The 72,089-nt window shown below is 41.5% G+C and overlaps 1 long non-coding RNA gene across 1 annotated transcript; it reads left to right on the forward strand.

The window, feature by feature from the left end:
* The first annotated feature begins 1,618 nt into the window (after positions 1–1,618).
* LOC138852827 (uncharacterized) lies at positions 1,619–29,738 on the forward strand. Its single transcript, XR_011392107.1, has 2 exons — positions 1,619–3,972; positions 28,454–29,738. It is a non-coding gene; the product is annotated as an uncharacterized lncRNA (long non-coding RNA).
* Positions 29,739–72,089: the final 42,351 nt, after the last annotated feature.

Below are 72,089 nucleotides of genomic sequence, written 5' to 3' on the forward strand. Positions count from 1 at the left end.
AAATCACCAAGAAAATCTCTTAGACTGTAGGCATACTATCAAAGATACAGTACTACGTTCCACAATCAGCTCTCCTGGCACTATATCATTCACTCGTATACCCTTACCTCACGTATGGAATTTGTGCATGGGGATTATCAACATTAAATCACCCAAGACCTCTAATAACCCAGCAAAAGGCAGCAGTCAGAATAACAAATTCCCACTCCCAACAGCATACTCCACTAATTTTTTTAGTCTAAATCTGCTCACCATTAAGAACATTCATACTTATTCATGTGCCTACTACATGCACCGAACATTACATGCAAATATAAACCCTCCACTCAAGCTTCTCCTCGCCAACCTTAACAGGACACATGACCATAACACAAGACACATCTCTTTTTGATGTACCCCGTGTCCATATCACACTGTAAAATCTCTATGCACATAGAGCCCCAAAATATGGAATTCATTACCAGAAGATACTAAAGTAACCCGGTCTGAAAATCAATTTAAGTCTCTTCTCAAAAGTCACTTAATCACCCTAGACGAAATGTTTAATGCTCAGTATTCCCATACTCAATACGTATTCCCATGTCATAATTTCGATAATTACCTTTGAACCTATTACCCATTGTCGACAGGAATATAATTGAATCGTTGTTTCACAAAAAGTATTTTTGAATATATGAATATATCTTTTGTTTCGTATAAATTATTCGCTTATAATTAATAGATCTACTGTACAACTATGATATAATTCTTTAGTGTTAAGTAGTCAGTAAGCCTAGGCATAATAGAGGCTCTTTGCATTGCAACCCATTATTGTAAATACATAATCTCAGTGTACTATTTGCAAGGACATAAATAAATAAATAGATGTATTCTCTCATATCTAGGCCCAAATTTACTACTCACAGCTTATAAGAGTGACCTGAGCTCATGGTGTAGATCTACGGTTTGGACCCTCAACGTAAAGCCGTAGATCTACGGCACAGACCCTGAAAGGGTTAAAATTGAAGTAGAATTATTGTTTAGACTGTATTTACAAAAGCATTTGGTAGTCAGTCTCACAGCAGAGAGATGTAATTGGAGCCACTTAGGACTGTGGCAGCCCTTAAACCTAGCAATGAATACTTTTTCTTAAGATCTAGAATGTAGATATACTTTTTTTTTTTTTTTTTTTACATTCTTTCAAATGGAGAAAGGTTTGAGCACTACTCGTATAAACGTAGATCTACGTTTGGACAGTTAACAGGTTAAACATGTCGGCCATCTGGGTGGCCCAAAAAAATAAACACTCGCCATCATTTACACAAAATCACTCTTTGCAGAGGTGTCCAGATATGACAGTGCAATGTCACTCAAAACAGCAAATATCCCAAACCTTCCTTTAAAGGGCAGGCATTGTACTTCCCACCTCCATGACTAGTCCAGCTAGTTGATTTTCCTGAATCCCTTTACAAAATATTACCCTGCTCACACACCAGCAGTTTAAGTCCCAAAAACCGTTCATCTTCATTCACTCCTAACATGCTCATACATGTGTCCAAGCCCATTGCACACAAGAACTTTCATCTCCCACCCTCCATCCTTTCCTAGGATGACTCCTACCTCTCCTCCCCTCCACTATAGAATTATACACCCTACAAGTCATCCTATTTTGCTCCAGCCTCTCTAAATGACCATACCACCACAGTTCCTCAGGCCTCTAAATAATACTTTTAGTAACTCCACACCCTCCTAGTTTCCACACAACAAATTTCTGCATCATATTCACACCACACATTACCCCTAGACATGACATCTTTACTGCCTCTAGTCTCTTTGCTGCAGCATTTACAACCCATGCTTCACACCCATATGTGTATTCATACCACTATACTGTCATGCATTCCCTTTTTTGCCTCCATGGATAACATTCTTTGTCTCCACAGTTACCTCAACGCACCACCCATCTCTTTTTCTTCATCAATTCTATGGTTTACCTCGTCCTTCATAAACCCATCTGCTGACAAGTCTACTCTCAAATATCTGAACACATTCACTTCTTCCATACTCCCTCCAATGAGATATTCAGTTTCTCTTTACCTAACTTGTTTGATACCCTCATCACCTTACTCTTATCTATATTCACTTTCAACTCTTTTCCTTTACATGCCCTCCCAAACTCATTCACTAACCTTTGCAACTTCTTTAGAATCTCCCAAAAACACAGTATCATCAGCAAAAAGTAACTGTCAACTCCCATTTTGTATTTGATTCCCCATAATTGAATCCCATTCCTCCCCAACACCCTAGCATTTCCTTCTTTTACATCCCTGTCTAAGGCTTACTGTTACTGGAAAGTAATCTCCCTGCCTCCTACACGCCCTAACCTGAGGCTTGCTTATCCTCATAGCTTACTACCTGTTCTATACATTTGCAACATCTGCCACAATGCTCCCCTATTCACCCTATCATATGCTTTTTGTTATTACTTTGATATGTTTATGGCTAGTAATATACAGTTAGCCATTTTGCTTTCATTGTATTATTGTAATTAATGGGGGTGCCTGTAGACCTCATAATCTCGGAGTATTTAGATATTGGCAAATCATTGGAATTCGTAATGATTGTAGTATCTTACTGGTAATTTGATATGTTAATATTTGTGGTGTATATTTTTATCATGCTAATAATTTTAAGGCAATTTTGATTTGTTCTATTTTTTATTGGCAACAGTAATGAATGAGCTAACAAAGTGATCTTCAATAATTTTTTCCACAAAAGCCAATTTTAAAGGGTTTCAAATTCAGGATGTTACAAATCTTAATTTACTATTAATTCCTGGTTTATAGTAAAGAAAGTTGGCATTTTAAGATGATAGTTACACCAAGAACGCTAACTTTGCACCTGCATAGTTTCTTAGTTTTCCATCCAATTTTTCACTTTAGGTACCATTACTCTCGGAAAAAGATACTCTACCGTCACAGAAGAATTTTTTTTTAGAGGAAGAGGGGGTCTACAGTGAAATGGTTACAAAGCTTCAGAGTGCCTTGTATGATTTACCTACAGTTGTTTTTCTTGCAGGATTGTTGAGCATCAGATATTAAATATAACTGCTATAAAAATGGTGGTAGGGGTTGGCCTAGTAAAGGTTGGAGGAAGGGGGTAAAAGAGGTTTTGTGTGCGAAGGGTTTGGACTTCCAGCAAGTGTGCGTGAGCATGTTAGATAGGAGCGAATGGAGATAAATGGTTTTTAGGACTTGATGTGTTGTTAGTGTAAGCAAGGTAACATTTATGAAGGGATTCAGGGAAACCGGCAGGCCGGACTTGATTCCTGGAGATGGGAAGTACAGTACCGTCACTCGGAACGAGGGGTGTTAATGTTGCAGTTTTCAACTGGAGTGTAAGCATGCCTATGGCAAGACAGTGATGGAGTGAATGATGAAAATTTTTCTTTTTCAGGCCACCCTGCCTTGGTGGGAAATGGCCGATGTGTTAAAAAAAAATTATGGTGGTTTTTCAAAGTGTTGTCAACATTATGAAATCTTTATTCCTAGGCCGGAGGGGATGGGGGGTATTTGTTAATCGGGAGGAAAGGGGAAAATTTCTTCTGGAGTGGATCTGTTACACGACATTCTCTCTGGCACTTAGTCATTTGACAGGCCTTCTCTTGCTTACTAATCCACCTCCATCCTGCTTTAAAAATTATATATTACATCCAAAGGGGCTGTTCCATGAATGTCAATAGTGGAAGCTTTGTAGAAAATTTAGTGAAATGTAGCAATGTTAAATTTTTTAGTGGCATTGCAAATCAAATTAATTTGAATATTTTTCAATTTCAGCTGAGCGTGTAGAAGACTGGATGGACGATGTTAATGCTCGTGTCGATTATGCTGTCAATTATGGCAAAGAACTTGGTTTCATCAAATCTGGCGAGCCTGTGGTGGTGGTGACTGGATGGCAGAAGGGAGCTGGCTTTACAAATACCATGCGGGTTTTGTACGTAAAGTAATTTGTTTGGGTTATTTGGGGAAAAATGTGTTCTTATGCTAGTTTGGGTTCCTAACGGCAAAGAAAATATTGGCAGTACAATGCTTCAAAGCTATGCATCTACACATGAAATTGTTAATGCAGTTATTGTATATACTGTAGTCCTGTATGTGGGTATATGCTAACTAACAATTTAGCTATTGAGATGGACTTTTTTTTTTTAACCTCCATGCATAAGATTTTTTTTTTATGGAACTTAAATAAATGAAAACCACTGCTGTTAAGTGCCAGTCCAGAGATTTTAAAGTTTACAGAAAGTTGCATAAATGTACATGCGTATATATGTATGGATATACTGTACATACTTGGTTGTGGAGAATTCTTGCACAGTAATAGGCTTCATAATTTAACTAGGGGATGTAACTCTGTATTACAGCTGATCACTATGCTTATGCTAATACATTTTTTGCATGCTTCTTGTCTAACAAGGTGTTATTTTTTGAAAGGGACTATGTTCATTTTATATATATATATATATATATATATTTATATTTTTTTTTTTTTTTAACAAGTCTGCCGTCTCACACCGAGGTGTGTATATATGTATATATATGTGTGTGTGTGTGTGTGTGTGTATATATACACATGTATATATATATATATATATATACACACATATATATATATATACATATATACACACCTCGGTGGGAGACGACCAACTTGTTGAAAAAAAAATATATATATATAATATAATATATATACATAATATATATATAATATATATATAATATATATAATATATATAAATATATAATATACATATAACATATATATATATAATATACATATAATACACATATATATAAAATATATATAAAATATATATAAAATATATAATATATATAAAATATATATAAAATATATAATATATATAAAATATATATAAAATATATAATATATATAAAATATATATAAAATATATAATATATATAAAATATATATAAAATATATAATATATATATATAAAATATATATATATAAAAATATAAAATATATAATATATATATATATATATCTATATATATATATATATATATAAATAAATTTTTCATTATTATTAATTTTATTAAGTTCCCTTTTGTGATGGCTGAGTTTGGTTGTACAAGTTTCCATATAAAACCCATGGTGTAAGAAATTGAGAACATAACTTGTTCCTATATTTGCAGAAGAATATGCATTTTTTTTTTTTTAAGCACTGGAAACTAACTTTGTTGCATGCATGCCAAAATTGTAATGCAGTACCACTAGCATTGAAGTCTACAGTAGACCAGGGCAAAACTAGTAATATTTCACTAAAGATGGAATTTTGAAATGTATAATTTTCAAGGTTCCATTCTTTGGTTGATTGAGCAGACATTGGAACCATGTGTGATATATCTGAAAACATTTACGTATGTATACATATGCTCAACTAGAACTCTGTGAAAGGCATTATTTAAATCTGCCAATACTCTTTTTAGTTTAACAAGGCTAAAAAGTTTAACTAGAGTAGGTTATCTAAGTTGTCCTCTTCATTGCTGTGAAATTTGTTTTCATAGTGTTTTTGTCAATATTTAAATTTCCTGAATGCTGTAAAAGGACCGAGAGACTAGGATGGGGTAAAATTGTTAAGTATGCATGTCTACAAAAGAATGTGTAGATACGATTCCTTGATACCAAATGATACCTGACCTTTGGAATTTAAACTAGTCACCTGAACCAACTACTATGATCTGTAACGTACCATGTAGGTACATATATGAAAGGTTATGAAAGTAGTCATTTCCTGGCATGTATTATCCATATGTGAATAGAATATGCCCAGGCGCTGTATGACCCTTATGGGTTTAGCGCTTCCCTCATGAATGTAATGATATAATAACTATTAAAAGAGAAATAATTCAGGTGGTTGTTTTATCCCAATACTTGAATTTTCTTTCCTCTAAATAAAATTGACTAACAGTTTCATGATACCTGGGTAAAACGTGCAATAAAGCTAGCTTTTGACAGTAGTAAAATGAGCTTGGTGAAAGTCTGATAAAGGATTACCATGATGAGTTTTATCATTTGTCAACTTGGCTATCGCTCCAAACTTGGCAGGAAAGTCCAGTCTCCAACTCTTTCCCCCTCTCCCATTTCCCTCCTTCCTTCCCCCACTACTTCAGTTTGGCAAACTTCATTACATCTGCTAAGTTTTATTGATTGCTTATTGGAAGAAAAACATGCTCTTGTGTTCAGGTTCTGTTTTCCATAAAATAGCATTCACATGCAGTGTAATGAGGTATACAGTTGGGTAAGCAATTTCACATGCTGATATCCATATAAGCAACTGACTAGGCAATTACCTTATCATTGTTCATAAATATGGTGAAGTCTATGCTGTGGAATTTCCATACTTGATCTGTGTGGTGAGGAATATGTGATAAATATTCTGTTCTCAGGCTTCCAGTGTAAGACATCTGTTTCTCTTTTACTTGATACTTCATTTGCAAAGCAGTATCTTCCTTAAAATGTCTAATAAGGTGGTGAAAACCTAGATGTTTCCTTGTACACCTTGGGAGATGGCCAGCTAGGGGTGCCCTGTCTGCCTAGTTCTGTATGCCAAAGTGAAATTGTGGCCTTTACATCCCCTCCCCCCCTTGAGGCTGAGAGTTCTACCCCTTAAGGGAGGTTCATTGATGGAACTAGATTAAAAGAATTAAACCTGACAACCCCTTCTTGAATTAGACTTGATTACCTTCCATTCCTCCAAGAACTGTATGACCCTTATGGGCTTGGCACTAATTTACACCTGGAAAATTAGAGAAATTTGTCCCAGATCTGCATACAGAAATCACTCCCTACAATAGCAAGAGGCTTGGGGATGGTGCATAATACCCCCAGTGAAAACAGGGATGCACACTAAGAGAACTCAGTAAGCATGAAGGGACCAAGACTTCAGCACCCTTCATTCATAAGGAAAATTACCAGCAGACACCTAGTTGTCTTCAAGAGGGAACTGAAATTTGTCAGTTCCTGATCAGTTGGGCTGTATTGCATGTGTTGAACTGTGTGTACCAGCAACAGCCTGAGTGATCAGACAGCCTACCAGGAGACCTGGTCTGGGACTGGGCCATGGGGCATTGACCTCCAAAACCATTTCTTGGTAAACTTCAGGTACTCTGTGAATGTAATAATAATCTGAGTTTTTTATCTAAGCCACTTTTGTATATGCCCTTTAGGTGCTGGAGATTACCAGTTTTCCCTTTCCCCCATCTCCCATCCGTAGTGGAAACGAGTCTGGAGTCTGGTGCCCCCTTTGAGGCCTAAGCACAGGTCTCGTGTTCTCTTGGAGATTGGTGGACATGCAGGAAGCTTGTGGCCATTTTTATGGCAGGACCTTTTGATTACCTGCACCTCAGCACTGGCTAATGAAGGGTTCTGCCACTATCTTTAGTTGGCTGAAAAGAAAAAAGTAAATACTTCTGAATTAAAAAAAAAAAGATAGGATTGATAATACAGTAAAATTTGCATGGTATTTTTTTTTTTTTTATACACTAAAATGATTAAATGTTGCACCCCAGGTTAATGAAAGCCTAACAGACTGAAGACGTTAAATATAAGCAAGCTGAGTGATATACAGTACAGTAGAATCACATTAACCCAAATCTACTTGAGCCAAAAATTTTGTAACTTGTACTGAACACCTCAGAATTGAAGAGCCATGATTTTCTCTTAGCCAAACCTGTAAAGAAATATAAATAATTTTTTCTAAGAATAATCCAGAGGCACCATGTTTTATTTGGGTAAGATATTCAAGAATTAATAAGTACCATGTCAATATCTTTTTTACGTTGGTGTAAAATATTTAAACCAAAATTACATATACAGTGGTACCTTGAGATATGAACTTAATTCATTCCAGAAGGCTGTTCGAGTGCCGATACCAAACGAATTTGTTCCCATAAGGAATAATGTAAATTAGATTAATCTGTTTCAGATCCACAAAAATACACTTGCAAAACCATTCGCAAAAATACACCTGCATAATTGTTCGAGTTGGGAGCTGTTCGTATGCCAAGGTATCACTGTATCTGCTTTAGGACTCTCAAGGCATAAAAAATGTAGTATAATTAAAAATTTTTATAAGCCTAAGTGATGATGATTATAATAATAGTTTCCAATAACTTATATCTCTTGCCATTTAAAAAAAAAAAAAAAAAAAAAAAAATGGTCAAACCAAAACAGCTGGGAAAGGAACTATTATCTGTTTGCCAACTGCAGATGACCTATGTTGATAATTGTAATGGGTACATTACTAAAAATATTATCTGGTCTGTGCTTAAGGCTGAAGTTTATGAAGAATTAGCTTTTCCCACATAATCTATTGTATTATGTTTAAATACATTACTTCTAAGTGGAAGAGGAAATAATATACATTGATAACTTAAGTTTCACTAGTTCCTTTGATGGGTAGGAACCAGACAAGAAATAAGCAAGACAAAGTAGTAAAGCTTCATGAGGAGGGAGCATTTTTTTTTTTTTTCCCTTTTGCTCTTTGAGCACAAACCATTAATTAGAACTATGAAGCTTGTGCAATACTAACTGCATTTATAAAGTTTGTTATATAAAAGAAGCTTGAGGTAAACTTGGCTCTTGAATATGTAGAGGCGATTGCAGTATAAAGAGTTTTGCAAAATTGCATAGTGATTTCTATGGCATAGTGAGATGTACAGGACTTTTTAAATATGGGGGTTCCTGACCATTGTTGAATATATAAAAAATAATTATACATGATATGGCTGGTTTGTTGAAAAAAAATATATTGAAAAAAAAAATTGGCTGGTTTGTTGAAAAAAAAAATATATTGAAAACTTAAAATTAAAAGCTTTAATTAAAAATGTTTTTAAACCTGACAGTTGGATAAGTCATTTTCTTCACTGCACTGAAATTTTAAAATTTTGACTTTCTGAGACAGATGGAAAATAAAATGAATGTAGTAACAAAAATACAAATAAAATTTAATAGTATTAGCTAGCTTTCACAGATAGGCTAGAGGGTGACAAATCTTGGCAGTTTATAATGTTGCCTCTCTTCAAATAAGGTGCTTTGATGCTAGTGAAGAACTCATGATTCAAGTAATTGGATTTATGTAATAAAGTTGGTAGAATTACCGACAATATGTAAAGTAAAAGGACACAAGTGCAACTAATGTGACATTTAATTGTGGCAACGTTTCGCTCTCCAGGAGCTTTATCAAGCCATTACAAACAATACATGGACACAGAGGGTATATAATTGGAGCTATCCTCTTAATCGAACTTGATTATCTCCTATTCCCCATGTGCTTCATGACCCCCTATGAGTTTAGTGCTTCACCCATAAATGTAGTAATCAAGCATGTCTTATTTGTAGGAGACTTGAAGGGGTACAAATGTCTGATGCAAAACAATTTAGCTGAAATATGGAAGAAAAGGTTATGGTGCATCTCTCTTGGGCAATAAAACCTGGTACTGGTGTTCTACTAAGACCTCTACAGTGCTTGCTGATTATAGATGCAGACACCTTGGTAGCACTTAGAAAAAATTAAGAAACCTCTCCCACTCGGGAAAATCTTTCCAGTGCACCAATGGACACAATTATTTTAGTGCATACAAGGAATCCTGATGCATGCTAGTATAAGAACTCTTGACCTATGTCAACCAAGATATCTAATTCAACCCTTTGCAAAATTGATGCATCTCGTCAAAATAAACTATGCAGGCCAAGCTGATAATCTAATGTCCCCACACACTCCACCCTTTATTCATGCCAAGAAACTGTTGCCATCCCTCACATGGTTACCCACCAAGATTTGACAGACTGCTTTGTACATATAGAAATTAGAATTTCGGAACCTCCACTCACCTGAGTCGACACATAGATCTGCCCTACCTGCAGACAGAAAAAGTACCTAGCCAGTTGCCAAACTGATGTTCCATAACAATAAATTGCCGACAGTATACATAGTTCAGTGCTTGCCTGTGAGAGAGCTCAAACCAACACTGCTACAATGCTGCAATTGGTGCTGCTACAAGTACTGAGCGAAATATTGCATGTCAAAAGTAGTGTATCTCGCCTATGAAAACAGCACGTCAAATTGTGACTGCCCCTCTTCATGACTTACCTACAATAAAACTTGCTCCCTTTATTTTTGCCAGTTCCTCAGTTTTCTATAGGAATGTAATCAATATATTTTGGTATTGGTATTGTATACCAATACCTAAGTTTTATTTATTGGGAAGGTGTAATCCGGTGTCTGAAAGAAGTTTGACATAACAAGGCTGTTACCCAAGTCTGCCTACAGAGACGAATACCTTGCATCTCTTCCTACCATCCAACCGCAATTAGGCATATGGATACCTTCTCTTTTGGCATGGGGAAACTTTACAAATAGGCTACACATGACTTGGACATGGATACCATACGGACAGAAAACCTGGCCTCTCTTAGGACTCCAAGTAGTTTTAACAATTAACCATGTACTGTACAGCAGTACCTTGGTATTCAAACAGCTCCCAGCTCGAACGCTTTGTTCAGTAAAAGAAATCGCTCGGTAGTTGACTATTTGCTTGGCACTCAACCAAACACAATGAAAAAGCAAAATGTCTGCACTCCGATCTCTTGAAAAACGCTCCTGGAATGAGTGCTGATACAAGTAGAGAAATGTTCAAAGCCAGTCATGGGTGGTTTGAGAAATTTAAGAGAAGTGGCTTACATTGTGTAGTGAGGTATGAGGAGGCTGCTAGTTCTGGCAAAGATGTCAAGAAATAGGTCATTGAGTTTAGTGACTGTAGAAGCTGAGGGTTGTATTCCCCAACAAGTGTTTAGTTGTGATGAGACAGGTTTGTTTTGGAAAAAATGCCAAACAGAACCTATATCACTCGAAGTCATTGCCAGGACACAAGCCAATGAAGTACTCACTATTTTGTTGTGTGGGCATGCAAGTGGTGATTTAAAAGTGAAGCCTTTGCTTGTGTATCACTCACAGAACTGGGTTTTTTCTTAAGAAAAAAAAGTTATGAAAAGTAAATTAAATGTGATATGGAGGGCTAACAGTAAAGCTTGGGTAACTAGGCAATTTTTTATTGAGTGGGTCAGTGAAGGATATGAAATGGATTAATCTAATTTACATTATTTCTTATGGGAAAAATTTGTTTGGTACTCGAACAGCCTTCTGGAACGAATTAAGTTCGAGTACTGAGGTACTACTGTATTAATAGATTGTCCTGTTCACCAGAGAGCATGCAGAATTCACTTCTGACATCTTCACTGCTCCCTTCTGACTCAAGACTTGACTTTTTTTTTCCAAACTTGCCTGTTGCATTTACTATGATACAAATTTTACACATTTGATAACCCCTACCCTTGCAATATGAACCACCTCTGCACATATTGACCCTTACAGGCTTGGCTTTTGTTTTTTTTTTTTTTTTTTTTTTTTTTTTTTTTTTTTTTTTTTTTTTTTTTTTTTTTTTTTTTATAATTATGATAGCTGTATAGCCCTTGTGGCTTAGCGCTTCTTTTTGATTATAATAATAATAATATAATTATGATAATAGGTATAAAAATTTTTGTATATTTATAGATGGGGTTGTGAAAGAAGTAAATGCTAGGGTGTTGGGGAGAGGGGTGGGATTAAATTATGGGGAATCAAATACAAAATGGGAAGTGACAGTTACTTTTTGCTGATGATACTGTGCTTATGGGAGATTCTAAAGAAAAGTTGCAAAAGTTAGTGGATGAGTTTGGGAGGGTGTGTTAAGGTAGAAAGTTGAAAGTGAACATAGATAAGAGTAAGGTGATGAGGGTATCAAACAATTTAGATAAAGAAAAATTGGATATCACATTGGAGAGAGGGAGTATGGAAGAGTGAATATTTTCAGATACTTGGGAGTTGACATGTCAGTGGATGGGTTTGAGGGATGAAGTTAATCATAAAATTGATGAAGGAAAAAAGGTGAGTGGTGCATTGAGGTATTTGTGGAGGCAAAAAATATTATCCATGGAGACAAAGAAGGGAGTGTATGAAAGTATAGTGGTACCAACACTCTTATATGGGTGTGAAGCTTGGGTTGTAAATGCTGCAGCGAGGAGGCGGTGGAGATGTCCTATCTAAGGGCAATGTGTGGTGTAAATATTATGCAGAGAATTTGGAATGTGGAAATTAGGAGAAGGTGTGGAGTTAATAAAAGTATTAGTCAGAGGGCTGAAGAGGGGTTGTTGGGGTGGTTTGGTCATTTAGAGAGAATGGGTCAAAGTAGAATGACTTGGAGAGCGTATAAATCTGTAGGGGAAGGAAGGCTGGGTAGGGGTCGTCCTCGAAAAGGTTGGAGGGATGGGGTAAAGGAGGTATTGTGCGCGAGGGGCTTGGACTTCCAGCAAGCGTGTGTGTGTTAGAAAGGAGTGAATGGAGACAAATGGTTTTTGGGACCTGACGAGCTGTTGGAGTGTGAGCAGGGTAATATTTAGTGAAGGGATTCAGGGAAACCAGTGATTTTTATATAGCCGGGCTTGAGTACTGGAAATGGGAAGTATAATGTCTGCACCTTAAAGGAGGGGCTTGGGATATTGGCAGTTTGGAGGGATATGTTAAATATTTCTATATATGCTTCTAAACTGTTGTATCTGGGTGCCTTTGCAAAGACAGTGATTATGTATGAGTGAGGTGAAAGTGTTGAATGATGAAAGTAGTATTTTCTTTTTGGGTCACCCTGCCTCAGTGGGAGACGGCCGACTTCTTGAAAAAAAAAAAAGAAAAAAAATTTCAGGTGTAATATGGTTAGAGGTTTTGCCCTTGATGCACCAAAGAAACAGGAATCTAGTATGCCGTAGACCTTCAATATGTAAGGAATTCAACCTCTCAGATGTATTACTCATAAATAGGTTGACCCCTTACATTTTGCTTAAAAATTTGGTCTTAAAACATTGACCTATACTCTTAATAGTATATGTTTGGTAGAGTTTCCCTTAACCCTTTGACTGTTTCAGGCCCCTTTCTGAAACTGTCATTGTCGCTAAATTTTTGAAAAAAAAAAAATTATTTTTTCTTATGAAATGATAGAGAATCTTTTCCCGATGGTAATGACACCAAAAGTTCGAAATTTGGTCAAAAACTCATGGAATTACACTCCCGCAAATTTAGCGGTCTCGGCGACATATGCATATCGGCGATTTCGCCGACTTTGAGCCTTATTTTCAGCCAATTCCGTTTTTCCAGTTGACCAAACTCATAGCTATTTCTTTAGAACTCCATTTTATTTATCAGTTGAGTACAAGAAACCGCCCATTTACAAATTTGGACTACCCAATATTGTGGTCAGAAATTGGCAGTTTGGCCAATTTCACACAAATTAAAAAAGATGCCAATTTCAAAATAGGGTCCAGAATAAACAAGGTAGACATTCTTGGCACTAAAATAACATATCCTCTGTTCATTAGTCACATCTCTAGGCCCCTCTTATATTATTGCTTTCTATTTTGATTTTTTATTCATACAAAAAAATGCAAAATTTACTGTTATGCAGACTACTGCATTATTGTAAAAATGGTATAAATAATATCAGTGCACTAGTGAAAGAATATTAGACTCCCCAGTTGACGTGTATTGGACGTGTGGTGTGATTTGTTTACTCCTGAACATTGGTAAAAATCGAACATTTCAGCTACTTTGAGCTCAGTTTCAAGGTCGTTTTCATCGTCAAAGTAATGAAAATCATCTCTATTTCTGAAATATGTTTTCCATTTTATCACCTAAGACCATGAAAACGCAAATACATCGATAAATACTATACGAAAATAAACCTCAAAGTCGGCGTTTTAATCCAAAAAAACGATCAGTTTTTTTTTTTTCATTACGCACTGTGTGCTGCAGGATTTTTTTATGTGGTGCACACTGACCACACAGACCCATTCTCTCACATGTAGGCCTACCAGCTTTCTTCCGCTTGATTTGAAGCCGCTAGAATTATCGAGTATATATACGTCAGAAACACTGGCTCGTAAGACGTATATATACGACCAAAACAGTCAAAGGGTTAAGGTTTTACATGTCAAATTAGAAGTGATTAAGATATCTGGGAGATTTAAAAAAGAAAAAAAAGTCTTGCTCTTAATTTTGGAGACTAGGAAGTACATGATGTGTACACAGGATGGGTACAGTGCAGCTCCTATAGTTATTGCTACAGAAGGCAAACTATATTAATACCACTCCAAACAGAGGGTTCTTAAATTAATAATTTTGAGTTCTTTTCTGCCCGATAAAATTCCAAGGTTTCATTTTGCTAAGATAGCTCATCGTTGAAAGTTTGAGGTTGAGCTGAAGAGAGTCTTGAACACAAAAAGTGTTACCTTTCTGGGGATACCGTATCTAAATAAGCTGGTAAGTTTACTTATGATTTCTGCATGATCAGGCTTGCTTTTAGATGGGAAATGTTACCTGGTGAGTTCAGTGCCTGCCATGTATTGTAGTACTAAAATTTTTAATTTACTAACTGGTAAATAAATATATTTTGATTCCCAACAACCCCTGTTCTCAATCACAGCACATCTCATAAAAGAAGCAGTGGTAGGAATTAGGCTTACTATAAGAAAAATATAGAAATTTATTTTACCTTTAAAAAATTGTTCCTTCTTATTTTAAAACCACTTACCAAATTTGATTTTTTTTTTTAAACACCCTGGCCTTCTCCCGGTGGGAGACAGCCAGGGTGTTAAAAGAAGTTTCTTAAAAATGTGCATGCAGGCATGTAGTGTATTTTGAAGTACTGTACTGTACATGTAGGTATTGAAATGAATTCTCTGAATGATAATTTGCACTTAATTGTGAGTGCCTGTTGGAGCAGAGCTTCTCATCTTTAATTTTGGGTTTCCGGTGGTCATAGCACTTCCTAGTTTTTTGTAAATTATTCCCTTGTTCTATCACTGTTTGTGAATTAAAATTTTAGTGTCCTTTTGACAACTTTTTTTTTCAGTTTATAGTTATAGCCTGTGGTTATAAAGAACTCACTTTTCCTCCTATCCATCACAAAGAAGACATGTTTGATGCCTTTAGGTTTTCTTTGTAACTCAAGCTGTAAACTAAATGAAAGCAAAAAAGCTTTCTCCAGGTACTGGTAGCTTGAGCATTAAATGCATATGATTTTAGCACAGATTAACCTCTGCAGCAAATATTCATCTGGCAAATCTAAGAGTAGTCTAGACGAATCTCAGCAGAGTCATCCCTGGCCTTTTATACATCATGTTAGGCCCATCTTGGAGTATGCAGCACTAGTATGGAACTCACACCTGAAAGTGTGTTTAAAACTGGAGAGTGCCAAAGCATGGAAATACGGCTTGTTACACAAATAACCCGCACATAGAAGAGAGGAGCTTATGATGACGTGTCGGCCCGACTTGGACCATTTACAAAGTCACACTAACAAGAAGTGGAGCAGGACGGGTATATATAGGCAGGAAGAGGTGGTGGTGGTAGTAGTAGTACTAGTACTAGTAGTAGTAATACTAGTAGTACAACTAGTAGTAATACTAGTAGTACAACTAGTAGTAATACTAGTAGTACTCAGCAGCATTAGCAGCAATTAGCAGTAATAGCAATTAGTAGTAATAGCACCACTAGCAGCATTAGTACTACTAGTAGCATTAGTAATACTAGTATGCATTAGCACTAGTAATAGTACTGGGTAGTACGAGTACCATAGTATTATAGTAACTAGCAGTATTATAGTAACCAGTAGCATTAGCAAATACCATATAATATATACCATAGCATTAGCAGTACCTGCAGCAATATAAAGTACTATGCTAATAGCAGTACTAGTACAGAGTACTAGTAGTATTAGTAGTAAATTAGCAGCACTAGGCAGCACATATAACATAGTATTAGTAGTACTACTACTAGCAGTATTAGCAGTACCATCACTAGTAGTATTATGAAAAATACCACTATAGTATTAGCATACTATCATCAGTAGTATTAGTAGTACCACTACTGCAATATTAGTAGCAATTACCATTATGGTATTAGCACTACCAGTAGTATTAGTAGGCACTACTAGCATTAAATTAGCAGCATTAGCAGTACTACTAGTAGTATTAGTGTACTACTACTAGCAGTATTATATAGTACCAACTACTAGCAGTACAGTGTCTACTACCATAGTATTACACCACACTAGTAGTTAATGTACTACTACTAGCAGTATTAGCACTAGCAGTACTAGTATATTGTAATTACCAGTAGCAATAGCACCACTAGTAGTGAGCTAGCACTACTAGTAGTACACACTACTAGTAGCATTAGTAGCACTCAGTATTAGTATAAACAGTATTAGTACTACTAGTAGCATTAGTACCACTAGTAGTATTACACTACTAGTATATTAGTACTACTAGTAGTATTAGTATAACACAGTAGTACAATGACTATAGCATTAGTAGTACTAGCATATGAAGTACTACTAGGCAGGTTAGTAGCACTACCACCAGAGCACCAAGCCACTAGCAGCTTAGGCACCACTAGTAGCAGTAGCACCACTAGCAGCAGCAGTACCATTAGTAGTAGCAACACTAAAGAATAGAATTACCAGCAGTAGTAATTAACAATACCAGCAAAGTACTACTAGTTTATACTACCATACCACTGTGCTAGTATACTCATTAGTAATTAGTAGCACTAATGTTACCTAGTAGTAGTACCCATCATTACCAGTAGTAGCACTACTGTTACTATAGTAGCACTACTACCAGCAGTAGCAATTACTGGCCAATAGTAGTAGGCCACCAGCAGGCATCATCACCCACACAGCAAGCCCACACACATTAAGTAGCAGCAATTGATTCTGGGCAGTAGTACCACTCACTACCAGCAGCAGCACCACACCACTACCAGCAGCAGCACCACCAGCACCAGCATCACCATCACACCAGCAGCACCACCGCCACCAGCAGCGGCACCACCGCCACTGGCAGTATGGCCCACTGCCACCAGCAGCACCACCTGCCACCAGCAGTACCACCGTTGTCGCCAGTAGCAGTGCCAGCACCACTGCCACCAGCAGCACCACTGCCGCCAGCAGCAGCACCACCGCCGCCAGCAGCACCACCTGTCACCATACCACTGGCCACAGCAGAATTGAGGCACCAGCAGCACCACTGTCACCAGCAGGCACTCCATCACACCAGTGCAGGCAGCACCACCGCCACCAGCAGCAGCACCACTGCCACCAGTAGCAGCACCACTGGGCCACCAGCAGCAGCACCACCGCCACCAGCAGCAGCACTCACTGCCACCAGCAGCAGCACCACCGTCACAGCAGCAGCACCATCACACCAGCAGCAGCACCACTGCCACCAGGTGCAGCACCACTGCCACCAGTGCAGCACCACTGCCACCAGCAGTAGCACCGACTGCCACTGGGGCAGCAGCACCACCGCTGCAGTAGCACTACCGCCACCACCAGCAGCAATACCAGCAGCAGCACCACCAGAGCACCACCAGCAGCACCAGCAGCAGCACTCACCACAGTAGCGTAGTACTCAGTAAGTAGCACCTCACCAGTAGCAGCAGTACCAGTAGCAGTACCACTAGCAGCAGCACTACCAGCAGCAGTACCACTAGCAGCAGCACACTAGCAGCAGCACCACCAGCAGCACCATAGCAGTAGCAATCACCAGTAGCAGCAGCAGTGCTGACTGACTCAGCAGCAGCAGGACTGGCTCAGCAGCACACCACCACCACAGCACCAGCAGCAGCAGTAGCACTCAGCAGCACACTCACCACCAGTAGTACCACCAGCAGCACCACTCAGCACCACCTCACCAGCAGCAGGGGCAGCAGCCCACCAGCGCCAGCAGCAGCACCACCTGCACAGCAGCAGTACCCACCAGCACCAGTGTAGTAGCACACCAGCAATTAGCAGCAGCAACCACCAGCACCAGCAGCAGCACCACCAGCACCATAGCAGCACCACCAGCAGCACCAGCAGCAGCACCACCACCAGCAGCACCACCAGCAGCACCGAACACTCAGCAGCAGCAGCACCACCACAGTAAACAGTCACAGTATTGTGCCTTTTTTTGTTAATAAGGCTTGTTCCTGAGCTATGGGACATGAGCTATGAGAGGCTAATGGAACTGGTCCTAAAGAAATTGGAGGACAAAAGATCCATGGGGCACACAACATACAAAATACTCACGGGGGGGCATTGATAAGGTAGAGAAAGATAGCTGTTTGAGAGGCATGAAATGGGAACTCGGTGACTGCTGGAAATTTGTCACAGATGAGCCACAGGAAAGTTAGAGAGTGGTCAGGAAGTGGATTGATCTTGGTGAGGAAGTGGGTGGAGGCAGGCTCCATACATAGTTTTCAGAGCAAGTATGATAGGGCCCAATAGGCTAAGAATACATAGTGTGACAAGTTAAGAGGCAGGGCCAAGATTGGAGAATTGGCCCCTGAAATCACAAATAGGCAAGTATAGAGATACAGTATAGGGATGCACATGCAAAAGACGACAAGATGAGTATGATAAACATAGCATTTGTTTAGATGGAGGAGGAGGGTTATTCAGTCCTGTGGCAATGAAGCAGAAATTTATAAAATGGCATCATATTCTTCACGGCAAAGAGATGTCCTGGACAGTGTAATTTAGTGTATGATAAAACTGCTAGAGCAATGAATTTCCTAAATGTGTAAGAGTTACATTTGAATTCTCATACCCCTTTCACTGGCCGTCACGTAAAACTGTCATTGAGGCCAGGGTCCCTCATGTAGTTCTACATCTTGAGCTCAACTTGCTCAAATAAGCTGTGAGCAGTAAATTTGGGCCTAGAGATGAGATAGTGGGTCTGCGTGGTGAGTATACAGTATAAAAAATCCTGAACCACGAGTTGCATGATGATAAAAGCAGAACTCTGACCATGTGTTTGATTTAAAATAGCAAATCTGAAGTGCTTTCTAGGATGGTTTATTATTGTTTTATTGGCTTTTTCTTGGTATTGTTTGATAGAATGGAAGACATGCTACAGGAATAGAGATGATTTTGGTTCGTTTCAGGATCAGAAGTAATTTGATATTGGCCTCAAATTAGCAGCAATGTTTGATTTTTACCAATTTATTTTTCTGAGGGCATGGGCTCCCTACATCCTTCCCCCAGTCTGTTTTATGGAATTTTACTAAACCTGATAGAATTATTGGGACATTGTAAACCATGACCAATCATTCCTGGTTATATTTTATTATCCAAGAAGGCAAATGTAATATAGGAGAGGCTTGGGGGCATGATTAACAAACAAAGGAAATATTGTTTGTGCCTGGAATGTCTATAGTGTTTTTTTTTTTTTTAATTTTGTGTAAGACTGGCCAAATTACCGACCTCTGTGCACTTTATAATGGAGTATAGTTTTGCTAGGTAAATGGGCAGTTTCTTGTGTTCATTTATTGGAACAGAAGGCATACTAGCAAAAAGCTAAGAATTTGGTCAATTGAGCAGTGGAATTAATTTAAAAATAGGACTCAAAGTGGGTGAAATTGCTGATGCATAAATTGCACCCAGACCACTAATTCTGTTAGTTTTCCATCAGATTTTGTACTTTTAGTGTCATTACCTTCAGAAAAATACTCTAACATTCCAAAATATTTTTTTTTTTAATGTTAACACTGTGGCCACTTTTAATTTTGGGGCTTTAAACAGTGACAGGGTTAGCCTGAAGCTTCATGGCACAGACGTGTCCCCTAACCCCCAAATCTCAAGTGTTATTAAGCAGGTGTGAGAGGGTATTGAGTTTTCTGTCCTCCATAAGCTTGTCTTATCAGTGCCTAGGAGACTTAAGTGCATCAGTAAGAAGGATAATCCTACAATATATTAAGTTTGGATGGGAAACATACATACATACATCAGTATTATATATTTAAAGCAATATGGTGAGCAGTCTTGCCTTCTCTGTGATCTGTTTATGTGCTTGTGTATGTACTGTAACTTTCTTAGTTAAGTTCCCTATCAGATGTTTAACTCTAGGGTATGTTTTATTTTATTTTTGAAATTCCAATGGAGGGGTGGGGATATTTGCAGTTTGGAAGGCATCTGAACCACAGTATCTGTTCACCTTAGGTTAGACAGTGATAGAGTGAATGATAGTGACAATGTTTCTTTTTAGGGTCACTCTACCTCAGTGGAAGATGGAGCAGTATGTTAAAAAATATTGTGTAATTAATTTTTATATATCCAAGTAAAACAGTCTGGTATTATGCTTATACTGTATATTGCCAAATAATAACACATGACTTTGTTTTACTTGGATATATAAAAGTTTGAGATTAACATGAAGACACTGTCAATTTAACCCTTTCAGGGTCCGTCCCGTAGATCTACGGCTTTACGTTCAGGGTCCAAACCGTAGATCTACGTCATGAGCTCAGCTCACTCTGATAAACTGTGAGTGGTAAATTTGGGCCTAGATATGAGAGAATACATCTATGTGGTATGTGTGCACCACATAAAACAAATCCTGCAGCACACTGTGTATAATGAGAGAAAAAAAACTGAGACCATGATTTTCGATTAAAACAGCGACTTTGCAGTGTTTTTTCGTATGTTTTTTATAGTTGTATTTGTGATTTCTTGGTCTCATTTGATAGAATGGAAGACATATTACAGAAATAGAGATAATTTTGATTGGTGTTAGCACTGGAAATGGCTTGAAATTGAGCTCAAAGTGGCGGAAATGTTAAATTTTTGCCGATGTTCAAGAGTAAACAAACGACCTCACACGTCTAATACACGTCAGCTGGTGGGTCTAATATACATTCACAAATGTGGTGATGATATTTATACAATTATTACAATATTGCATAACAGTAAATCTTCTATTTTTTGGTGTGAATAAAAATTCATTATGTGAATAAAAAAAATCAAAATAGAATTTATTTGTAAAGCCTCAAAACATAACTAATGAACAGAGGAAATGTTAGTTTAGTCCCAGGAATACCTACATTGTTTATTCTGGACCCTATTTTCCTCTTCAAGGGGGGCTCCTTGGCGTGGTGAAGAGGCTCTTGGTCTGAGGAATTAGCCCTGTCGGTCTTCTTCCTCAGACCGAACCTAATTACCCCCCATTCTCCCCTCCCCTATCCCATCCTCCCCATCCTCCCCTTTTTCCATTCCTCCTCCTCCTCCTCACCCCTCCCTTTTTCCCTTCCTCTTTTTAGCCTTCGTGATTTCTCCCACAGGCGCGCTAGTTCCTAGGTAGGGGAAAGGACACCGGGGTCGATCCCATTCCGTTGAGGTTTCTTGGCGGTGGCGTAGTTTGCCGTGGAATCTGGATTGCCTAGGGATGTCCCGATCCCTCTCCGGTATCCCGGAGTAGCTTTGGGTGTCTTTTGGGCGACGGGTGTATCTCTGGAAGCCACCTTTCGGATTCCGGGGGTGGTGGCTGAAGGAGGTATGCTTTGTGGCGGATATCCGGCCGCCCTCTCTTTTGTCCACCGAGGTAGCTCGGCAGATGTGAGGTTGCTATCCCGGATTGCTGGTTTACTGGCATGAAGGGTAGGGTATGGCACGGGTTCCATGCTGCATCTGCGCTACTAGCGGTGTCGAGTCCTCTTGGGCGCGGAGGGAGATTTCCGGCCCTTTCATTCCTCCTGGGAACTATTCCTCCCCGCTCCCCCCTTTTTTTATTCTTTTTTTTGTTTTTATTTTCTTTTCTTCTTTCTTTTTTTTTCTTAAAAACAAAAAGCAAAGGAGTAACCTAACCATGGCAGCCCTAGTCCATGAAACCACTACCCCCGGGCCCCTTCTTGATACCGCACCCCATTCTGACCCTGCCTTGTGTTTAGATCACTCTTCGGACACTCCTGATGCCCCTGTACCTCTTGCTGGTGCTGTTTCCTCACCCGCTTCAGGTACCGGGGCTTCGACTGACTCCTTCGATTTGTCTGAACTCCGCTCTCCTTTGACTATGCTTCCGGCTTCTCCCTCTACGGTACGGCAATTTTCGAATCGCCCACCCATTTCATGCCGGACCAACTCCGGTCCTACTCCTAAACGCCAACGTCAATCTCCTGATGATGCTCCGTCGTTACCTTCCCATTCTACTCGGAAACGACCGACACGTCAAGCACTCCCTCTCCACGCTCAGTTTCGGACCACACAATGGACTAAATTCTTTACTTTAAGACCAACTTCTTCTTCTGCCTACCTTTCTGACCATAGTATTGCCAAAGCGCTCCTGCGTCATGTTGGCAGAGATATTTCATTTCACGCTCTCAAGAGCGGTACGCGCATCGTCACTGTCCAGAATGCTACCCAAGCTCATGATCTTTCTCTCCTTTCGAATATCGATACTACTCCTATCACTATTGAAAAACATCTTTCTCTCAATTCTTGTAGTGGTACTGTCATTCTGCCCCATACCATAGTCCAACAGAATTTCCAGTCATGTGGCAATGACATTTTTGAACAGCTGGAACTCCAGGATCTCCCAATCCTCAAAGTAGACACTTATGTCCTTCCTGCCCGGGGGCGGAGACGTTACCCTTGCAATGTGGCTCGTTTAACTTTTGACAGCCGAGAACTCCCGTCCTCTGTATATGTCGCGGGACATCGGTTACAAGTTCGAAAGGTGATACCTACACCGCAACAATGTAGAAATTGCTGGCGTTTTGGTCACCCAGCGAAATATTGCAGATCTATGGCCGAATGCCCAGTCTGTGGTGCCGACAACCATTCTAATACATCTTGCAGTCAACCTCCATCTTGCCTTAATTGTAATGAAGCTCACCCTTCGTACTCCCGCCGTTGCCAGGTCTACTTAAATGAACGTGAAATCCGTTGCCTCAAAGAGGCAGAAGGTCTCCCTTATGCTATGGCAGTTACTCATCTCCGCCTCCAAGGGAGACTACCCCGTGTTTCTTATTCTCGTGTTTCCAAACATCCCCCCACTTCTGGGGTCCCATCTTCTGCAGCCTCCTCTGTTGTTACCCCTCCCATAGCCATTACGGCATCTAATCCTTTTGCTGTCCTTGGCTCTGACGTCCCGACTACAACTCAGTCTGTTCTCACATCTTCGCGTCCTTCCTCACAAGCCCCAGTATCGACAAGACCTCGTACGACACCTAATACCAATCGCCCCTCTACTCAGAAGTCCAAAAAATCCACATTGCTCAAATCTTCTTTGCCCCTTCCTTCCCTTCTTCCACCTCCACACGTTACCTTTCCAGTCTCTGTACCTAGTTCTTCCCCTCTCTCTGGCTCTATTACAAGTGTGGAGATTCACCCTCCTCCTCGTACTATGCCTTCCACCCCCGTCCCCTCCCAAGTTTCTCCCTCTTCTGTCACCTCCCAGGTTTCTACCTCTTCTGTCCCCCCCCACACTTCATCTCCAGTCCCTTACACTTTTCCCTCCCCCTCTACTTTGGTACAGTCCATTACTGTCCCAATCTTTACTCACCCTCCTCCTCCTATCTCCAATATGGTTTCCCATACATCTTTGAATTCAGAAACACTTGAAGCCATTTCAGAATATATTGCAGAGACTAAACCTTCAATGGACACTGATTCACTTCCTGTTCCTTCTCTTCCCTCTCCTCCATCTTCACAACCCCATTCTTCGCAACGCTCCGTTCCTTCGCTACTTGAACATCTTCCAATGCCACCACACGTTGACTTTTCTAACCCCTCTAGTCCGTAGGTGCCTTTACCTACAGATTCCTGATATTTTCTTCATCGCCAATCATGGCCTATTTACAGTGGAATATCCGCGGCCTCAGGGGTAATCGGGGTGAGCTTCAGATGTTGCTTTCCAGGTTTTCCCCTGTTGGTGCTTGCTTACAAGAACCAAAATTACACTCGGCTGTTTTCCAACCTATCTCAGGCTATAATTTATTGTATTCTTCGGATCCTTTCTCAGATGGGACCTTTAATGAAAGTGCCCTTCTTCTACGCAATGATATTCCGTACTGTCAACTATTTGTCCATACCTCGCTGCATTACACTGCAGCCCGTATCCACTTGAATAAGTGGTTTACAATATGTTCTTTATATCTCTCTCCTTCTCGAGCATTTTCTATCCCAGACTTTGCCTTTCTTGTTTCATCCTTACCACCACCACTTCTGTTACTTGGTGATTTTAATGCCCACCATTTCCTCTGGGGGGGGTCTCATTGTGACTCACGTGGCATTCAGTTGGAGGCTTTTCTTGCCTCTCACCCCCTCCATGTTTTAAATACGGGTACTCCCACCCATTTTGATCCTCGTACTCATACTCTCTCTTGCATCGATCTATCAGTCTGCTCTTCCTCCACTGCACTAGACTTCACCTGGTCTGTTCTACCAGACTTACATGACAGCGATCATTTTCCGATCATTCTTACTTCTCCTTCCTATTCACCTCCTTCCCGTAACCCTCGCTGGCAATTTGATCGGGCAAATTGGGATCTTTACTCACACCTCACTGCTTTTAGTGAGGTTCCTTCTTCATCCTCCATTGATGAGCTCCTACACATCTTCTCGACATCAGTTTATACCGCAGCTTCACATTCTATACCCCAAACCTCAGGCAGGCATTCTCAGAAGTGCGTGCCTTGGTGGTCTCCTGCTTGTGCTCGTGCAGTACGTTTGAAACGTGCTGCATGGGGCAGGTACCGGTACAATAGAACCGCTGAGAGACTTGTTGATTTTAAGCAGAAGCGTGCGATCGCTCGCCGTGTCATCCGTGAAGCTAAACGCACTTGTTGGCGAGACTATGTTTCCACCATCACCTCTGCTTCTTCTATGAGTGCAGTCTGGAAAAAAGTGAGGAAATTGAGTGGTAAATACTCTCCTGACCCGGCTCCTGTTCTACGGGTCACTGGTGTTGATATAGCAAACCCTCTCGACGTTGCCATTGAACTTGGCACACATCTGGTCCGTATTTCCCGAGGGCTCCATCTATGCCCCTCGTTTCTTTCCTCAAAGTCTGCCAGAGAGTTAGTACCCTTGGACTTTTCTTCTCTCGGAGAAGAACAGTATAATGTGCCTTTTACACTTCAAGAACTGGAGGCAACGCTCTCAGCTTGCCGATCATCGGCAGCTGGGCCTGATGACATTCATATTCGTATGTTACAACATTTACATCGGTCAGCCCTTGTAGTCCTCTTACACCTCTTCAATCTTATTTGGGCACAAGGAGTTCTTCCCCAGCTGTGGAAATCTGCCATTGTTCTCCCTTTCCGCAAACCGGGTACTACAGGACATGATGCCTCCCACTATCGCCCCATCGCTCTTACAAGTGCAGTTTGCAAAGTGATGGAACGTCTCGTAAATCGACGTTTAATGTGGTATTTAGAGACACACAACAGTCTCTCCGCTAGTCAATATGGCTTTCGTAAGGGTCGTTCTACCATAGACCCCTTACTTCGCTTGGATACGTATGTTCGTAATGCCTTTGCGAATAATCACTCAGTTATTGCCATATTTTTTGACCTTGAGAAGGCATATGACACAACTTGGAGGTATAATATTTTGGCCCAGGCCCATTCCTTAGGCCTCCGAGGCAATCTACCATCCTTCCTTAAGAACTTTTTAACTGACAGACATTTCCGTGTTCGAGTCAATAATGTTCTTTCCCCGGACTTCGTCCAAGCTGAAGGTGTCCCTCAGGGATGTGTTCTAAGCACAACACTTTTTCTCCTTGCTATAAATGATTTGGCCTCTGTTCTTCCACCCAATGTTTGGTCATCACTCTATGTTGATGACTTCGCTATTGCTTGTGCAGGCGCTGACTGTCATCTTATTGCAGCTTCTCTCCAGCATGCGGTCGACCGTGTTTCCACTTGGGCCACCACGCATGGGTTTAAATTTTCAAGTACCAAAACTCACCAAATTACTTTCACTAGACGCTCTGTTATCTCCGATCATCCTTTGTACCTCTATGGCTCCCGTATCCCCGAACGTGATACAGTCAGGTTTCTAGGCCTTCTCTTTGACCGTCGGTTATCCTGGAAACCTCACATAACCTCTCTGAAGGCAATTTGTCACAGCCGGCTAAACCTTCTTAAAACCCTTGCTCATCTTTCCTGGGGAGCTGATCGTCGAACTCTGCTTCGCCTACATTCAGCCCTCGTTTTATCGAAACTCGATTATGGTGACCAGATTTATTCCGCGGCCTCTCCTGCTACTCTCTCTAGCCTTAACTCTATCCATCACCAAGGTTTACGTTTGTGCCTTGGTGCTTTTCGCTCTTCCCCTGTTGAGAGCCTCTATGCAGAAGCGAATGTTCCATCCTTGTCTGATCGCCGTGATGCCCATTGCCTTCGCTACTATGTACGCTCTCACGATCTACACAATCCTTCCATTTATAGAATCGTCACCGATATTAGTAGACATTCTTTATTCGTTCGCCGCCCCTGTTTGCTCCGTCCCTTTTCTCTTCGCCTACATTCACTCTTGTCTTCCCTTCAGTTACCACCTTTATATGTTCATGTAGCATCTCACTTTTCCCTACCCCCCTGGGAAGTTCCAGCTGTTCGGGTCTGTTCTTTCTCACTCCCTTGCTCGAAAGCTCAACTGCCTACGGTGGCTTCCCGCTCTCTTTTTCTTGATCACTTCCATTCCCATTCTCATGCCACTGCTGTGTACACAGATGGCTCTAAGTCTTCAGACGGCGTCGGATTCGCAGCAGTGTTTCCGGACAGCGTCGTGCGGGGACATTTACTATCTTCAGCTAGCATTTTTACTGCTGAACTGTATGCCATTCTTGCAGCACTTATTCGTATCGCATCTATGCCTATGTCATCATTTGTAGTAGTCTCAGACTCCCTTAGTGCTCTACAGGCTATACGAAAATTTGATACATCTCATCCCCTAGTTCTCCGTATCCAACTTTGGCTACGCCGTATCTCTACCAAACATAAAGATATTGTTTTTTGTTGGGTCCCTGGTCATGTCGACATACAGGGCAATGAACAGGCAGACACTGCTGCGCGGTCAGCAGTACATGACCTACCAATTTCCTATCGAGGTGTCCCATTTCTTGACTATTTTGCTACAATAGCTACCCTCCTTCGCACCCGTTGGCAACAACGTTGGTCAACTCTGCTCGGTAACAAACTTCATTCTATTAAACCGAGCATAGGTTACTGGCCGTCTTCTTGTCATCAGTGCCGAGGTTGGGAGACCACTCTCTCCCGCCTTCGCATTGGCCACACTCGTCTTACTCATGGGTATCTCATGGAAAGGCACCCTGCTCCTCTCTGTGAGCAGTGTCAAGTTCCAGTATCGATTAGCCACATTCTGTTAGACTGCCCTCTCTATCAACGAGCACGCAGAATTTACCTCCAACGTCGTCTTCGTTCTACTACTCTCTCTTTACCTTCCCTTCTTGCTGATGGACCCTCCTTTAATCCTGACTCTCTCATTGACTTCTTGACAACGACTGATTTACTCCACAAACTCTGATGATACTTTTCGCACTCCCCTCAGCCCTTTCTAGTTCAGTCTCTTGCTGCCCTTTACCCTTTCACCATCCACTGCCCCGCTGTTATCCGTAACCTATTACTCATTCATCTCCCTTTTGCCACCTGATGCCCTCGCTTCCTTCCTGCCCTGCAGCGCTGTATAGTCCTTGTGGCTTAGCGCTTCTTTTTGATTATAATAATAATAATAATCACCACTTCAGATTTTGGCCTTGGACCCTGAAAGGGTTAATACCACAAATAAAATGTTCTAAAAATACAGTAAAACATAATCTCGAGTTAATCATCTGATGGGAACTTGACTAATAAAATTAGAGTGCATATTATTACTATTATTATTATTATTAAAAATTGCACCAAGCCCATATGAGTTTTGTTAATTATTTTTGTTTGTGGTTTGGCCATCTTAAATGGCAGATCATTTCAAGAAATTTTAGTGGAAAAATGGGACTGTTAATAGTCTGTTACATTACATTTTTGGGATTTTCATTGTAATGTCAATCACACCAGCATGCCTGTAATACATACTTAGCTTTTTCCTATTGTTGTAATATAATGACACAGGAGCACTAAAACTTACGAGTTTTCTTTCAACCATTGTGCTATAATGAACTATTGTAGTACTGTACAGTATATGTAGATGGTTCTTAAACTTCATACAAACTGTCTATTGTAGTCACTTTTTTTCTTAGAATCTAAACTAATAGTGACTAAAGAGGTTTTTTTTTTATGCCACATTAAAGCATGAATGTGTACTCCTGCCATACCAAGTCACATTTTTTGTTAATATTGCCAGCCTTGTATTTTTGATCAAAAAGCTGCTTATGAACAAAACGTGTAATAGCTATTCTTCATTTAATTAGACTTTTCTTACTTGCCTGAATCTTTTTATTAAATGTCATTCTGTGTAATAATGCTTTATAATTGTGCTTCTATTGTTGGAATAGTGCTGAATGTATTGGTAATGTGTGCTTTCTTTTCTAGGATTACTCAGTAAGTGCTGTTGTGGCAAGCAAAGAGCAGACTGCACCTCCTTCTCATCCCTCTCTCTCTCAGATTGGACTGTATTAAGCAATTTTTGTTTTTTTTTTGTTAGACTTTGCTTTTGAAAGTTGCTTGGTACTAGTTTCTCATCATAGATCTTGGATTAACCTAAACATATTGGCAAACTAAAAAAAAAAAAAAGTAATCTTATTGACTCATCATAGATCACTAGCATTTGCCAAGATGGTTAAATATAATTGGATTAGAGTACAATAAGTTTAGGCATAGTAGTCTTTGCAAAGTTGTATAACTTTGTTAACAGTATTGTAATTTAAATATAATAGGCACAAGCATAGTGTAAACAGATAATGAAGTTTCTTTAAATTGTCCTTGATTGAAAATGAGTCAGGGAGGGGGGGGTGATTTTTTTCTAATTCATGTGAAGCACTTAACCTGTGTGGGTCATTCAGGATGCGTTGTGGAGGCTCGATACTGTCTTCATAGTGTAAGACAGACACAGTACTATTTACATGATTAAGCAGAATTGGCTTACTTGGCAATCATTATTTTGCCAGAGTGAAAATCCATCGCTTCAATAAATCTTTGAAGAAGATTTATTGAAATGACAGATTTTCTAAAATTTTATTGGATAATACTAGGCTGATTTTTTAGATGAGGTGGGTAAGATTAAGCGAGTTTGTTAATTTTATCAAGACTGTGTTATAATACTAAGTAGCTTAAATGCAAAATTTAAAAAATGTACATACCTTATTAATTCTTGTGAATCTGTCAATGCACAAGATAAAATTAACCAAAAAAAAATATTTTGAGAGTCCTTTGACTTGTTGAAATGCGTTCAGTCAACGAGTATGATGCCCACAAGGAAGGTGCCTTGATGCTGGTGAAGAATGCTTGATCCAAGGAATTGGTGCTATCCTCCCTTTCCTTGAATTGAACCGCACATCCCATCCCTATAGGTTTAACACACTCATGAATGTAATAATAATTAACAAGTATGGTATTCAGTACATGTAAATACTGTAGTGACTGCCTAACTGTAGTTTAACTAAGGTTGTAGAGCCTTGCTGTGGTGTCCCATCTTCTCTTGATTTGTCCTACAATGTTTTAAAGTTTGCAAAAGTTGTAGATCATATTACCTTGTCTTGGATTCCTTTCAAACAATCTGTGAATACTTACTAATGTAGTATTCCTTGACATAATTTTATATTTTTAATTTACAGTTGATATGTTCTCAATGTTGTTGATAATAAAACCTTCCTATATGTTTTTTGTATCCTTTAATGATCTTGCATGTACTGTACTTATCATGTTTCCTCTTTATCACCTATCATTGAATGAGGGTATTTTCAGGTCTTCATCTTTCTTTGAAACTCATTTTTCTTAGCTTTGGGAACAGTTTTGTGGCATTAGTTTCCATTTGTTGTGTACATTTTTTTTTAGCACACCCTACTACTGCTGCATATTCCAGTTTTGGTCTGATGTATGTTAAAAAAATATTTAGCATGTCACCATCCATATATCAGATACATTCAGTATTTTAAAATATGCTATTATATCTTAACTGTTCCTCACAACTGCATTTATGTAATATTCTGGTAGATGCTTTGTCGTTTAGATTTTTTTTAACACGTCAGCCGTTTTTCAACGAGGCAGGGTGACCCAAAAAGAAAGAAAATTTTTTTTTTGTCATCATTAAACACTCACCATCACTCATACATAATCACTGTCTTTGCAGAGGTTCTCAGATATGACACTTTAGGTGTCTCTCCAAACTGCCAATATCCCAAACCCTTCATTTAGCCCTTTGACTGTTGCAAGCCCATTTCTAAAACTGTCTTTCTGTTGCAAAATATTCGAAAAAAAAAAATTTCTTACCAAAATGTTAGGATTATTTTACTGAGTGTTTTAAGCCTAAAAAAAATTTTTGCCATCAGTACTTACCGAGATATAGAGGTGCAAAGTTGGCAGAAAATACACAAATAACCCGCACATAAAAGACAGAAGCTTACGACGACGTTTCGATCCGACTTGGACCATTGACAGAAAATGAGCCGCAGCGGTGAATGCCGCTCACCTGATATTCTTTTATTTACTCCAGTTCGAAGGTTTCTTGTATTTTCCAATAATTTTATTTTCTAAGTAACTTATGTGGCCTGTGAGACCAGAGTAAGATGCATTGTTCAAATATACACTCATTGTTTACAACACAATAACTGCACAAACATTATCACTATTATATTGTTTATAAAACTTGTTTACACAGACAAACAATACAAAACATTGTTTATTACTATTGTTCTATTGTATATATATATATTATATATATATATTTTTTTTTTTTTTTTTTTTTTATCACACTGGCCGATTCCCACCAAGGCAGGGTGGCCCGAAAAAGAAAAACTTTCACCATCATTCACTCCATCACTGTCTTGCCAGAAGGGTGCTTTACACTACAGTTTTTAAACTGCAACATTAACACACCTCCTTCAGAGTGCAGGCACTGTACTTCCCATCTCCAGGACTCAAGTCCGGCCTGCCGGTTTCCCTGAATCCCTTCATAAATGTTACTTTGCTCACACTCCAACAGCACGTCAAGTATTAAAAACCATTTGTCTCCATTCACTCCTATCAAACACGCTCATGCATGCCTGCTGGAAGTCCAAGCCCCTCGCACACAAAACCTCCTTTACCCCCTCCCTCCAACCTTTCCTAGGCCGACCCCTACCCCGCCTTCCTTCCACTACAGACTGATACACTCTTGAAGTCATTCTGTTTCGCTCCATTCTCTCTACATGTCCGAACCACCTCAACAACCCTTCCTCAGCCCTCTGGACAACAGTTTTGGTAATCCTGCACCTCCTCCTAACTTCCAAACTACGAATTCTCTGCATTATATTCACACCACACATTGCCCTCAGACATGACATCTCCACTGCCTCCAGCCTTCTCCTCGCTGCAACATTCATCACCCACGCTTCACACCCATATAAGAGCGTTGGTAAAACTATACTCTCATACATTCCCCTCTTTGCCTCCAAGGACAAAGTTCTTTGTCTCCACAGACTCCTAAGTGCACCACTCACTCTTTTTCCCTCATCAATTCTATGATTCACCTCATCTTTCATAGACCCATCCGCTGACACGTCCACTCCCAAATATCTGAATACGTTCACCTCCTCCATACTCTCTCCCTCCAATCTGATATTCAATCTTTCATCACCTAATCTTTTTGTTATCCTCATAACCTTACTCTTTCCTGTATTCACCTTTAATTTTCTTCTTTTGCACACCCTACCAAATTCATCCACCAATCTCTGCAACTTCTCTTCAGAATCTCCCAAGAGCACAGTGTCATCAGCAAAGAGCAGCTGTGACAACTCCCACTTTGTGTGTGATTCTTTATCTTTTAACTCCACGCCTCTTGCCAAGACCCTCGCATTTACTTCTCTTACAACCCCATCTATAAATATATTAAACAACCACGGTGACATCACACATCCTTGTCTAAGGCCTACTTTTACTGGGAAAAAATTTCCCTCTTTCCTACATACTCTAACTTGAGCCTCACTATCCTCGTAAAAACTCTTCACTGCTTTCAGTAACCTACCTCCTACACCATACACTTGCAACATCTGCCACATTGCCCCCCTATCCACTCTGTCATACGCCTTTTCCAAATCCATAAATGCCACAAAGACCTCTTTAGCCTTATCTAAATACTGTTCACTTATATGTTTCACTGTAAACACCTGGTCCACACACCCCCTACCTTTCCTAAAGCCTCCTTGTTCATCTGCTATCCTATTCTCCGTCTTACTCTTAATTCTTTCAATTATAACTCTACCATACACTTTACCAGGTACACTCAACAGACTTATCCCCCTATAATTTTTGCACTCTCTTTTATCCCCTTTGCCTTTATACAAAGGAACTATGCATGCTCTCTGCCAATCCCTAGGTACCTTACCCTCTTCCATACATTTATTAAATAATTGCACCAACCACTCCAAAACTATATCCCCACCTGCTTTTAACATTTCTATCTTTATCCCATCAATCCCGGCTGCCTTACCCCCTTTCATTTTACCTACTACCTCACGAACTTCCCCCACACTCACAACTGGCTCTTCCTCACTCCTACAAGATGTTATTCCTCCTTGCCCTATACACGAAATCACAGCTTCCCTATCTTCATCAACATTTAACAATTCCTCAAAATATTCCCTCCATCTTCCCAATACCTCTAACTCTCCATTTAATAACTCTCCTCTCCTATTTTTAACTGACAAATCCATTTGTTCTCTAGGCATTCTTAACTTGTTAATCTCACTCCAAAACTTTTTCTTATTTTCAACAAAATTTGTTGATAACATCTCACCCACTCTCTCATTTGCTCTCTTTTTACATTGCTTCACCACTCTCTTAACCTCTCTTTTTCTCCATATACTCTTCCCTCCTTGCATCACTTCTACTTTGTAAAAACTTCTCATATGCTAACTTTTTCTCCCTTACTACTCTCTTTACATCATCATTCCACCAATCGCTCCTCTTCCCTCCTGCACCCACTTTCCTGTAACCACAAACTTCTGCTGAACACTCTAACACTACATTTTTAATCCTACCCCATACCTCTTCGACCCCATTGCCTATGCTCTCATTTGCCCATCTATCCTCCAATAGCTCTTTATATCTTACCCTAACTGCCTCCTCTTTTAGTTTATAAACCTTCACCTCTCTCTTCCCTGATGCTTCTATTCTCCTTGTATCCCATCTACCTTTTACTCTCAGTGTAGCTACAACTAGAAAGTGATCTGATATATCTGTGGCCCCTCTATAAACATGTACATCCTGAAGTCTACTCAGCAGTCTTTTATCTACTAATACATAATCCAACAAACTACTGTCATTTCACCCTACATCATATCTTGTATACTTATTTATCCTCTTTTTCTTAAAATATGTATTACCTATAACTTAACCCCTTTCTATACAAAGTTCAATCAAAGGGCTCCCATTATCATTTACACCTGGCACCCCAAACTTACCTACAACACCCTCTCTAAAAGTTTCTCCTACTTTAGCATTCAGGTCCCCTACCACAATTACTCTCTCACTTGGTTCAAAGGCTCCTATACATTCACTTAACATCTCCCAAAATCTCTCTCTCTCCTCTGCATTCCTCTCTTCTCCAGGTGCATACACGCTTATTATGACCCACTTGTCGCATCCAACCTTTACTTTAATCCACATAATTCTTGAATTTACACATTCATATTCTCTTTTCTCCTTCCATAACTGATCATTTAACATTACTGCTACCCCTTCCTTTGCTCTAACTCTCTCAGATACTCCAGATTTAATCCCATTTATTTCCCCCCACTGAAACTCTCCTACCCCCTTCAGCTTTGTTTCACTTAGAGCCAGGACATCCAACTTCTTTTCATTCATAACATCAGCAATCATCTGTTTCTTGTCATCCGCACTACATCCACGCACATTTAAGCAACCCAGTTTTATAAAGTTTTTCTTCTTCTCTTTTTTAGTAAATGTATACAGGAGAAGGGGTTACTAGCCCATTGCTCCCGGCATTTTAGTCGCCTCATACGACACGCATGGCTTACGGAGGAAAGATTCTTTTCCACTTCCCCATGGACAATAGAAGAAATAAAAAGGGACAAGAGCTATTTAGAAAAAGGAGAAAAACCTAGATGTATGTATATATATATATATGCATGTGCGTGTCTGTGAAGTGTGACCAAGGTGTAAGTAGGAGTAGCAAGATATCCCTGTTATCTAGCGTATTTATGAGACAGAAAAAGAAACCAGCAATCCTACCATCATGCAAAACAGTTACAGGTTTTTGTTTCACAGTCATCTGGCAGGACGGTAGTACTTCCCTGGGTGGTTGCTGTCTACCAACCTACATATATATATACATATATACATATATACATATATATATGTATGTATATATATATATATATATATATATATATATATATATATGTATATATATGTACACTCACTGAACACTTTCCTAGAACTGGTGCAGCTTGTGGAACTCTTTGAAACATGGGTGTATGCAGAATGGTACTTCACACTCCTCACACATAAAACTAGTGTCTCTGTGTTTTTGTGGGCATTTTGTGGTATGTCCACATACAAAACACCTCTTCTGAGCACTTTTCCTGAAAGTAGTAGGAGGCATTTGTATGGGGTAGTGATCACCAGGCCTCAAACGAGATGGCATGCATTGGTAATTTCGTGGGCGCTGGTCTATTGCAGGTGTTGCTTCTTGAAGGGATAAAAATGCATACAGCACTTTTGTTTCAGGTACATAAACGCATTTCTGATCTTATATAACCTGTCGCTTCTGTCAGGCCTTGTTTTGTCTGAAAAGTGTAACATACGTAACAGTATCAAAAAACGATTCACTCTTATAATATCACTAAAACCTGGGGTTGAAATCAGGCGTTCCGTCGACCAGTATGTGGTGACAGTGTGCTTATACACATGTGGCATAAGCATTATTGTGGCAAACAACAGGTACATGACCATGGTGAAAGAATTGTATTTGCCATAGTGTACTCATATTATGTGTTGCTTTCCCTGACAATAATTTCCATCAGGGGTTCATCAAAGAATAGCTGAAAGCATTCTAGTTCAGTGGCATTGTTCCCAAGTGTACACGATGGCCATATTCCACTGTGTTTCATCAAAGTCATGGGGATTGGGAATAAAATTGCCACCTTGCTACCAATCCCAGATGTGGTGGGTTCTGGATATTGAAAAGTGGTTGTGGGAGTGTGGGGTTAGGTGAGGCTGGTTGTGCTTGTGCAGAGTCAGCAGTGTTGGTAGTAGCGTGGCCCGCTGCTGGTGCCACATTACTCATGCCATCGCCAACATCACCACCACCATCACCTTCTTCCCCACGCACATTACACATCCCCATTGTAACAATATCGTCATCTTCACTGTCAGGTTGTGGTTTAGGGCCACAGGATGTACTCCAAGATTTACTCCTTTGCCTTGGAAGGGCATAAGGCACACTACCAGAATGCGTGCTGTGTCGTACATACTGCCGTTTCACTGGCGAATATTCCCTCTCACTGCTGCAACTCGAGCTGCTTTCAATAACTTTGAAATCACTATCATGATCACTTTCACTGCTCAGATCTGAGTCCTGTAAATGGGGAAATAGCTGCCTTTTTCGTCCTGGTATAGGTGAACGTGAGTGAGATGTCCCAGCACCAGAGTTGGTCATCTGGGCTTTCATCACTAATTACGTTATCCTGGGCACTGCCTTCGGTCACACCCTGTCTAAAACCATGAAATTCACTTTAACTGGCACTTCCATTGCTGTCAGAACTATCACTTGGGAACAGTAGACCTCCAATCCGCTGAGGAGTGAGGTACGTACTTCTTACCGTGAGGCATGGTGAAAATGGACTACCAAGATGGCGCTCCCACAATGCACCACTGAGTCCCAGATTTTTTCACAAGGTGCACACCCACCACACACTCATTCTCTCTCATGTAGGCCTACCAGCTTTCTCCCGCTTGATTTGAAGCCGCTAGAATTTATGCGTATTAATACGTTGGAAACATTGTCTCATAAGATGTATATATACAACCGAAACAGTCAAAGGGTTAAAGTGCAGGCATTGTACTTCCCATTTCCAGGACTCGTCTGTGGCTAACCGGTTTCCCTGAATCACTTCACAAAATACTACCCTGCTCACACTCCAACTGCTCACCAGGTCCCAAAAACCATTCATCACCATTCACTCCTATCGAACACACTCGCCCACGCTTACTAAAAATTCAAGCCCCTCGCCCACAAAACCTCCTTTACCACCTCTACCCCACCTTCCTTTCCCTACAGATTTATATGCTCTCAAAGTCATTCTACTTCATTCCATTCTCTCTAAATGACCAAACCACCTGAACAACCCCTCTACAGTAGGGGCGTCATTGGTACACTAAGAGAAAACACCATAAGTGTCTGGGGCCCAAGACTGTTCAACAGCCTCCCATCAAGCATTAGGGGAATTACCAATAAACCCCTGGCTGCCTTCAAGAGAGAGCTGGACAGATACCTAAAGTCAGTGCTGGATCAGCCGGGCTGTGGCTCGTACGTTGGACTGCGTGCGGCCAGCAGTAACAGCCTGGTTGGTCATGGACCGGGCCGTGGGGGCGTCGATCCCCGGAATAACCTCCAGGTAACAGCCCTCTGACTAATACTTTTAGTAATGCCACACCACCTCCTAATTACCACACCACAAATTCTCTACATAATATTTACACCACACGTTGCCCTTAGACATGACATCTCCACTGCCTCCAGCCTCCTCTTCACTGCAGCATTTGCAACTCATGCTTCACACTCATATATGAGTGTTGGTACCAATATACTCTGGTACATTCCCTTCTTTGCTTCCATGGATAACTTTTTTTTTGTCTCCACAGATACCTCAATGCACCACTCATCTTTTTTTTGTTCATCAATTCTGTGGTTAACCTCATCCTTCATAAACCCATCCACTGACAAGTCAGCTCCCAAATATCTGAAAAAATTCACTTCCATACTCCCTCCCCCTAATGTGATATCCAATTTTTCTTTATCTAAATCGTTTGATACCCTCATCGCCTTACTCTTATCTTTGCTCACTTTCAACTCTCTACCTTTACACACCCAAACTCATCTACTAACCTATGCAACTTTACTTTAGAATCTCCCAAAAGCACAGTATCATCAGATCATCAGTAAAAAGTAACTGTCACCTCCCATTTTGTATTTGATTCCCCATAATTTAATCCCACCCCTCTCCTCAACACCCTAGCATTTCCTTTTTTAACAGCCCCCATCTATAAATATGTTAAACAACCATGGTGACATTACACATCCCTGTCTAAGACCTGCTTTTACTGGGAAGTAATCTCCCTTTCTCTTGCACACCCTTACCTGAGCCTCTCTATCCTCATAAAAAAAACTTTACAGCATTTAGTAACTTACTACATATTCCATAGACTTGCAGTATCTGCCACATTGCTCCCCTATCCCCTTTTTTTTTTTCACAACAAACCGGCTATACCCCACCAAGGTAGGGTGGCCCAAAAAAAAAAAAACGAAAGTTTCTCTTCTTAAATTTAGTAATTTATACAGGAGAAGGGGTTACTAGGCCCTTGCTCCCGGCATTTTAGTCGCCTCTTACAACGCGCATGGCTTACGGAGGAAGAATTCTGTTTCACTTCCCCATGGAGATAGGAAATAAACAAGAACAAGAACTAGAAAGAAAACAGAAGAAAACCCAGAGGGGTGTATATATATATATATGCTTGTATATGTATGTGTAGTGTGACCTAAGTGTAAGTAGAAGTAGCAAGACATATCTGAAATCTTGCATGTTTAAGAGAGAGAGAAAAAAGACACCAGCAATCCTACCATCATGTAAAACAGTTAGAGGATTTCGTTTTACACTCACTTGGCAGGACGGTAGTACCTCCCTGGGCGGACTCTGTCATATGCCTTTTCTAAATCCATAACAGCGCTGTATAGCCCTTGTGGCTTAGCGCTTCTTTTTGATTATAATAATAAATCCATAACTGCAATGAAAACTTCCCTACCTTTATGTAAATACTGTTCACACACGTTTCAATGTAAGCACTTGATCTAAACATTCCCTACCCATTCTAAAACCTCCTTGCTCATCTAAAATCCTGCTCTCTTTCTTTCAGTAATAACCCTACCATACACTTTACCTGGTTTACTCAGTAAACTTATTCCTCTATAATTTTTACAATCTCTCTTGTCCCTCTTCCCTTTATATAAAGGAACTATACACGCTTCCTGCCAATCCCTAGGTACCTTCCCCTATTTCATACATTTATTAAACAAAACTACCAACTATTCCAACACTATATTCCAATCCCCCCCTGCTTTTAACATTTCTGTCATAATTCTGTCAGTTCTAACTTCTTTACCCTTTTTCATTCTATGTGATGCCTCATGCACCTCCCCCATGCTCACATCCTGCTATTCATCACTCCCCTCAAGGGAGGTTCTTTGATGCTGGTGAGGGGCTCTTGATCTAGGGAATTGGGTCTGTGCTCCGGTTCCCTGAATTGAGCCTGAATACCTACCATCCCCCACCACGTGCTGTATAATCCTACAGGTTTAGCGCTCCCCCGTGATTAATAATAATAATTAATATTCACCACTCCTAAAAGGTGTTATACCTCCCTGGCCAGTGCATGAAATTACTGCCTCCCTTTCTTCTTTGATATTTAACCCTTAAACGGTCCAAACGTATACAGTGGACCCCCGCATAACGATTACCTCCGAATGCGACCAATTATGTAAGTGTATTTATGTAAGTGCGTTTGTACGTGTATGTTTGGGGGTCTGAAATGGACTAATTTACTTCACAATATTCCTTATGGGAATAAATTCGGTCAGTACTGGCACCTGAACATACTTATGGAGTGAAAAAATATCGTTAACCGGGGGTCCACTGTATATACATTTTTTCAACATCTGAAAGTATCTAAAAAAATGTAGATCCTCTTTTTTGTTTTACATTTGAAAACGTGTAAAAAACTTTTATCTACATTTTTTTTTTTTGTTATATTTGAAAATATGTAAAAAAAGTAGATCTACTTTTGTAGCACTACGAATTTGAACGTCGATCTGTTTGGACTGTTTAAGGGTTAAATGTTCCTCAAAATATTCCCACCATCTACCCAATACCTCCAGCTCCCCATCTACTGTGTTTTTAACTGATAAATCCATTTGTTCCTTAGGCTTTCTTAACCTGTTTATCTCTAAAAAAAAAAAAAAAAAAAAAATTTTTCTTATTTTCAGCAAAATTTCTTGACAGTGCCTGCTGTATAGTCCTTGTGGCTTAGCGCTTCTTTTTGATTATAATAATAATCTTGACAGTGCCTCTCCCATTCTATCATTTACTCTCCTTTTGCACTCTCACCATTCTCTTCACATTTCTGTTACTCTCCATATACTCTGCCCCTTTTATATCACTACTGCTCTGTAAAAACCTTTCATAAGCTATCTTTTTTTCTTTTATTGCACTCTTTACCTCATCATTCCACCAATCTCTCCTCTTTCCTCTTGCATCTATCCTCCTATAGCCACAAACTTCTGCCCCACATTCTAATACTGCATTTTTTAAAATATCCCATCCCTCTTTAACCCTTCTCACTGCCTATACTTGCACTAGCCCACCTTTCTGCCAATAGTTGCTTGTATCTCACCCTAACTTCCTCCTCCCTTAGTTTATAAACTTTCACCTCTCTCTTACTTGCTATTGCCATTTTCCTTTTGTCTTATCTACCTCTTACTCTAACTGTAGCTACAACTAAATAATGATCCGATATATCCATTGCCCTCCCCCCCCTCTATAAACATGTACGTCCTGAAGCCTACTATCAACCTTTTATCCACCAATACATAATCTAACAAACTACTTTCATTGCATGCTATATCATATCTTGTATACTTATTTAGCCTCTTCATAAAATATGTATTGCTTTTTAACAAATCTCTTTCTACACATATTTCAATAAAGGCTCCCCATTTTCATTTACCCCTGGCAACCTAAATTTACCTTCTACTACCTCTACAACATTTTTACCTAATTTAGCACTGAGATCCCCAATCACAAGTCCTCTCTCACTTGGTTCAAAACTCCCCCAAATTCTCTCTCTCCTCGACACTTCTCTCTTCTCCAGGTGCATAAACACTTACTGTAACCCACTTTTCACATTGAACCCTTATTTTATTCCACATAATCCTTGGATCTATTCATTTATATTTATACATTTATACTCTCAGATATTTTCTGTATTGCATCCCATATTCTACAGTACAGTATATTCATAAAATTATTTTTCTTCCTCTTTTTTTTCAAATTTCTATACTGTAGCACTTGACATAAAATTCATTTATCCATTTAACATTCCATAAACTCAACTTATGTCATCCTGCAGGGATGTATGTTGTTATTATTATTGTTATGAATTTTCTAGCATGTCAGCTGCCTCTCACTAAGGTGAAATGTCCCAAAAAGGAATGCATTTTCTGTCACTCATTAATATAAGCTGTCTTGCTAGAAGTGTGCAGATTTCACAATTCAATGATTCCAACTGCAGTACCCCACCCGGGCTGTGGCTCGTACGTTGGTTTGCGTGCAGCCAGCAGTAACAGCCTGGTTGATCAGGCTCTGATCCACCAGGAGGCCTGGTCACAGACCGGGCCGTGGGGGCGTTAACCCCCGGAACTCTCTCCAGGTAGTCCAGGTAGATGAGTGCAGGCAATGTACATACTTCCCCTCTCAGTCAAATTTCTATGTTTTTTATTGTGCATAAAATTTATTTACCTGGAGTATACTTGGAAAGGGTTTCAGGGGTCAGTGCCCCTGCGGCCAAACCTCACAGTGGATCAGGGCCTGATCAACCAGGCTGTTACTACTGGCCTCACACAAACCAATGTATGAACCACAGCCCAGCTGGTCAGGTACTAACTAGGTGCCTGCCTAGTGCCTTCTTGAAGACAGCCAGGGGTTTATTGGTAATCCCCCTTATTTATTCTGGGAGGCAACTGAATAATCTTGGGCCCCTGATGCTTATTGTGTTGTCTTTTAGTGTACTTGTGGCACCCCTTCTTTTCGTTAGGGGGATGTTGTATCTCCTGCCGAGTCTTTTGCTTCCATAGGGAGTGATTTTAGTGTGCAGATTAGGGACCAGTCCCTCTAGGATTTTCCATGTGTAGATTATGATGCATCTCTCTGCCTGCACTCAAGTGAGTACAAGTCATATTCTTCCAAGCATTCCCAGTAGTTAAGGTGTTTGACAGAACTTATATGTGCAGTGAAGGCTCTCTGTATATTCTCTAGATCTGTGATTTCACCTGCCTTGTATGGAGATGTTAATGTACGGCAGCATTCCAGCCTAGAGAGAAGCAATTTAAAAAGTATCATCATTGGCTTGGCATCTCTTGTTTTGAACATTCTCATTATCCATCCTATCATTTTCTTCGCGGTTGTGATCGTGACACTGTTGTGATCCATGAAAGTGAGATCCTCAGACATTACCACTCCCAAGTCCCTCACATTATTTTTTTGCTCTGTTGTACGATTTGAATTTGTATTATTACATAATCATGGGGATTTGAGTTTGTAGTATACTCAATTCTAATTATTATCTCCTCCAGTTTTCCATAACGGAGTAGTTGGAATTTAGTCTTCATTGAACATCATATTGTTTTCCGTTGCCCATTGGAAAACTTCTTGGAGGTTAACCATGTCCTCAATAGATGACAGTCGCATGAAGATCCTAGTATCATCTCTAAACGATGACACAGTGCTGTACATAAGAACATAAGAAAGGAGGAACACTGCAGCAGGCCTGTTGGCCCATACTAGTCAGGTTCTTCACAATCCATCCCACTAACAAAACATTTGCCCAACCCAATTTTCAGTGCCACCCAAGAAATAAGCTATGATAACTCTATCCACTCTCATATGCAAGTCCCACTCAAATCCAACCTCTCTCACTCATGTATTTATCCAACCTAAATTTGAAACTACCCAAGGTTTTAGTCTCTATAACTCAACTAGGTACACTGTTCCACTCATCAACTACCCTATTTCCAAACCAATACTTTCCTATATCCTTTCTAAATCTAAACTTGTCTAATTTGAATCTATTACTGCAGGTTCTCTCTTGGAGAGATATCTCCTTTATTAATACCCATCTTCCACTTATACACTTCGATCATGTCTCCCCTCATTCTTCGTCTAACAAGTGAATGTAATTTAAGGATCTTCAATCTTTCTTCATAAGGAAGATTTCTAATGCTATGTATTAATTTAGTCATTCTATGCTGAATGTTTTCTAATGAATTTATGTCCATTCTGTAATAAGGAGACCAGAACTGAGCTGCATAATCCAGGTGAGGCCTTACTAATGATGTATAAAGCTGAAGTTTAACTGCTGGACTTCTGTTGCTTACTCTTTTTGATATAAATCCCAGTAATCTATTTGCCTTATTACGCACGCTTAGGCTACTGTCTTGGTTTAAGGTTGCTGCTTACCAAAACCCCCAAATCCTTTTCACATTCTATACGGCTAAGTTCAACATTATTAAGCTGGTGGGTGCTAGGGTTATGGACATTTCCGAGCTTTAGAACTTTTTCATTTATCTACATTGAACTGCATCTGCCACTTTTCTTACCACGAATTGAGTTTGTCTAAATCCTCCTGAAGTTCTGAGACATGAACGTCTGAATCGATTATCCTACCCATCTTCGTGTCATCAGCAAATTTGCTTATGTCACTAGTAATTCCCTCGTCAAGGTCATTTATATAGTATATTATAAACAACAATGGGCCTAAAACTGATCCCTGCGGAACACAACTCATTACAGATCCCCACTCAGATTTAACCCCATTTATGCACTCTGCTTCCTATTAGTGAGCCATGACTCAATCCATTTATTTATTTATTATTAATTTGGACATGATACATAGATGTACAAAGAAATACAGTGGTTAAGTGTAACATGCCAAAAGCCCCTTGTATGCAGAGCATTATGGGCAGGCTTAAATTTAACTTAAGATTAACTAAGCAGTGATATATTCAGTGGTAAAAATTATAGTAAGCAAATAACAATTAACCCTTTGACTGTTTCAGGCCCCTTTCTGAAACTGTCATTCTATGTCGCTCAATTTTTGAAAAAAAAAATTATTTTTTCTTATGAAATGATAGAAACCTTTCCCGATGGTAATGACACCAAAAGTTCGAAATTTGGTCGAAAACTTGTGGAATTATGCTCCCACGAAGTTAGCGGTCTCGGCGACATATGCGGATCGGCGATTTCGCCGACTTTGAGCCCTATTTTCAGCCAATTCCATTGTTCCAGTTGACCAAACTCATAGCTATTTCTTTAGAACTCCATTTTATCTATCAGTTGAGTACAAGAAACCTCCCATTTACTAATTTGGACTACCTAATATGGTGGTCAGAAATTGGCAATTTGGCCAATTTCACGCAAACTAAAAAAGATGCCAATTTCAAAATAGGGTCCAGAATAAACAAGGTAGACATTCGTGGCACTAAAATAACATATGCTCTGTTCATTAGTCACATCTCTAGGCCCCTCTTATATTATTATTGCTTTCTATTTTGATTTTTTATTCATACAAAAAAATACAAAATTTATTGTTATGCAGACTACTGCATTATTGTAAAAATGGTATAAATAATATCAGAGCACTAGTGAAAGAATATTAGACTCCCCAGTTGACGTGTATTGGACGTGTGGTGTGATTTATTTGCTCCTGAACATTGGTAAAAATCGAACATTCCCGCTACTTTGAGCTCAGTTTCAAGGTTGTTTTCATCGTCAAAGTAATGAAAATCATCTCTATTTCTGTAATATGTTTTCCATTTTATCACCTAAGACCATGAAAACGCGAATACAACGATAAATACTATATGAAAATACACCTCAAAGTTGGCGTTTTATTCCAAAAAAACAGAGTTTTTTTTTTCTCATTACGCAATGTGTGCTGCAGGATTTTTTTTATGTGGTGCACACTGACCACACAGACCCATTCTCTCACATGTGGGCCTACCAGCTTTCTCCCGCTTGATTTGAAGCCGCTAGAATTATTGAGTATACATACGTCAGAAACATTGGCTCGTAAGACGTATTTATACGTCGAAAACAGTCAAAGGGTTAAGCACAAATGAGTATTTCAAAGACAGGTCATATGGTCATTTACTGAGCTGCTGAGCATTCAGTATAATGGAGTATTCTGTTAGATAATGTAATTAAAAAAAACAAAGTTCGATAGGGTCACAGGTTAAACATTTATGATATACAATTATTCAGTATTTATTTAGTTGTGGGTGAGTAAGTGATTTTTAAGAAGAGACTTGAATTTATAAACAGTGTTTCTTTTATATTCACAGGTAATGAATTCCAGATTTTTGGGCCTTTTATGTTTACCTGGAGAGAGTTTCGGGGGTCAATGCCCCCGCGGCAAGTAAGTAAGTAAGTAAGTTTATTCAGGTATACACAAATACAGTTACATAGAATTATCATATATAGCAGCATATGTGTAGAGAACCTAGGATAACCCAAAAAAGTCAGAGTGACTTATTTCCATTGGGGTCCTTTTACCTTATTATTATAGTATAAAGGTTATAATATTTTCTTATTGTTCTACAATGAAGATAACATCTTATTATCATACTAAAAAGACTATCTGCGACACCAAGGTCATTAAGACTATCTACAATACGAGGGTCATTACAAGGAATAAGGTAAAATTTACACATATGTTAGCTAAAAAATAGAAAATCATTCCCCTCCCTTTCTGTAGCTACATTCATCAGACACCTTTTGGCACTCTTCTTGAACTGGTTCACGCTATGACTGGCTTTGACATGTGCGGGTAGTCTGTTCCATTCCTTTATTGCTGTACAATAAAAGGTGTTTGAAGCCTGGCCACTGACTGTGGGTACTACAAAGTTGTGCTCTCTCCCCCTAGTTCTATGATTGCTTTGGTTCCCAGCCTTGACAAAATTGACAGCAAGATATTCTGGACATTGCTTGTGAGCAATTTTATAAACATGATTTAGCTTCAGTTGTTTTACTCTGTCTTCAACATTCAGCATATCCAACTGCTGTAATTCATCCTGGCCTACATGTTCTCTTGGTCCCAGCCCCAGGATGAATCTTACGATTTTGTTCTGGGTGATTTGCAGTCTATCTTTCAGTTTTTTTGTCAAGGCAGAGTACCAAGAAGAGCAAGCGTAATCCATATGGCATTGTATAAGGGCTAGACATAGAGTCCTGCGAGCCTCAGTAGGTAGACACTGCGCTTGTCTATACAGGAACTTCAGTCTGGCATTCGCTTTCTTTACTACACTGTTCCCTATCAATTCTCCTGACATGCATGGGTCAAAGGGGATTCCCAAATATTTTACTGATGAAACCAAAGTGATGGGCTCCCCATTACATTGAACATTAAAATTGTTTACCCTTCTCAGTTTATGTTTCGTGCCAAAGAGAATGGCTTCAGTTTTCCCTAGGTGTAATGATAGTTTGTTGTCTACTAACCATTTGCTGTAGGACTCCAGTTCCAGTGTTAAAACATTAGCAATATCTTGTGGGTCTTTACCTGACACTAACAGAGCACTGTCATCTGCATACAGTAGGAGTTTGCACTTGACACTGATAGGCATATCATTGACATAACATAAGAATAATAAGGGACCCAGAATACTACCTTGGGGAACTCCACATGTTATCGGCAGGGGTTCTGATTCTGTTTTGTTGATTTTGACTATTTGTCTCCTGTTGCTAAGGTAGGACTTAAACCAGTCTACAGAACCTATACCGATAGTTTGAAGTTTATTACATAATATATTGTGGTTGACAGTATCGAAGGCCTTTTGCAGGTCTAAGGTTACCATGCCTATGAGGTTCCCCTTTGACATTTCAGTTCTCAGGTAATCCATCAGATTAATAAGGGAGGTGTCGGTTGAGTAGGATTTTCTAAAGCCCGATTGATAGCTATGGAGAATGTTGTTGTCATTAAGGTACTTAACTACTTGAGAATACACCGCCCTCTCTAGAATTTAAGATATTATACTGAGTATACTAACAGGCCTATAGTTGCTTACATCAGACCTACTATTTTTCTTGAAGATAGGAGTAACTCTGGCCTCCTTGAACCCCTCCGGTACTGTATTAGTGGTGATTGATAGATTTATTATGTGAGCAATAGGGATTGACAGTTCAGAAGCACCATCTTTTAGGAACTTAGACGGGATGTTATCAGGGCCTGTGCTCTTAGTTGGGTTTAACCTGCTTAGTTCTTTTTGAATAAAGTCATGAGATACACTTACTAGTTGACAACTGTTTGGGGTTACCCCTTTATTGGTATAGTATGTTTGAAACTTATCAGAGTCTGTGTTAAAGGTATTTGATGCAGCTGGTAGTTTACTTACTAGTGTTGATGCAACAGATGTGTAGTATGAATTAAAGCAATTTGCCACCTTAGATGTTTCGTGGCATACCTCATTATCGATAGAGAGTACTATGTTAGACCTATCTACTGGCTTATGGCTATACCCCAACTGTTTTAGTTGTTGCCAGAGCTTTCTGGGGTTATGCTTATACTCTTCAATTTTTGAGCAGTAGTGCTTTGCCTTTGCTCCTTTTATAAGTCTCTGTACTCTGTTCCTCACCCTTTGGAATTCATTTAGTGCTGCAATATCCTGTCTGTTTGCTTTAAATCTTTTTAGCAGCTGGTCTCTGAATTTCATATTATCTAATATCTCAGTATTCATCCAGGGTTCAGTTCTTCGTTTAATCCTAACCTCTTTAACTGGTGCAATATTATCAAGGATGGTAGTGAACATTGTTTTGAATTTTTCCCAGGCATCGTTTACGTCCGTGCAACTTGTTATCTCTGTCCAGTCACAATTGTGTAGCCTATTTACCAGTGTTTCTTTACTGTAGTTTCTAGTTGACCTCATTTTTATTGTCCTGTGTAGGCCTATCCTATCCCTAGTTATTTTCCTGGTGCAGTAAATGATGAAATGATCACTAAGACCTGTGGTAATGACGCCTGACTGACTAATGTTCTCAGAGCGGTTACAAAGTATGTGGTCAATTAGGGTGGCTGAGAACTGTGTGATCCGGGTTGGAGTATTAATAAGTTGAGTGTAACTATTTAATCCTAGAATTTGCTTATACCTTTTGCATAGCCCGTTATTTTGCTGCTGAAAACAGATATTGAAGTCGCCCAGTATTATTGTCTCGCAATTGTTTTCAACTCCGGACAAGACTCTGGAAAAGTCTTCTAAGAACTGGTCCTGGGTAGGAGGGCGGTAACTAGTTCCTACTAAGATGGGTTTGGTCTTAGGAAGCAGCACTTCAAACCATAGAATCTCCAGTTTATTGTTATTTAAATCAGGTCTTGGGTTGTAAGCTAAGTCATTTCTAATGTAGGCACATACTCCACCACCCTTTCTGTTCCTATCTAAGCGTTTTATATTGTAACCATCTATTTTGACCTCGTCGTCAGTCACCGTATCATCCAACCAAGATTCAGAGATGGTTATAACTGCCGCCCTAATTTTGTTAGCTAGAATCCTAATCTCTGCCAATTTAGGAAGAAGTGATCTTGCATTGACATGAATAAAGTGAAGGCCTGTTTTCATAAAACAATCATAATCATCAATATATGGCAATGGGTCATTTGTATTAAAATTTGGTAAATCAATGTCATCACTGCTAAAGGGTAACTGTGCCAAAGTGCATTTGTTACACACAAAATGAATTCTGGCACCGTTGCTATAATTGTACATACATCCATCATGCACCCACCCCTTACACATTTTACATAAGGTGCCTTTTCTGTTTTTCATGCGTACTTTAGTACAGTGTATGCACCTGTTTGGTAGTGTTTGAGATAATAATGGCTGTATTGTCTCACATTGACCTATGTATGCATTACATATGGAGTTAAGGTTATCATTCCTAGCTGCTAGACCGTCATTATTGCCGTCATTTATCTGTCTGTTTTGCCTCTGCACAATAGTTTGAGGTCCTGGATTAATTTGGATATCACCACTTAAGAGCGCTACAATAAGAGCTGTGTGCCACTGTTTTTGTTTAGGTATGCGGTGTTGCCATACCTTGCGGCGATAGTGACATTTACTTTTCTGGTAGAATGGCAACTGTTGGGCTTTTACTGTCCAGGGCGCTGTTACTCCATTCACCTTTTCCAACCCCCATGACTGATTTCTTTCTTCATGGAATTGAAGAAGAAATATAAATATAATTATGGCAGCCTGTACCCCCCTAATGCCTGCCATTTTCACTCTTCGCTCTTTTACTCATATACAATAATATTTATTTCTCTTTTCCAGTCCCTAGTACACTTAGTATCTGCTTTAGCAATCACCACTGAATTACTAGTAAAATTTCCTCTTCAAAAACCCTCTTCACTGCTCACTTTTCCCTTAACTTCACAAAACCCTTACAATTAACCCCTTAATACACACTCCCCTTCCCATCTCACTTCACAGTCTGGCTTCCCCAATTAACTTCTAACTCCTTTCCATTCTGGTAGATCAGAAAGGTTTAATCCATGGTTTTATCCTTCCAAATCCCCCTCAGTTCCATTTATCGGGGGTTGTGTGGTGTTGTTGACTGCCTGACCTGTTTTGCTGACTCAGCCATTTTTAAAACACTGAGGGGAGTAACGCCACCTACAACCTGACTTTCCTTGAGTTTATAGATATATTTGGCGTTTTCTGCTATGATTCTCTCACTGTACACTGGTCAGCTGAATATAGGTCAGCCACCAAAACATCAACCTTGACCGTTTAACTATTCACTTCTTTCTCACGACTGGCACTGAGGGATATCCGACCTATAACCTTGGAGTTTTGTACTGTTGATTTGACGATGTCTCCTGTGTTTCCCTCTCGTTAGCACTGGTACAGGTGATATGATGGTGGTACAGATATGATGCTACTGTCAACAGATGAACGTCAGTAAAGATGAGAATTTCACTTCGCTAGTTGTACGTCTGGCAGTAGCGGCTGTTTGGATGCCGGTCAGCCATGTTTAAATACTCAATTCTTTCCCTCGTTTGGCACTGAAGAAACAAGTCCTACAGACCTGTCATTTCCTTGGAGATTTAGTTGATCAAGTTTTCTGCCATGTTGTCTTCCCGTTAAGCACTGGTGCAGTTGATATGGAGGTCAGTTATTTCATTGTAGTGGAAAACGTCTCATGTCTGGTTCACGTCTGGCAGCAGGTCTGGTACTTGAATGCCGGTCCCTCTTTTGTCAAATTTAGTCCATTTCGTTGTCGTCACCGTCAGTTTTTATGTCACTATAGGTTCCTTGCATGTTGTTGCAGCAGTACTTGCCAACTTGGCCATCACTGGAGTTCGGATAGGCCCAGGGGACGGCAAGATGTAGGAGCAGCCTTGTTGCTGCTTGCTGCGGCTGCGGCCGGTCTGTGACCAGGCCTCCTGGTGGATCAGCGCCTGATCAACCAGGCTGTTGCTGCTGGCTGCACGCAAACCAACGTACGAGCCACAGCCCGGCTGATCAGGAACTGACTTTAGGTGCTTGTCCAGTGCCAGCTTGAAGACTGCCAGGGGTCTGTTGGTAATCCCCCTTATGTGTGCTGGGAGGCAGTTGAACAGTCTCGGGCCCCTGACACTTATTGTATGGTCTCTTAACGTGTTAGTGACACCCCTGCTTTTCATTGGGGGGATGGTGCATCGTCTGCCAAGTCTTTTGCTTTCGTAGTGAGTGATTTTCGTGTGCAAGTTCGGTACTAGTCCCTCTAGGATTTTCCAGGTGTATATAATCATGTATCTCTCCCTCCTGCGTTCCAGGGAATACAGGTTTAGAAACCTCAAGCGCTCCCAGTAATTGAGGTGTTTTATCTCCGTTATGCGCGCCGTGAAAGTTCTCTGTACATTTTCTAGGTCGGCAATTTCACCTGCCTTGAAAGGTGCTGTTAGAGTGCAGCAATATTCCAGCCTAGATAGAACAAGTGACCTGAAGAGTGTCATCATGGGCTTGGCCTCCCTAGTTTTGAAGGTTCTCATTATCCATCCTGTCATTTTTCTAGCAGATGCGATTGATACAATGTTATGGTCCTTGAAGGTGAGATCCTCCGACATAATCACTCCCAGGTCTTTGACGTTGGTGTTTCGCTCTATTTTGTGGCCAGAATTTGTTTTGTACTCTGATGAAGATTTAATTTCCTCATGTTTACCATATCTGAGTAATTGAAATTTCTCACCGTTGAACTTCATATTGTTTTCTGCAGCCCACTGAAAGATTTGGTTGATGTCCGCCTGGAGCCTTGCAGTGTCTGCAATGGAAGACACTGTCATGCAGATTCGGGTGTCATCTGCAAAGGAAGACACGGTGCTGTGGCTGACATCCTTGTCTATGTCGGATATGAGGATGAGGAACAAGATGGGAGCTAGTACTGTGCCTTGTGGAACAGAGCTTTTCACCGTAGCTGCCTCGGACTTTACTCTGTTGACGACTACTCTCTGTGTTCTGTTAGTGAGGAAATTATAGATCCATCGACCGACTTTTCCTGTTATTCCTTTAGCGCGCATTTTGTGCGCTATTACGCCATGGTCACACTTGTCGAAGGCTTTTGCAAAGTCTGTATATATTACATCTGCATTCTTTTTGTCTTCTAGTGCATTTAGGACCTTGTCGTAGTGATCCAGTAGTTGAGACAGACAGGAGCGACCTGTTCTAAACCGATGTTGCCCTGGGTTGTGTAACTGATGGGTTTCTAGATGGGTGGTGATCTTGCTTCTTAGGACCCTTTCAAAGATTTTTATGATATGGGATGTTAGTGCTATTGGTCTGTAGTTCTTTGCTGTTGCTTTACTGCCCCCTTTGTGGAGTGGGGCTATGTCTGTTGTTTTTAGTAACTGAGGGACGACCCCCGTGTCCATGCTCCCTCTCCATAGGATGGAAAAGGCTCGTGATAGGGGCTTCTTGCAGTTCTTGATGAACACAGAGTTCCATGAGTCTGGCCCTGGGGCAGAGTGCATGGGCATGTCATTTATCGCCTGTTCGAAGTCATTTGGCGTCAGGATAACATCGGATAGGCTTGTGTTAATCAAATTTTGTGGCTCATAAAAAATTCATTTTGATCTTCGACTCTCAGTCTGGTTAGCGGCTTGCTAAAAACTGAGTCATATTGGGACTTGAGTAGCTCACTCATTTCCTTGCTGTCATCTGTGTAGGACCCATCTTGTTTAAGTAGGGGCCCAATACTGGGCGTTGTTCTCGATTTTGATTTGGCATAGGAGAAGAAATACTTTGGGTTTCTTTCGATTTCATTTATAGCTTTTAGTTCTTCCCGCGATTCCTGACTCCTAAAGGATTCTTTTAGCTTAAGTTCGATGCTTGCTATTTCTCTGACCAGTGTCTCCCTGCGCATTTCAGATATATTGACCTCTTTTAGCCGCTCTGTTATTCTTTTCCGTCGCCTGTAAAGGGAGCGCCTGTCTCTTTCTATTTTACATCTACTCCTCCTTTTTCTTAGAGGAATAAGCCTTGTGCATACATCGAGTGCCACCGAGTTAATCTGTTCTAGGCATAAGTTTGGGTCTGTGTTGCTTAGTATATCTTCCCAGCTTATATCGGTTAGGACTTGGTTTACTTGGTCCCACTTTATGTTTTTGTTATTGAAGTTGAATTTGGTGAATGCTCCCTCGTGACTAGTCTCATTTTGTCGGTCTGGGGCTCCTCGCATACATGTCTGAACCTCAATTATGTTGTGATCTGAGTATATTGTTTTTGATATGGTGACATTTCTTATCAGATCATCATTGTTAGTGAATATGAGGTCTAGTGTATTCTCCAGTCTAGTAGGCTCTATTATTTGCTGGTTTAAATTGAATTTTGTGCAGAGATTTAAAAGCTCGTGTGAGTGTGAGTTTTCATCAGAGCTGCCTCCTGGTGTTATTACTGCAACAATATTATTTGCTATATTCCTCCATTTTAGGTGCCTTAAGTTGAAATCCCCCAGGAGCAAGATGTTGGGTGCAGGAGCTGGAAGATTTTCCAGACAGTGGTCAATTTTTAACAGCTGTTCCTGGAATTGCTGGGATGTTGCATCCGAAGGCTTGTAGACTACCACAATGACTAGGTTTTGGTTCTCGACCTTTACTGCTAAAACTTCCACTACGTCATTTGAGGCATTAAGCAGTTCTGTGCAAACAAGTGACTCTGCAATGTTTTTGCATAGTGTGAGATGGACATGAGGAACATCAAAGAGTGATCTGTGCCTTGTGTTATGGTCATGTGTTCTGTTGAGGTTGGTAAGGAGACGTTTGAGGGGAGGGTTTATATCCGAGTTAAGTGTTCTGTGTATGTAGTAGGTACAATATTAAGTATGGATGTTTTGTACGGTGAGTAGGTTTAGAGTTTTGAATATTGGTGGAGTGTGCTGCCTGTAGTGGGAATTTATCATTCTGACTGCAGCCTTTTGTTGGGTAATTAATGGTCTGAGATGGTTTATTGTTGTTGAGCCCCATGCACAAATTCCATAGGTGAGATAGGGGTAAATAAGTGAGTGATATAGGGCCAGGAGGGCTGACTGTGGAACATAGTACCGTATCTTCGATAGTATGCCTACGGTCTTGGAAATTTTCTTGGAAATTTGTTGTACATGTGTTTGAAATTTGAGCCTATTATCAAGGTGGATTCCTAAGAATTTTCCCTCTGTGAGCTTTGTGATATGTGATCCGTTTATCATTATGTTAAGAGGGACATCTGTAGCTCTGTTTCCAAACTGAATGAAGTAGGTTTTGTCAATGTTGAGACAGCATTTTTTTCCCAGTGCCATGAGCAGCCACTTAACAGTCTTTGATGTGGTACTCTATCAAAAGCCTTACTAAGATCTAAATAAACAATATTGAATTCTTTATCCTGATCAACGGCCTCAAAAGCTTTGCTGAAAAAGGTTAATAAATTAAATAGGCAGGAATGCCTCCTGGTGAAACCATGTTGAGTATCATTAATCAGATTATGCCTATTGAAATTGCTTCTTATATTATCAGCTATAATTGGCTCTAGTAACTTGCCTACAATTGAGGTTAGGCTTATTGGGGGGTAATTTGACAGTAACGACTTGCCCCCTGCTTTAAAAATAGGAATTACATTAGCCTTCTTCCACATATCAGGCACTACACCTGTTTGAAGAGATAAATTAAAAATATTAGTAAAAGGTTCACAGAGTTCCATTTTGCATTCCTTAAGAACCCTTGAAAAACGTTCATCAGGACCAGGCGATTTATTTTGCTTCAAATGGTCTATCTGTTTGATAACCATTTCGCTAGTGACTGTGATATTACATAATTTATCTTCTTCAGGCCCACTAAAAAACTATGGATTACATCTCTGTCTATGTCTGATAGGATGAAGAAGAGGATTGGGGCTGGTACTGTGCCCTGTGGAACAGAGCTTTTCACTGTGGCAGCTTCCGATTTAACTCTGCCAGTTATCCCTTTAGCATGTATTTTGTGTGCTATTACACCATGATTGCACTTGTCAAAGGCTTTTGCAGAGTCTGTCTATTACATCTGCATTCTGTTTTTCTTCCAGTGCATGTCATGGTGATCCAGTAGTTGCAAGAGGCACGAGCGACCTGCTCTGAACCCATGTTGCCCTAGATTGTGAAGTTTTTGGGAATCCAATTATTTTGCAATCATTCTTCTTAGTATTTTTTCAAAGACTTTTATGATGTGGGACATTAGAGCTATTGATCTGTAGTCTTAGCTAATGCTTTGCTGCCACCTTTATGGAGTGGGGCTATATCCGTTGATTTTAGTGACTGGAATTTCAACATGTCTAAGCTCCTCCTCCATAGTATACTTAAGGCACACGAAAGAGGTTTCTTGCAGTTCTTAACGAACACAGAGTTCCACAAGTCTGGGCCTGGGGTTGAGTGCATGGGCATGTTGTCAATGGCTTTCTCAAAGTCAATTGGAGTTACGGTAATGTCATAAATTTGGCATACATTGATGGAGTGTTGAGGCTCATTCGTGAAAAAATCACTTGGATTGTCGATCTTTAAACTGACTAGTGGCTTGCTGAACACAAGAGTCGTACTGGGATTTCAGTATCTCACACATTTCTTCGTTGTCATCTGTGTAAGCCCCATCTTGTCTGAGCAAGGGCACGATACTTGATGTGTTTTTCTTTTTTTTTTTTTTCATATAAGAAGAAACATTTCAAATTTCTTCCAATTTCACTAATTGCTTTTAGCTCCTCCTGACTCTCCTGGATCCTGTATGAATCCTTTAACTTAAGTTCGATACTTTCCCCTTCCCTGGTCGGCGCTTCCCTTTGTGTGTCAGATAATCTAGCGTTCTTGAGGAGCTCAGTGATTCTTTGCCGTCGTCTTCTATAGAGGGAGCATCTCTCTCTCTCTCTCTCTCTCTCTCTCTCCAGTTTACTTCTTCTTTCTTCGGGGAATATGCCTTGAACATACTTCAGCTCCCAGGAAGTTGGTCCTTTCAAGGCACTGGTTTGGATCCATGTTATTTAAGATATCTTCCCAACATGTTTCATATAAGACATCCCTTTGTGGTAGGACCTACTTCCACTGGGAAATCCCGCCTACAAGTGACTACGCCCTCGTCTGCTACACGTCCCTATCCACTGATGCCTATATAAACGCCAGTCTCCTTGCCTTTTCTTCAGAATCTCTACAATCACGGTGCTCTCAACACCAACTCCAAGGCTGAGGGACTGATTACTTCATCTTTTGTATATAGTTCTACTGTCTTCTAATTATGTCCTAGAATCTGTATTGATAAAGCCACTGGATGGCAAAACATCTACAATAAAGATAACCAGATGTTGCACATGTGTCTTAACTTTATCAAAGGTGATATTAATAAAGTACTGAGGATGTCGAACTAGGTAAGAACCAGAAATAATGGATTTAAGCTGGATAAATTTAGATTTAGGAAGGATGTAGGTAAGTACTGGTTTTTGAGCAGTGTTGTGGATGCGTGGAAATATCTTCCAAATAGGGTGATCGAGGCTAGGACCTTCGGTAACTTTAAAGAGAGATTGGACAAATATATGAATGGGAGAGGCTGGGTTTGATTGATGTGGGTACTGGAGTAAATTCTTGGGTAGCTTTGGGTAGGGGTAGTTTTGATAAGGACCTGCCTTGTATGGGCCAGTAGGCCTTCTGCAGTGTTCCTCCATTTTTATGTTTTTATGTACCACAGTTATTTCAACATTTCATGAATGTCAGTTCTCACCTATTCATATATCTTGATTCATGAACATGATTGATATCACCAGTAAGCAAAAGTAAAGCTTAGGCTATGATAATTACCTGACCCTCTGTCTGTTTAACCCAGCCACATATACTACACCACTTGGACCAAATTCACTCGTGGGCAGTGCAGCAGACACAGGATGTTACGTCAGTGATGACTGATCATAGTGATGCCAGGGCGATTAAGGGCTTTTCCAAAACATCATAAATAAAACTATAGATTTATCATAGTTTATCATATAGCGCCATTGATTTCCCTAAATACGCCTGTTTGTACTCTGTAATCGTATAATAGGCTATATAGAAACGATGCTGCAGTACTGCCTAGTATGGGCCAACAGGCCTGCTGCAGTGTTCCTCCTTTCTTATGTTCTTATGTTAGTATCACCTTCTTTAGAGGCTCTATGGTGTACCCCCCCATCCCCCTGCCTCTTACGATACCCCTGCTCACATTTAAGTTTACCAAGGAGCAATTGCCCTTGGATTTCTCTTCTAATGGAATGGAGCCATATAATGTACCTTTCACTCTCTTAGAGCTAGAGTCCACGCTTTCTACTTGCCAGTCATTGGCAGCTGGGTCTGATAATATTCATATCAGTATGCTACAACATCTGCATTCTACATCCATAACTTATAGTCCTTTTACATCTTTTCAATCTTATTGGACATGGGGTCCTTCCTCAACAATGGAAATCTACCAGCGTCCTAACATTTCGCAAACCAGGCACCTCGGGGCTCAATACCTCTCATTATAGTCCCATTGCTCTGACCAGTGTAGTCTGTAAGGCGATGGAATGATTGATGAATAGACGTTTGATATTCTTTCTACTCACCAATATGGCTTTCGCAAGGGCCGTTCTACCTTGGACCCCTTGCTCTACTTTTATACGTATGTGAGAAATGCCTTTGCTAACAAACACTCCGTCTTTTGTTCTTGAGAAGGCACATGACACCACTTGGAGGTATAACATTTTAGCCCAAGCCCATTCCTTAGGCCTCATCAGTAATCTACCAACCTTCCTTGCTACTTTCTTATCTGACAGACTTTCACGTCCGTGTTGGCACCTTGCTTTCCTCAGACTTTGTTCAAGCTGAGGGTGTTCCACAAGGTTGTGTCCTTGGCACTACCCTTTTTCTCTTAGCTATAAATGACCTACCTTCCATTCTTCCATTGCATATTTGGTCCTCACTTTATGTGGGTAACTTTGCTATAGCTTACTCAGGCGTTGACTGTCGCCTGGTAGCAGCCTCCCTTCAGGATGCAATTGACCGAGTTTCCCACTGGGCCACTTCTCATGAAACGAAAACCCATTTCATTACCTTCACTAAACATCCTCTTATCCCAGATATTCCATTGTATTTACAGGGCTCATGTATTCCAGAATGTGGTACGGTCAAGTTTCTTGGCCTCTTCGATCACCGGTTGACATGGAAACCTCACATTCCTTCTCTGAAGGCAGCTTGCCATGGTTGGCTGAATCTCCTTAAAATTCTTGCACATCCTTCTTGGGGAGCAGATCGCCGAACACTCTTCCATTTGCATTCCACCCTAATCTTGTCCAAGCTGGATTATGGCGACCAAGTCTATTCTGCGGCTTCTTCTACAACTCTTTCTAAGTTAGATACCCTTGGTGCCTTTCGTTCATCCCCTATTGAAAGCTTCTATGCAGAGGCGAATGTTCCTTCCTAAGCTGATCGTCGTCATGCTCATTGTCTTCGTTACTTTGTCTGCCCTCATGACCTTCATGTTTCTTCTACGTATAGGTTGGTCTCAACCCTCTTCAAGGGGGGCTCCTTGGCGTGGTGAAGAGGCTCTTGGTCTGAGGAATTAGACCTGTCGGTCTCCTTCCTCAGACCGAACCTAATTATCCCCCGTTCCCTATCCCATCCTCCCCTTTTTCCTTTCCTCCTCCTCCTCCTCCCCACCCCTCCCTTTTGCCCTTCCTTTTTGGCCTTTGGGATTTTTTTTTCCCACAGGCACGCTAGTTCCTAGGTAGGGGAAAGGGTACCGGGGTCCATCCCATTCCGTTGAGGTTCTTGGCGGTGGCGTAGTTTGCCGTGGAATCTGGATTGCCTGGGGATGTCCCGATCCCTCTCCGGTATCCCGGAGGGTGGCTTTGGGTGTCTCTCGGGTGACGGGTGTATCTCTGGAAGCCACCTTTCGGATTCCGGGGGTGGTGGCCGAAGGAGGTATGCTTTGTGGCGGATTTCCGGCCGCCCTCTCTTTTGTCCACCGAGGTAGCTCGGCAGATGTGAGGTTGCTATCCCGGATTGCCGGTTTACTGGCATGATGGGTAGGGTATGGCACGGGTTCCATGCTGCATCTGCGCTACTTGCGGTGCTGAGGTCCTCTTGGGCACGGAGGGAGATTTCTGGCCCTTTCATTCCTCCTAGGAACTATCCCTCCCTGGTCCCCCCTTTTTTTATTCTTTTTTTATTTTTTTTTTCTTTTTTTTTTTTTTCTTAAAAACAAAAAGAAAGAAGTAACCTAACCATGGCAGCCCTAGTCCATGAACCTGCTACCCCCGGGCCCCTTCTTGATACCGCACCCCGTTCTGACCCCGCCTCGTCTTTGGACCACTCTTCGGACACTCCTCATGCCTCTGTACCTCTTGCCGGTGCTGTTTCCTCACCCGCTTCAGGTACTGAGGCCTCGACTGACTCCTTCGATTTATCTGACCTTCGCTCTCCTCTGACTATGCTTCCGGCCTCTCCCTCTACGGTGTGGCAATTTTCGAATCGCCGGCCCATTCCACGTCGGACCAACTCTGCTCCCACGCCAACGACAATTACCTGCTGATGATACTTCTCCACCTTCTCGTTCTTCTCAGAAAAGATCGACACGTCCTTCACTACCTTTCCACGCTCAGTTTCAGACTGCACAATGGACTAAATTCTTCACTTTACGACCGACTTCCTCTACTGCCTATCTTTCTGACCACAGTATTGGCAAGGCACTCCTACGCCATGTTGGTAAAGATATTTCTTTTCATGCTCTTAAGAGCGGTACACGCATCATCACCGTACAGAATGCTACCCAGGCTCATGAGCTTTCTCGTCTTTCCCATATCGATACTGTTCCTGTCACTATTGAAAAACATCATTCCCTCAATTCTTGTAGTGGTACCGTCATTCTGCCCCATACCATAGTTCAACAAAATTTCCAGACATGTGGCACTGACATTCTTGAACAGCTGGAACTCCAAGATCTCCCAATCCTCAAGGTAGACACTTATGTTCTTCCTGCCCGCGGGCGGAGACGATACCCTAGCAATGTGGCTCGTTTAACTTTTGACAGCCGTGAACTCCCATCCTCAGTTTATGTAGCAGGACATCGGTTACAAGTTCGAAAGGTGATCCCTACACCGCAACAGTGTAGAAATTGCTGGCGATTTGGCCATCCAGCGAAATATTGCAGATCTATCGCCGAATGCCCGGTCTGTGGTGCCGATGACCATTCTAATATGTCTTGCAATCGACCTCCCTCTTGCCTTAATTGTCATGAGGCTCACCCTTCGTACTCTCGCCGTTGTCAAGTCTACTTAAACGAGCGGGAAATCCGTTACCTCAAAGAGGCAGAAGGTCTCCCTTATGCCATGGCAGTTTCTCATCTCCGCCTCCAAGGGAGACTACCTCGTGTTTCTTATTCCCGTGTTTCAAAACGTCCCCCCACTTCTGGGATCCCATCTTCTGCAACCACCTCTGTGGTTACCTCTCCCATAGTCACTCCTGTATCTAATTCTTTTGCTGTCCTAGGCTCAGACGTCCCTACTTCAACGCCTCAGTCTGATCTCGCTTCTTCGTGTTCTCCCTCACAAGCCTCAGTAGCGACGAGATCTCGTATGACACCTCCTCCTAATCGTCCCTCTACTTCTCAAAAGTCAAAAAAAGGTCCGTTAACACCTCCTACCCATCTTCCACCTCCTCATTTTACCTTCCCTGTCTCTGTACCTGGTTCTTCCCCTCTCACTGGCTCTGTTACAAGTGTAGAGGTTCACCCTCCTCCTCGTACTGTACCTTCCTCCCCTGTTCCCTCCCAAGTTTCTTCCTCTTCTGCCACCTCCCAGGTTTCTGCCTCTTCTGTCCCCTTCCACGCTTCTCCAGTTCCCTCCACCCTTTCGCCCCCCCCCCTACCTTGGTACAGTCCATTACAGTTCCAATCTTTACTCATCCTCCCCCTACCATTTCCAATATTGTCTCCCATACGACGTCTCTGAATTCCGAAACACTTGAAGCAATCTCTGAATATATTGCAGAGACCAAACCATCAATGGACACTGATCCACCCTCCGTTCCTTCTCTCTCCTCTGCTCCATCTGCGCAACTCCTTTCTTCACAGCGCACCATTCCTTCGCTGCTTGAACGTTTTCCACTGCCTCCGCATGTGGACTTTTCTAACCCCTCTAGTCCGTAGGAACCCTTACCTGCGGATTTCAGGTATCTTTATCATTGCCAATCATGGCCTATTTACAGTGGAATATACGCGGCCTCAGGGGTAATTGGGGTGAGCTTCAGATGTTACTCTCCCAGTTTTCCCCTGTTGGTGTTTGCTTACAGGAACCAAAATTACACTCTGCTGTTATCTCTCCCATCTCAGGCTATAATTTATTGTATTCTTCAGATCCTTTTCCTGATGGGACCTTTAATGAAAGTGCCCTTCTTCTACGCACTGATATTCCGTACCATCAGCTATTTGTTCGTACTTCGCTGCATTACACAGCAGCCCGTATCCACTTGCATAGGTGGTATATGCTCTGTTCTTTATATCTCTCTCCTTCTCGGGCATTATCTATTCCGGATATTGCCTTTCTTGTTTCGTCATTACCGCCACCGATTCTGTTACTTGGCGATTTTAATGCCCACCATTTCCTCTGGGGGGGTCTCACTGTGATTCCCGTGGCATTCAGTTAGAGGCTTTTCTTGCCACCCACCCCCTCCATGTTTTAAATACAGGTACTCACACCCATTTTGATCCTCGGACTCTCACTCTCTCTTGCATCGATCTCTCAGTCTGCTCTTCCTCCGCCGCATTAGACTTCACTTGGTCTGTTCTCCCGGACTTACATGACAGCGATCATTTCCCAATCATTCTTACTTCCCCTTCATATTCACCACCTCTTTGCATCCCACGCTGGCAATTTGATCAGGCAAATTGGAACCTTTACTCACACCTAACTGTTTTTAGAGAGGTTCCTTCTTCGTCCTCCATCGATGAGCTTTTACACCTCTTCTCGTCCTCCGTTTTAACCGCAGCTTCTAATTGTATACCCCAAACTTCGGGCAGGCATTCTCAGAAATGCGTGCCTTGGTGGTCTCCTGCTTGTGCTCGTGCAGTACGTTTGAAACGCGCTGCATGGGGCAGGTACCGGTACAATAGAACCACAGAGAGACTTCTTGATTTTAAGCAGAAGCGTGCGATCGCTCGCCGTGTCATCCGTGATGCTAAACGCACTTGCTGGCGAGATTATGTCTCCACCATCACCTCTGCTTCCTCTATGAGTGCAGTCTGGAAAAAAGTACGAAAACTGAGTGGTAAATATTCTCCTGACCCGGCTCCTGTTCTGCGGGTTGCCGGTGTTGATATAGCAAACCCACTAGATGTTGCCAATGAAATTGGCAATCATCTGGTCCGTATTTCTCAGGGACTCCATCTATGCCCCTCATTTCTTTCCTCAAAGTCTGCCAGAGAGTTAGCACCCTTGGACTTTTCTTCTCTCAGAGAAGAACAGTATAATGTGCCTTTTACACTTCAAGAACTGGAGGCAACACACTCAGCTTGCCGATCATCGGCAGCTGGGCCCGACGACATTCATATTCGTATGCTACAACATTTACATCAGTCAGCCCTTGCAGTCCTATTACGCCTTTACAATCTTATTTGGTCACAAGGAGTTCTTCCACAGCTGTGGAAATCCGCCATTGTTCTCCCTTTCCGCAAACCAGGCACTACGGGACATGAAGCCTCCCACTATCGTCCCATTGCTCTTACCAGTGCAGTTTGCAAAGTGATGGAACGCCTAGTAAATAGACGTTTAGTGTGGTATTTAGAGAGACACAACAGTCTCTCCACTCGTCAATATGGCTTTCGTAAGGGACGTTCTACCATAGACCCCTTACTACGCTTGGATACGTATGTTCGTAATGCCTTTGCGAATAACCACTCAGTTATTGCCATATTTTTTGACCTTGAGAAGGCATATGACACAACTTGGAGGTATAATATTTTAGCCCAAGCCCACTCCTTAGGCCTTCGAGGCAATCTACCATCCTTCCTTAAGAACTTTTTAACTGACAGGCATTTCCGTGTTCGGGTTAATAATGTGCTCTCCCCGGACTTTATCCAAGCTGAAGGTGTCCCCCAGGGATGTGTTCTGAGCACAACACTTTTTCTCCTTGCTATTAATGATTTGGCCTCTAGTCTTCCATCAAATATTTGGTCATCACTCTATGTTGATGACTTCGCTATTGCCTGTGCAGGCGCTGACTGTCACCTCATTACAGTTTCTCTCCAGCATGCAGTCGACCGTGTTTCCAATTGGGCCACCACACATGGGTTTAAATTTTCCAGCACTAAAACCCACCAAATTACTTTCACTAGACGCTCTGTCATCTCCGATCATCCTTTGTACCTCTATGGCTCCCGTATCCCTGAACGTGATACAGTCAAGTTTCTGGGCCTCCTCTTTGACCGTAGGTTATCCTGGAAACCTCACATTACCTCTCTGAAGGCAACTTGTCACAGCCGGCTGAACCTTCTTAAAACCCTTGCTCATCTTTCATGGGGAGCTGATCGTCGAACCCTCCTTCGCCTACATTCCACCCTCATTTTATCGAAACTTGATTATGGTGACCAGATCTATTCAGCGGCATCTCCTGCTACTCTCTCTAGCCTTAACCCCATTCATCACCAAGGATTACGTTTATGCCTTGGTGCTTTTCGCTCTTCCCCTGTCGAGAGCCTCTATGCAGAAGCGAACGTTCCATCCTTATCCGATCGCCGTGATGCCCATTGCCTTCGCTACTATGTACGCTCTCATGATCTCCGCAATCCTTCCATTTATAGAATGGTCACTGATATTAGTAGACATTCTTTATTTGTTCGCCGCCCCTGTTTACTCCGTCCCTTCTCTCTTCGCCTTCATTCGCTCTTGTCTTCTCTTCAGTTACCACCTTTCTATGTTCATGTAGCATCTCACTTTTCCCTACCCCCCTGGGAAGTTCCAGCTGTTCGAGTCTGTTCTTTCTCTCTCCCTTGCTCGAAAGCCCAACTGTCTATGGTCGCTTCCCGCTCTCTTTTTCTTGACCACTTCCACTCTCATTCTCATGCCATTGCTGTGTACACAGATGGCTCTAAGTCTTCTGACGGCGTAGGATTCGCAGCAGTGTTTCCGGACAGCGTCGTACGAGGGCATTTACTATCTTCGGCTAGTATTTTTACTGCTGAATTGTATGCCATCCTTGCAGCACTTATCCGTATTGCATCTATGCCTGTGTCATCATTTGTGGTTGTCTCAGACTCCCTTAGTGCTTTACAGGCTATACAGAAATTTATACACCCTTAGTCCTCTGTAAACTTTGATACACCTCACCCCTTAGTCCTCCGTATCCAACTTTGGCTACGCTGCATCTTTACCAAGCATAAAGATATTGTTTTTTGTTGGGTCCCTGGTCATGTTGACGTACAGGGCAATGAACAGGCAGACACTGCTGCGCGGTCAGCAGTACATGACCTACCAGTTTCATATAGAGGTATTCCATTTACGGACTATTTTGCTGCAATATCTTCCCACCTTCACACCCGTTGGCAACAACGTTGGTCTACTATGCTCGGCAACAAACTTCAATCTATTAAACCGAGTATAGGTTACTGGCCGTCTTCTTATCACCAGTGTCGAGGTTGGGAGACTACTCTCTCCCGTCTTTGCATTGGCCATACTCGTCTTACTCATGGATATCTCATGGAGAGGCGCCCTGCTCCTCTCTGTGAGAATTGCCAAGCTCCATTATCAGTCAGCCACATTCTGTTGGACTGCCCACTTTATCAACGAGCACGCAGAATTTACCTCCGTCGTCGTCTTCGCTCCGCTGCTCTCTCTTTACCTTCCCTTCTCGCTGATGGACCCACCTTTCATCCGGACTCTCTCATTGACTTTTTGACAACAACTGACTTACTTCACAAATTCTGATACCTTCAGCCCTTTCTACTTCAATCTCTTGCTACCCTCTACCCCCGTACTATCCCCTGCCCCGCTGTTTTCTGTAACCTACTGATCATCCCTCCTCCCTTCTGCCATCCAATACCCTCGCTTCCTTCCCTACCCTGCAGCGCTGTATAGCCCTTGTGGCTTAGCGCTTCTTTTTGATTATAATAATGAGTCGACTATCTCTGCTGAGAAAACGAAGATACTAACAGGCATCCTCCTCGAGTTAGTTTAATAGGTTTATTATGCACCCCATACCCATCCTGTGGGCGGTATTCAAAAGATTACAGAGGTACATAATGGGTCCAGGGACTGGGCCCCGAAGTTCAGATAACAGCAAGTTACAAAGGTAATGAACTCCAGGTAGATCTGGTCACAATCATGACAAGTTACAAAGGTATTTAAAGAGTTCTTTAGCGCTTCTTTTTGATTATAATAATTTAAAGAGTTCAGAGGTACATATCTGCATAATCCTACGGGTTTAGCGCTTCCCCTTGATTATAATAATAATAATAATCAGAGGTACATAATGGGTCCAGGGACTGGGCCCCTAAAGTTTTGATAGCTGAACTAGGTACAAAGGTAACGAACTCACAAGTTACAAAGATAATGAATCATTTACTTACGTTTATACATGGCTACAATCATGAACAAATTATAGAGTAATGAGCAATTCACACGTCCACACCCAGTCACAACTGCAATGAGTTATTGGTGTAAATATTAATTGTTGGGTCTCTCTCTCTCTCTCTCTCTCTCTCTCTCTCTCTCTCTCTCTCTCTCTCTCTCTCTCTCTCTCTCTCTCTCTCTCTCTCTCTCTCTCTCTCTCTATCTCTCTCTCTCTCATGCACACACACACACACAAACTATAGACCAGTGTCACTGACGTACATAGTATGCAAAGTAATGGAAAAGATTATCAGGAGGAGAGTGGTGGAGCACCTGGAACGGAACAAGAGTATAAATGCCAACCAGCACGGATTTATGGAAGGCAAATCCTGTGTCGCAAACCTACTGGAGTTTAATGATAAAGTAACAGAAGTAAGACATAGAGAGGGGTGGGTTGATTGCATCTTCTTGGACTGCAAGAAGGCCTTCAACACAGTTCCTCACAGAAGATTGGTGCAGAACCTAGAGGATCAGACGCTTATAACAGGAAGGGTGCTGCAATGGATCAGAGAATACCTGACAGGGAGGCAACAACGAGTCATGGTACGTGATGAGGTATCACAGTGGGCACCTGTGACGAGCGGGGTCCCACGGGTCGGTCCTAGGACTAGTTGTTATTTCTGGTATATGTGAATGACATGATGGAAGGGTTAGACTCAGAAGTGTCCCTGATTGCAGATGATGTGAAGTTAATGAGAATTAAATCAGATGAGGATTAGGTAGGACTTCAAAGAGACCTGGACAGGCTGGACACCTGGTCCAGCAACTGGCTTCTCGAATTTAACCCCGCCAAATGCAAAGTCATGAAGATAGGGGAAGGGCAAAGAAGACTACAGATGGAGTATAGGCTAGGTGTCCAAAGACTGCAAACCTCGCTCTAGGAGAAAGATCTTGGGGTGAGTATAACACCAAGCACATCTCTGGGAGCACACATCAACCAGATAACTCCTACAGCATATGGGCGCCTAGCAAATCTGAGAACAGCATTCCGATATCTTAGTAAGGAATCGTTCAAGACACTACATCGTGTACTTCAGGCCCATATTGGAGTATGTAGCACCTGTTTGGAACCCATACTTGATCAAGCACGTCAAGAAATTAGAGAAAGTGCAAAGGTTTGCGACAAGGTTCCAGAGCTACGGGGAATGTCCTACGAAGAAAGGTTAAGGGAAATCAGCCTGACTTATTATGAAAGATTATCCGGTATTCTCCCGGCCCGGGCCTTTACCAAGTGGTGGCCCGGCCTTGGCTCCCTCTTTAGGGGGTGTCTGGGGACCAACTGTCCCCAGTCCTAGCCACAAGCTAGGCCTCTCTGGTCTGCCATGCCCGCCCCAAGGGAGCAAATGGGAATGACAGTCTTATGAGCTAAAGGCTCTGGCTCAGGCACCTACCCTACCCTAGAAAGGCTGGGCATGGTGTCGATCATCGGTCTGACGACACTGGAGGACAGGAGGGCTAGGGGAGACGGTAATAACATACAAAATATTGCATGGAATAGACAACGTGGACAGAAACAGGATGTTCAAGAGAGGGGACACAGAAACAAGGGGTCACAATTGGAAGTTGAAGACCCAGATGAGTCAAAGGGATGTTAGTAAATATTTCTTAAGTCATAGAGTAGTCAGGAAGTGGAATAGCCTAGCAAATGAGGTAGTGGAGGCAGGAACCATACATACCTTTAAGATGAGGTATAATAAAGCTCATGGAGCAGGGAGAGAGAGGACCTAGTAGCACTCAGTGAAGAGGCAGGGCCAGGAGCTGAGTATCGACCCCTGCAATCACAATTAGGTGAGTACACACACACACACATACACACACACAGGGCTAGTGTCTAACTGACATGTGCCTAGGACAAAAAGGTAACTAACTAATGCACAACTGAGGAGGTGGTGAAGAAGCTGCTAAGTGACCTTGATACCTCAAAGGCAATGGGACCGGACATCTCCCCGTGGGTCCTTAGAGAGGGAGCGGAAATGCTGTGTGTGCCACTGACCACAATCTTCAACACATCCCTTGAAACTGGGCAACTACCCGAAGTATGGAAGATGGCAAATGTAGTTCCCATTTTTAAATAAGGAGACAGAAAAGAGGCACTAAACTGCAGACCAGTCACTCACGTGTATAGTATGCAAAGTCACTGAGAAGATTATCAGGAGGAGAGTGGTGGAGCATCTAGAACAGAACAAGATTATAAACGACAACCAGCACGGATTCATGGAAGGCAAATCCTGTGTCACAAACTTTCTGGAGTTTTATGACAACCTGGTTTACCTGAAGAGGGTTTCTGGGGTCAATGCCCCCACAGCCCGGTCTGAGACCAGGCTTCATGGTGGATCAGGGTCTGATCAACCAGGCTGCTACTGCTGGCCATATGCAAGCTGACGTACGAACCACATCCCGGTTGGTCAGGTACTGACTTTAGATGCCTGTCCAGTGCCTTCTTGAAGACAAAGTTACAGAAGTAAGACACGAGAGAGAGGGGTGGGTCGATTGCATTTTCTTGGACTGCAAGAAGGCCTTCAACACAGGTCCTCACAAGAGACTAGTACAGAAACTAGAGCATCAAGCATGTATAATGGGAAGGGCACTGCAATGGATCAGAGAATACCTGACAGGAAGGCAACAACGAGTCATGGTACATGATGAGGTATCACAGTGGGCACCTGTGATGAGCGGGGTCCCACAGGGATCAGTCATAGGACCAGTGCTATTTTTGGTATACGTGCATGACATGGTGGAAGGGATAGACTCAGAGGTGTCCCTGTTCACAGATGTGAAGTTAATGAAGAGAATTAAATCAGATGAGGATCAGGCAGCACTTCAAAGAGACCTGGACAGGCTGGACACGTGGTCCAGCAACTGGCTTCTCGAATTCAACCCTGCCAAATGCAAAGTCATGAAGATTGGAGTAGGGCAAAGAAGACTGCAGACAGAGTATAAGTTGGGTGGCCAAAGACTACAAACCTCGCTCAAGGAGAAAGATCCTGGGGTGAGTAGAACACCGAGCACGTCTCTGGAAGCACACAATCAGATAACTGCTGCAGCATATTGGCACCTGGCAAACCTGAGATTAGCATTTCGATACTTAAGTAAGGAATCTTTCAAGACACTGTACACCGGGTACGTAAGGCCCATGCTGGAGTATGCAGCATCAGTTTGGAACCCACACCGGGTCAAACATGTTAAGAAATTAGAGAAAGTGCAAAGGTTTGTGAGAAGGTTAGTTCCAGAGCTAAGGGAAATGTCCTACGAAGAAAGGTTAAGGGAAATCGGCCTGACGACACTGGAGGACAGGAGGGTTAGTGGAGACATGATAACGACATACAAAATACTGCATGGAATAGACAAGGTGGACAGAGACAAGATGTTCCAGAGAAGGGACGCAGATACGAGGGGTCACCCTTGGAAGTTGAAGACTCAAATGAGTCACAGGACCATAACATTGTATCAATCGCAGCTGCTAGAAAAATGACAGGATGGATAATGAGAACCTTCAAAACTAGGGATGCCAAGCCCATGATGACACTCTTCAGGTCACTTGTTCTATCTAGGCTGGAATATTGCTGCACACTAACAGCACCTTTCAAGGCAGGTGAAATTGCTGACCTAGAAAATGTACAGAGAACCTTCACAGTGTGCATAACGGAAATAAAACACCTCAATTACTGGGAGCGCTTGAGGTTCCTGAACCTGTATTCCCTGGAATGCAGGCGGGAGAGATACATGATTATATACACCTGGAAAATCCTAGAGGGACTAGTACCGAACTTGCACACGAAAATCACTACGAAAGCAAAAGACTTGGCAGACGATGCAACATCCCCCAATGAAAAGCAGGGGTGTCACTAGCACATTAAATGACCAAACAATAAGAGTCAGGGGCCCAAGACTGTTCAAACTGCCTCCCAGCATACTTAAGGGGGATTACCAATAGACCCCTGGCAGTCTTCAAGCAGGCACTGGACAGGCACCTAAAGTCGGTACCTGACCAGCCGGGCTGTGGCTCGTACGTTGGTTTGTGTGCAGCCAGCAGTAACAGCCTGGTTGATCAGGCTCTGATCCACCAGGAGGCCTGGCCACAGACCGGTCCGCGGGGGCGTTGACTCCCGGAACTCTCTCCAGGTAAACTCCAGGTAAACAGGGATGTTAGGAAGTATTTCTTCAGTTATAGTGGTCAGGAAGTGGAACAGTCTGGCGAGTGATGTAGTGGAGGCAGGAACCATACATAGCTTTAAGACGAGGTATTATCATACCCCATAAGCTTGGGGAGCAGGTGTCAATATAGCTACTGAATCCCCTTATATGTATACTTGTGTAGTATATTGTGGATCGTATCATCCATGTATATATTTAGGCTCCCTGGTCAGTTGGCTCAGTGACTAGCACCCCTCAAGGAAGGTTCCTTGATGTTGGTGAGGGGCTCTTGATTTAGGGAATTGGATCTGTGCTCCAGTTCCCCGAATTAAGCCTGAATGCCTTCCACATCCATCCCCCCCAGGCGCTGTATAATCCTCCGGGTTTAGCGCTTCCCATTTGATTATAATAATAATAATCAGTGGCTAGCATGTTTGACGTCATGTGACGCTGTTGTGAGCCCTTCGCACCTGGCATCCTTCTCAGTTTCCGTTAGACCTACCAAGCAGTTACAGGCAGGCTGGGCCTCCCTCTTCACACACTGTCAATATGTGTTACCATCCAACAAATGTGTTTAACTCCAACCATCATATCTCCTACGAACCCCCACTACACAGGGAGAGGACCTAGTAGCGTTTAGTGAAGAGGCGTGGCCAGGAGCTGAGTCTCGATCCCTGCAACCACAATCAGGTGAGTACATGCAAACACACACACAAGCACGCACATAGTCAGACACACACAAGCACACACATACTCAGACACACAGCAAATGCTGGATGACATATGAACAACCGAGGAGGAGGTGCAGAAGCTGCTAAGCGACCTTGATACCTCAAAGGCGATGGGACCGGACAACATCTCCCCATGGGTCCTAAGAGAAGGAGCACAGATGCTGTGCGTGCCTCTAACCACAATCTTCAACACATCCCTTGAAACTGGGCAACTACCTGAGAAATGGAAGACAGCAAATGTAGTCCCCATGTTTAAGAAAGAAAACAGAAATGAGGTACTAAACTACAGATCTGTGTATCTGACATGTATTGTGTGCAAAGTCATGGAGAAGATTATCAGGAGGAGAGTGGTGGAACACCTGGAACGGAACAAGATTATAAATGAAAACCAGCATGGGTTCATGGAAGGCAAATCCTGTGTCACAAACCTCCTGGAATTTTATGACAAGGTAACAGAAGTAAGACACGAGAGAGAGGGGTGGGTTGATTGCATCTTCCTAGACTGCAGGAAGGCCTTTGACACAGTTCCCCACAAGAGATTAGTGTAGAAGCTTGAGGATCAGGCGCATATAACAGGGAGGGCACTGCAATGGATCAGGGAATACCTGACAGGGAGGCAGCAACGAGTCGTGGTACGTGAAGAGGTATCACAGTGGGCGCCTGTAACGAGCGGGGTCCCACAAGGGTCAGTTCTAGGACCAGTGCTATTTTTGATATATGCAAACGACATGATGGAAGGAATAGACTCTGAAGTGTCCCTATTTGCAGATGATGTGAAGTTGATGAGAAGAATTAAATCGGATGAGGATGAGGCAGAACTGCAAAGAGACCTGGACAGGCTGGACATGTGGTCCAGAAACTGGCTTCTCGAATTCAATCCTGCCAAATGCAAAGTCATGAAGATTGGGGAGGGGCAAAGAAGGCCGCAGACAGAGTATAGGCTAGGTGGACAAAGACTACAGACCTCACTCAGGGAGAAAGACCTTGGGGTGACCATAACACCGAGCACATCACCGGAGGCACACATCAACCAAATAACTGCTGCAGCATACGGGCACCTGGCAAACCTGAGAATAGCGTTCTGATACCTTAATAACGAATCGTTCAAGACACTGTACACTGTGTATGTTAGGCCCATACTGGAGTATGCAGCACCAGTCTGGAACCAACACCTGGTCAAGCACGTCAAGAAGTTAGAGAAAGTACAAAGGTTTGCAACAAGGCTAGTCCCAGAGCTCAAGGGAATGTCGTACGAGGAAAGGTTAAGGGAAATTGGACTGACGACACTGGAGGACAGAAGGGTCAGGGGAGAAACGATAACGACATACAAGATACTGCGGGGAATAGACAAGGTGGACAGAGATAGGATGTTCCAGAGAGGGGGCACAGAAACAAGGGGTCACAACTGGAAGCTGAAGACTCAGACGAGTTACAGGGACGTTAGGAAGTATTTCTTCAGTCATAGAGTCGTCAGGAAGTGGAATAGCCTAGCAAGTGAAGTAGTGGAGGCAGTGTGAAAAATTGCATTTACTTGTATGTAACTCATGTACATAACAGTAAATAACAAAGATAATTATTATTTATCAGTTAGACAAGTAGGAATTTGGGACTCCTAGGTCGCAAAAAATGTCCCACTTCGATGCCTACCACTGTCATATCCACAAGTTGCTCTGGACCTATTACCAATGAAATATGTATCACCAGGAATACTGGTAAATATATAAATTTGTGGACTGCATATTAATAATAAATGATTATAGATACACATATACATAACAGAAGGAGAATATCTTAAAAATCACTCACCAATTTAACTGGAGATTAAGTTGTATCATACTCAGAAAACCTCACTGTCTATACATAAAAATAACAACTGGCCAGAGTTATAACATAACAGACTTATCTGAGGTTCCTGGAGTTGTCCTGTCCTGTCGCCTGATATCTCAAGTTATGCAGGAATGCACATCCAACAATTTCGCCTCCTATTTGAGAGGTGTCAGCCCAATTTTAACCTCTAGAGCACGAAAATTCCTTCCCATTACACTAACGTTGTATCCAATTCAAATTAACAAAGGCGACTCTCCGCTCTGCACAGGCGCAGGTCCAGTTTCCCATTTTCCATAATATAATTCTTTTAAATACAGTATGGCCATCTATTTACATATAACTACTGTATTTCTGGAAAATATATACAGTATTTTCCACACTGCAGCTGGCCGGAGTTCGTTGCTAAATGACTCAAAGTACTCCTTCCTTTAGGAGATGACTCCAGCCAGTTCTGGCTTGAGTGGCTGTTCTCCTAGTAGGTCTTACTATGATTTCATCTTCCGGCATCACTTGGTCTGCGTTATCTTCCATATCACTCGTGTCACTTTCCCTCAGATTTTCATTTACGTTTGATTGAACACCTAATTCCAAGGGAATCAATTTATTAATTGTGCGTAAACTTTCCTGGCCATGACACAACACTTTGACATTCCTGACAACACTTTGTGCATCTGGGTACAATGTCAATACTTTGCCCAGAGACCACAGTGTTTGATGTTGTTCAGTGTCAATTAACACAATGTCACCTGGTTGAATGGTCTGTCGATTTACTGCCTCTGTTGCACCATAAAAGTGTTCACGTAGAGTAAGAAGATATTCCTTACGCCACACATTAGACCAATGATCAATTACTTTATTTAACATTTTAAATTTATTACACAACACTGCCGCATCATTGTAATCTTCATCACTTTCTTCCAGATTATCTCTATAGACTGGGGCAGCTTCCAATTTCCTTCCACATATTATCTGAGAAGGTGTTAATACATCTGAATCAGGTGTATCGCTCATGTACGAGAGAGGCCTATTATTTATACGATTCTCCGTCTCCACTAACACTGCACGGAATTCTTCCAAATTAATTCTCTTCCGGTGTAGTACTTTACGGAGACACCTCTTCACTGTGCCTATCAGTCTTTCGTACAGCCCCCCC

This window comes from Cherax quadricarinatus, chromosome 17, assembly GCF_038502225.1.
Source record: "Cherax quadricarinatus isolate ZL_2023a chromosome 17, ASM3850222v1, whole genome shotgun sequence".
Classification (NCBI taxonomy): Eukaryota; Metazoa; Arthropoda; class Malacostraca; order Decapoda; family Parastacidae; genus Cherax; species Cherax quadricarinatus.